The 60,948-nt window shown below is 41.6% G+C and overlaps 2 protein-coding genes across 6 annotated transcripts; one reads left to right on the forward strand and one right to left on the reverse strand.

Moving 5' to 3' along the window:
* Positions 1-3,774: 3,774 nt before the first annotated feature.
* Positions 3,775-4,216, reverse strand: LOC116888715 (small nuclear ribonucleoprotein E). The gene has a single exon (XM_032890001.1). It carries the CDS (start codon positions 4,175-4,177, stop codon positions 3,899-3,901), a length of 279 nt encoding a protein of 92 aa, XP_032745892.1. The 5' UTR covers positions 4,178-4,216; the 3' UTR covers positions 3,775-3,898.
* Positions 4,217-32,571: 28,355 nt separating this feature from the next.
* Mospd1 (motile sperm domain containing 1) lies at positions 32,572-60,316 on the forward strand. Of its 5 annotated transcripts, none has more exons than XM_032889941.1 (6): positions 32,572-32,680; positions 45,922-46,175; positions 46,264-46,339; positions 47,993-48,210; positions 57,022-57,183; positions 58,887-60,316. In XM_032889941.1, the coding sequence occupies exons 2-6, from the start codon at positions 46,022-46,024 to the stop codon at positions 58,916-58,918; spliced, it is 642 nt and encodes a 213-aa protein (XP_032745832.1). In that variant the 5' UTR covers positions 32,572-32,680; positions 45,922-46,021; the 3' UTR covers positions 58,919-60,316. The 5 variants fall into 5 exon arrangements, with proteins under 5 accessions (XP_032745832.1, XP_032745835.1, XP_032745836.1 ...); XM_032889944.1 differs by having other exon boundaries at positions 57,022-57,074; XM_032889943.1 differs by lacking the exon at positions 32,572-32,680 and adding an exon at positions 33,199-34,079.
* Positions 60,317-60,948: the final 632 nt, after the last annotated feature.

Here is a 60,948-nt window from a genome sequence, read left to right on the forward strand (position 1 = left end):
GAGAAGGAAGTTCAAGTTTGCCATTCTAACATTATCTATCTAGTCACATATAAAAGAAGCTAGTGAGCCAGTCACTGAAGCAAGAAACAGGATATTTGCCATTTATATAGAAAAACGGGACAGGAGGATATGTTACTTGTTTGCAATGACCTTTAACATAACAACCCAACCCAGAAATAAGAGCAATGGAATCCAGTCCATAAAAAATATTACTCCTCTTCTTTCTTTAGGTAGAAACAGATGACGGGTACAGAAGGTTTACCATATGCCAGAGGCCAGCCTGCCATTCACGGTGAGTTACAGGACATCCTGGGATACATTGTTAGAATCCATTTCATCGTCATTGTCGTCGTTGTCGTCGTCGTCGTCGTCGTCGTCGTCATCATCATCATCATCATCATCATCAAATACCAAAGGAGCTGGGAATGGTGGAAAATGCCTGTAACCTTGGCATTTGGAGGCAGAGGCAGCTAGATCTCCGTTAGTTTGATGCCAGCTTGGTCTACATCTAATAAGACCTTGTCCCAAATACATGCATGCATGCATACATACATACATACATACATACATACATACAAGTAAAGGGTGTCATTCCTAGAGGGTAGAGAAGTCCCTCTCTTCTACTGAAATATGAGTCTAGTTATAAGGGTCTCTTGCAGTAAAAGCAATAGACCTTTCAAAGAAAAATGACAAATTCTAAACATAATTCCTGGGGCCAGCAGAGTAGTAAAAGTGCTTGCCATACAGCCTAATGATGTTTGACCTCTGGACCTCACCATAGGAGAGAACCAAGTGCTAAACATTGTCATTTAACCTCTGTAGATTATTTGTGTCTATTTTGATTTTTTATAAAGATATATTGTTTTTCTTTTTGAGGTAGCAGCATTCCATGTATCTCAGGCCAGCTCGAAACTTGCTACATAAACAAGATGGACTTCAACTTCTGATCCCCTTGCCTCCCTCTCCAGCACACTTGTTCCCAGATATACGCCACCATGTCCCATTTGTACACTGTGAGGGCAGCAAGTGCTCTTAGCTCTGGAGAATCTCTTCATACTCTCTCCTCTTTTTTAAGACAGAGTTCATGGGCTGGAGAGATGGCTCAGTGGTTAAGAGCACTGACTGCTCTTACAGAGGTCCTGAGTTCAAATCCCAGCAACCACATGGTGGCTCACAACCATCTGTAATGGGATCCGATGCCCTCTTCTGGTGTCTGAAGACAGCTACAGTGTATTAAAAGTATAATAAATAAATAAATAAATAAGTACATCTTAAAAATTAATTTAAAAAAAGACAGAGTTCACTAAGTTGCTCAGGTTGGCTTTGGATTCATTCTGCAGCTTGTATATGCCTTGAACTTTCATTCTTCCTGCCCCAGCCTCCCAAGTAACAAGACGCAAGGGTCTCTTCCACCAGACTTGCCTCATAATATATATTTTATTTGAAGAAAAAGAGATGTACAGAGAGATGTTATAGTTAGAATCATGTGCATGTGTACATGAAAGCTTGTATGCATTGCTTATGAATAAACATTTGTATAAATGTAGAATATTCTGGAATAATACATTATTAATGCCACTCTTAAGGAATGATATGCTAGGAAAAAAGAATTTCTCTCTAAAGATGCAAAGACTTTAATTAGGTCTTGAGGTCACTGGGTATCCTCACATACCTGTGTGGCAGGGGGAGGTGAAGGCTTTGGATGGAATAAGGCTGGTCATGTGGTGAGCATGTGAAGGAAGTTATCCTGAACTGTTCAGGAGTGCTCAGCGTAATCACAAAGGTCTTGTAAGTGAAAGGGAAGCAGGAAAGTAGCATCAGAGCCACATGAAGATCTGAAGATGCCATAGAGGATGAGGTCTTGGCCAAAGTGTGAAGATGATGACTAGAAGCAGAAAGCAAAGAGCACAGATTCCCCAAGGAGCTTCCAAAAGCATCTCCTCTCTGGCAATCCACTAATTTTATCCCACTGAGACAGAATTGGACCTCTGACTTTCCAACTGTAGATAAGAAATCTGCACTTTCAGCCACTGAATTTGTGGCCATTGTTATCAGTAACAAAATGTAACCAAATGAAAGGGGAATGAAGGTAAGAGGATTTGCTGGATTACTTCTTTATTTGATACAGGGAGTTCTGTAGCAAAGGATGGCTTGAACTCCTGATCCTCCTGTCTCTGCCTCCTGAATGTGCTACTGTAGGCTTTCATCAACACACCAAATTCTCTCTGACATGCTTGTACTTTTTCAATTTAGACTTTTCTTTTTGCATGTTGTGATGGTTTGTATATGCTTGGCTCTGGGAGTGGCACTCACTATTAGGAGGTGTGGCTTTGTTGGAGTGGGTGTGTAACTGTTGGTATGGGCTTTAAAAGCCCCATCCTAGTTGCGTGGAAGTCGGTCTTCTCCTAACAACCCTCAGATGAAGATGTTGAACTCTCAGCTCCTCCTGGATCATGCCTGCCTGGATGCTCTCACACTCCCACCTTGATGATACTGAACTGAACCTCTGACCCTGTAAGCCAGCTCCAACTAAATGTTGTCCTTTATAAATCTTGCCTTGGTCACGGTGTCTGTTCACAGCAGTAAAACCCTAACTAAGACAGTACCAGGGACTAGGGCATTGCTGTGATAAGCCTGATCATGATTTTGTTTGGAAGAATGTGGATTTGGGGACTTTGGATTTGGAAAGCAATGGAATGCTTTAAGTGGAGCTTAATGGGCTAACCTAGTAGGACTGTGGAAGACTGTGTTACTGAGAGTGATTTGAACTCTGCAGACATGGCCCAAGAGGTTCCAGTGGAGAGGGATTTCAGTATATGGCCGAGAGACTCTTTTAGTGGTACTTTGGTGAAGAATGTGGCTGCTTTTTTCCTTGTCTGAAGAGTCTACCCGAGGCTAAGGTAAAATGATTTATATTAATTGCATTGACAAAGGAAGTCTCAAAAAAGACCATCAGGGACTTTGTTCTCTGGTTAAGTCTCATGAAGAGTGTTTTAAACAAGCACAGAAAGTCAGTAAGCAGTACTCCTCCATGGCTTCTGCATCAGTTCCTGCCTCCAAGTTCCTGCCCTGTATGAGTCCTGTGCCGATTTCCTTTGGTGATAAACAGCAATGGTGGAAGGATAAGCTGAATAAGCCCTTTCTTCCCCAACTTGCTCCTTGGTCATGATGTTTTATGGAGGAATAGAAACTTTGACTAAGACACATGTTTACATGTATGTGGTATGCATGTGTGTGTGCTCACATGTGTGTGAGTGGGTGGGTTCATGCACATGTGGGTTCATGTTTGTGGAAACCAGAGGTTAATGTGTCTTTCACAACTGCTCTCATATATATATATATATATATATATGTGTGTGTGTGTGTGTGTGTGTGTGTGTGTGTGTGTGTGTGTGTGTGTGCAAGGTATCTCATTTGAACACAGGCCTTAAAAATTAGTTTAAACTAGTTAGCCAGCTTTCTCAGAGGATCACTTGTCTCCCTACAGCATACTGGGATTAGAAGCAGCCCACCATATCTATCTTGTATATAAGTAAGTTCTAGTGATATGTGCTTATATTTGCAAGGCTAGCATGTTATATGTTGAACTTAACCCCAACACCAGTTTAGACGCTATCGTGAAAATATTTTTACATTTACCTACTGTGTGTGTGTGTGCATGCGTGTGTTTCACATGTATGTCACAGCATGAGTGTGACAATCATAGGATACTTTAATATTTTAATATATTCTTTGATAATTCCAAACATGTTTACAATGTATCTTTTTTTTTGTAACAAAAACAAGCTCACATTTATTTTTACCCCAATGATAATGTACAAGTGAAACAGGATGAGTAAATGTAGTCACCAGCTGGCCCCTGAACCCCCTTCTCAACCTCTCCCATGCTTTACCATTGCTAGTTGGAAACACTTTGGAGCAGAGTAATATTATCTCCTTTTAGCATGATCCGACCCAGTTGTTTTCTTGACTTTGTTTTAGAATGAATTTCTTCTGCATCATCTAATACGAGGTTCATGTACTCATCAAAGCCAATAATACAACCCTCTATCCGCATATTCACTTGTTCATACAGCCACACCTGAATTCGAGATCTATTTTGCAAGTATCTGAAGATAAGGTTGATGGGCTGCACCATCACCTTCTGCACCTTCTGGCTCTGGCCACGGTACGCCATGGTGGAAGTCACAAAGACCACACGAATAGGAAGACCGCCTCAGCAAGCGACTCATAATGTATCTTAATTATACCCATGCCCACTCCCTTTCTTGACACCCTAGAGCCCACATATTCCTATCCCAAATTCATGTCCTCTTTCTTTTTTAAAAAATAACCACCGAGTCCAGTTGATTTTGCCCATATGTGTGCAGATGTGGATTCATCCTCTAGGGCTGTGCAATCGAGTGGCTGCCCAAACAAAGGAGACTCTCCCTCTTCCAGCAGCTGTCAAATAGCAGTCGCTCTCAGAGGCTAATTTTTAGAAGCATCTTCTGTCCTTCCACCATAGAGATTCCAAGGATCAAATTCCAGTTACTGGGCTTGGCAGCAAGCATCTTTCCCCACTAGGCTGTCTCCCCCACCCTGTACTCTGATTGAGGGATAAGGAAACAGTTACAGAGTCAAAAGCTAAGTGATGACTGTATATGGATAGCTTCATTAAAGGTCTGAAGCACAGATGGGAGGAAGAAGGGAAGTGGGGAGGGAGGGAGGGAGGGAGAGAGACTGACTGATTGATCGACAACTCAAATGTTTTCACTGTTTTTATGGTACTTTCAGCATTGCTGACTGTATTCATTGGGGCACTCCAGAGAAACGAAACCAAGAGGATGTAACTATAGAGAGAAAGAGGCTTATTCAATAAATTGCTCCTTAGGATCACTGAGGCTGACAAGTGACGATAATATGTGGGATGAAGTGGTGAGCTGGGAACTCAAAAAATGTTTTAGTTCTAACTCAAAGGCAGGAGCAAAGCCAACATGCAACTTCAAAGACCACTAGACAAGAAGAATTCTCTCTTGTGTGAGGAAAGTTCAACCTCCTTTTTTCTTTGTAAGCATTTAACTCACTAGATAAGGCCACCCACATTACAGAGAATAACCTGCTTTACTCAGTCAATTAATTTAAATAGTAATCTCATGCCAAAACACCCACACAGACAAATCTAGAATAATGTTTGGTCAAACATTCTTGACCCTGAAGCCCAGCCACGTTAACATATAACATTAACCATCACAATGGCTAAAACAGGTTTGAACATCACTGACTTAATGAAAGCAAAACAAAACAAAAAACCCACCATTTTACTGATGACTAATTTGAAGCCAGAGAGTGAGCCTTTGATCTTCTCTTTTCTAAGCTATATTTATTTTTGTTGATCCATTTCAAGGTACAGAGCTTCATTTCCTTGTAGAAGTGCCAGAAGAGTCCATTTCCTTGCTTTGTCCAACTTCTGAAGGCCCCTACATTCCTTGGCTCACAACCTTCTTCCTTTCTTGTGAGAGAAGTAGGCTAAGCCCTTTTATTTTGAATCACTATGACAGACTCTCCTGACTCCTTTTACTCAGAAGGACCCTTGTGATTATATTGGTCCCACCTGCAAAACTCAGAAGCCAAATCTCAAAAAAGGTCACTGATTAATGGACAAGATAAATTCCATCTAACTTTTTGTTGGAGCAGGGTCTCATGAAGGCCAAGCTAGCTGCATAAGTAAGAATGACCTTGAACTCCTGACTTTCCTATCTAGACCTGGGATTACAGACACAGAACACTTGTTTTTCTTTGTTTAAAAAAGGTAATTTTAGTGCCAGGTGTGGTAGTGCATGTCATTAATCCCAGTACTTGGGAGGCAGAAACAGCCAGATCTCTGAGTTTGAGGCCAGCCTAGGTATACATAGTGAGTTCCAGGACAGCCAAGGCTATGAGAGAGACCCTGTCTCAAACAACAACAACATTAACGTTTTAAAAACATGTATGTGTATGTATGTGTATGTATGTGTGCCTGCTTATCTGTATGTACACCATGTGCATGCAGTACCCATGCAAGCTAGAAGGGAGCATCAGATTCCCTGCAACTGTAGTTACTCGTTGTGAACTACTCAACCTGTGTTCTGGGAATCAAACTTTAGGTCTCCTGCAAGAGCAATATAAACTATTAACCACTGAGCCATTTCCCTAGGCTAGTGTTTTTTCCTTATTCTTGAGACAGACTGTCATGTAGCTCAAACTGGTCTGGAAGTATGTAGGTGTCCTTACAAGCATGTATCACCATGCCCAGTTTATGCAGTGCTAGGGATCAAAGTTGGAGTTTCATGCATGCTAGTGCAAGCATTGTACTGACTAAAATACATACCCAACATGTCCTACTATACTGCCTGGTTTTGTGTGCCAACTTGACACAAGCTAGAGTTATCACAGAGAAGGAGCCTCAGTTGTGGAAATGCCTCCATGAGATCCAGCTGTAAGGCATTTTCTCAATTAGTGATCAAGGGGGGAGGACCCAGCCCATTGTGGGTGATGCTGTCCCTGGGCTGGTGGTCTTGGTTCTGTAAGAGAGCAAGCTGAGCAAGCCTGGGGAAGCAAGGCAGTAAGAAACATCCCTCCATGGCCTCTGCATCAGCTCCTGATTCCTGACCTGCTTGAGTTCCAATCCTGACTTCCTTTGGTGATGAACAGCAATGTGGAAGTGTAAGCTGAATAAACCCTTTCCTCCCCAGCTTGCTTGCTTCTTGGTCATGATGTTTGTGCAGGAATAGGAACCCTGACTAAGACACGCACCTAAATCTTATTCTGCTTGACCTTGTAACACTTTATGCACAGATGTTTGGTGTGATGGTTAGTGCTGTCAACTTGACAAGATTGGAATTACCTAGGATAATAGCCCTCCCACTTTCTAGAATCTAGGTCCCTCATACTCTTCTTACTCTTCTGAACCAGCATTATCAGCTCAGAATTTCTTTCACTGATTATTTGCCTAAAAAGTACTTTATCTCTTACAGTATAGATTACAGAACCAACCTGATTCAATTTCTCCTTAGTAAATAACACACTGAACCATATTCTCAAAGGTTCTGTACATATCAGGGCCTTTACCCGTACTGTTTTTAGTATCTGTGATGTTGTTTCCCTAGACTGTGGCACTATTTCTCTCTTCCTTCAATCTGTACTGCTTTCAGTATTATCATATGACTGGGCACAGTGACACATACCTTTAAAGGGGGGGGGGAGACGATCAAATCTCTGAAAGTTTGAGGCCAGCCTGGTCTACAGAGTGAATTCCAGGCCAGTAATGGCTATCTAGTGAGAGGCCAACACACACACACAGACACACACACACACACACACACACACACACACACAAATACTGTGTATAAATTGCAGGCCTCTGTCCCATTCCATATCCCCCTTATTTTATTTTCTGCTTAGCATTTATCATGGTGTCATACATCATGGTTGATGTTTCTTTTTTAAGGTATTTACTTATGTATTTATGTGTATGCGTGTTCTCTCACACGTGTGTATGTGTTTGTGATTGTCTGTCACATGTGAGTAAGTACCTATGGAGACCTGAAGAGGGCATCAGATCTCCTGGAGTCGGAGTTACTTGTAGTTGTGAGCGGCTTGAAGTGAGTACAGGAAATCAAAATCAGGCCCTCCGGAAAAGTAGCAAGTACTTTGACCCACAGAGCCATCTCTCTACCCCCATGAAGTTGCTTCTTTTGGGTTTGTCTGTTTGTTTCAGTCCTGCTAATTGAACCTAAAGTCCCAAATATTCTGGGCTTACTACTAATTTACACTAGAATGTGAGCTCTACCAGAGCAGAAATTTGTTTCAGTCATTGCAATTTCCCCATCATCTAGGACTAAGCTTGCTATCAGCTAAGCACTCGATGATTTTTTTAAGCCATCCTAGCTAATCTCTTCATTCTGCTGCCACACATCATTTCAATGCACATTCTCTTGAATTTGATATTTGTTAAATCTTCTATGCTGGCTTCCAATAGCCTATTCTGCAGTTAAAATGACCTTTGAAATCAACAGATATTCTATGTTGGTGATTTTGGTGGTGCAGGACCATAATCCTACCACTTGGGATGCAGCAGAACATCACCACCTCTCTACAAGACAAGTGCCTGGCATGTCCAGGCTACAAATAGAAACCCCCACAACAAAAGCTTCAGATCTTATTTGTTTGTTTTCGAATTCGAACAACCCCCCTGCCCCAATTCATTTTCTTTCCCTCTCTTTCTCTCTTTCTCTCTCTCTCTCTCTCTCTCTCTCTCTCTCTCTCTCTCTCTCTCTCTCTCTCTCTCTCTCTCTCTCCCCTCAACTCTCTCTTTCTTTTTCTTTTTTTTTGAAACAGGGCCTAATTCTGTAGTTCTGGAACTTACTAGGTCAAACAAGCTGACTTCAAACATTCAGCAATCCTGGGAGCCATAGATGCTACCTGAATTTAATACAGGAAACAAAGAAATTTGACTTACACGAGCTCACCAATGCATACACTCCTTTATTTTGATACAAGGCAGAGAGGACAGGCTAAGTGGTTTAAGGTCACTTCCGGAGGACTCAGGTTTGAATCCCAGAACCCACATGACAGTTCACAACTGTCTGTAAATTCAGTTCCAGGGGATAATCTTCTGGTCTCCCTGGGCACCAGGCACACATACATATACAGACAAAACACCCATACGCATTAAATAAATAAATTAAAATTTAAAAAACACAAGGTGGAGAGGACATTACTTTACCTCTAGGAGACTAGGCAAATGCCAAGTTACAGCACTAGATAATTCTTATCACCTGGAGAAAGGTCTCGGCTCTGGCTCTTTAAATGCATTTGCATTTTAATTGTGTGTATGTGTGTATGCCCATGAGTGCACTAAATAGTTCCATTCCACAATTGACCTTTAGGGCAGATTAAGGTTGCTGGTGGATTAATGGAAGTTCCTAGTAAACAGAAACTGGCCTTTAAGTCCTGTTTGCCCAGTCAAAGTCCTTCTGTTTAGGACATTGTCATGACTGTCATTTGGGGGGAACTGCTTTAGACTGAACAAGCATTTTTCCTTTTAAATCAGGGCGTCATGTATCACAGACTGGCCTCAATCTTATTATGTAGCTCAAGATGATCTTGATGCTCTTACACTCTTAAGCCTGTTTGTTGCCTTCGCCTCCCAAATGCTGGGATTATATGTGTTCCTTTAAAGTTCACTAATTCTGGAACTAATGCAGCTGAACTGCCTTCCACTAGCTTGATAGAGCTTTGCAACAGATAACACCTCGGACTTATGGGATAATGTTTTACTAGGTGACTCTTCATGGACTTGAAGGCCATTTTTGTTAAAAGCCACAAACTCCTCACATGTGCAGTTGGTGACTTCTTGATGACAGAAGAATGTTCACCTTGACATCATGTTAATGCTGCCACTTTCTGAGCATATATCCCATGAAGAGCCATGAACTTTGATTCTGTGTGCATAGACTGCTGACTACCTTTAACTACCTTTCCTCATGGCTGATCACTCTACTTCTTTTATGAAAATAAAGGGTTTCATGTAATATGATTGGCTGGTGTTAAGCTCTCTATGTAGCCATGGATGACATAGAACTCTTATTCTTTCTGCATCTACCTCCCAAGTGCTGAGAGTATAGGCATGTACCACCACACCCAGCTGTCCATCCCATAAACATCCCTATGTCTGATCGTCGGGTTAAAGAGTCCAGTCTCCCTCATACTGTGACACGAACAAAGTGGGCTCAGGTGAAAGACATATGCTCCCTTCGCTGTCATCCAGTGTGAACACTTCTCCCTAATGCTTTCTTGTCCTTCAAGACAAAATAAGCAAAAGGTTTTTCAACACCTGACTCTGAGGCTCCTTTAAAGAGAAACCATAGAATTTTATTGTTAAGGGTCCTGAAAGTATTGATTTTTCCCTGAGTACAGATTATCTTAGGTCCAGATGTGTCCGAACTGCTTATGTAGCAGATGAGACATTTACTCCCCCTTTGTCTTTTCAGCTCCCAGATAAAGGCATTGCAAAGGCCTATGATGCCTGCCTTCAAAGGCTGTGGAAAAGATTCCATGAGATGGAAAGTACCACAATAAAAATAATAATAGCTAATACTTCCAGAAGGGTAGGTTATACACAGCACCCTTGAATGAAGCAGTCCCTATAATTATACCCAGGTTGCACACAGAAACCTGAGACACTGGAAAGCATGTTGAAGCAGTTTGAATGCTAAGGGACTAAGATAAAGGTGTTGAGAGATATCTTTTCCAGACCTGAGCCCCTGGGTGTACTTAACCTCCATGCCTGGCCTCCTGGGCAAAATTTTGAAAAAAATGTAGATATGTTAGAAAACTGCTTATAACATGCTTAGAAGTGGTTAGGTTTAGGTAAAACTTGGAGACATTGTAGAAAATAGGCCTACCTTGCTTCTAATTCCAATCTTCATTCAGCTCTTGTGTCCATTTTATCAATGTTTACTTCTTGCAAGGAAGTTCCCGCACTTGACCAGTAATCTGATAGCTTGGTTTTACATACCAGTACTCATGTATATCGGAGTCCAATAAAAGCTTTCATTTCATCAACAGAATCATCCTTTAAGTTCTTGGAATAATAATAGTTTGGCATTTCTGCATTCATTTGATGGGTACATAAATTTGTCTTTTCTGTCAAATTTTGCCAGAAGTTGTCCCCAAAAATCAAAGAGAGAAAATCTATGCTCATGCTTTCTTTAGGATTATGACCTGGAATGTTCATTGGCCCTATATCATCCTCATTTGGTACCACAAAGTTCTTAACCCAGCCCTCATAGATCACACCAGCATCTTCCTTATTACTTGGTTGAGGGGCTGGGCACGCCCCCTTCTTACAATACACGTCTTCCCTTTTCCAGAATCACCCCTTAACACTTTCACTCAATACTTCTCAACATAATCAGCACTTAAATCAAAAAGAGAAAGGTAATCCTTGCTAATAGTGAATTGACCTCGCCGGTTTGCTCTTTGAAGTGCTCAATTCATGGTCAATTCCACCCCTACACCCCCAAAATCACACCAAAGCACACGTTTGCAATAGGCAACCATTTGCGATCAGCTGACATCATGACAGCTTAGACTTAGCAGCGATTGGATGTTATTTGTAGCCCTTGATAATGAGGAGTTGGAGTCCCAGTGGTATAGATAGTACACCATTACACCATTCCCAGTATAGTGGGAATTCAGTCCAGTAGGACTATGGGGCCGGAGAAATGATTCAGTAGATAAAACAGTATATTGCTCTTGTAGGGGACTGGAGTTCAGTTTCCAACAGCTGCATTGGGGAGCTCCCAACTGCCTGCCACTCCAGCTGCAAGGGCATCACCTCTGCCCTCTTCAGGCATCTGCACTCATGTAGAAAGAAGCACAGTGCTCACATATACATAAGGAAGAAGTAAAAGGAATCTGTTTTAAAAGATGTTGAGAAATAGAAATACAAATACGACCCAAGCCAGTTACATCCCAAACTGAGCGCATGCTTCTGATCTGTAAAGTGAGAACACTGAACTACTTCAGTATGCACCCAAAAACTTCCAGAGACAACTTTCAGAGTTGCACCAGGCATGGAAGCACATGCCTGTAATCCCAGCACTCAGAAGGCAGAGGCAGGAGGATCTCAAGTCCTGGGCCAACATGGGTCACATGGCAAGACCCTGTCTGAAAGCAAACACAAAAGGGAAGTGGAGAGATGGCTCGGGGGTGAAGAACATTTGCTGCTCTTACGGAAGAACAAAAAGTTCGTTCCCAGCCACCGCTGTGTGTAACTTCAGCTCTAGGGTTTCTGACTTCCTCTTCTGGCCTCCATGGCCATTCACACATATCACACATCTCTCTCTCTCTCTCTCTCTCTCTCTCTCTCTCTCTCTCTCTCTCTCTCTCTCCCTTCCTCCCCCCTCTCTTTCTTAACACACACACACACACACACACACACACACACACACACACACCCTCGAATACATGTGTAAAGGAGTATAAAAAGTAAACCCTTTACAAAACCAGAAACAAATTCAAATGGAAAAAGCTTGGGATATAATTTGTTGATAAATTATTTTTGGAATTTCTAATCAATTCATGGATCATGTTTTCTACAATAATGCTATCTGATTCACATATTGAAGCATACATTGCCAAGTTGCCTTTTATTTTATGTTTGACAAGCACGAATGCTTCAAAGTGTTCTGAATATTTCCTCCTTACAGTGCAATAAAGAGGCTGAGGGACATTTTCAGTAAGTCTTCTTAATGCAGATTATAATTTAATAATACATTTATAGCTCTTTTGTTCTGCCTCACTGAAATATTTAATGTGTACTTTTCTGTGAGGTGAACAGGATGGTCATTTCCCCTCCTCCCCACACACCCCAGTACTAGGACTTAAACCAGGAGACTTGTGCATGCTCGGCAAGTGTTCCATCACTGGACTACTAATAACTGGCTCTCCTCTCACTTCATGAGACAGTCTGACTAACCTTTCCAGGCTGACCTTAAATTCACTTGGTAGGTTAAGCAGGCCATGAACTTGGGATGTGTCTGCCTCATACCCCTAAGTGCTGGCATTAAAGGCATACACCACCACACCTAGCTTCTGTTTTGTTTTGAGACTGGATCTCTCTATGTAGTCTGATGTAGCCTTGGTTGGCCTGAAGTCCAAATGTGGCCTCAACTCACTTTGTTGCTACCTTCTGAGTGCTAAGATTAAAGGCACATGCCATTATACCCTGAAATGACTTTTTTTGAGCACCACTTCAGTGACAGACACTATCCAGTTGATATATACACGTTATAACGCCATTTTTGTTCAGCTTGATTCTGACCCTACTGAGATTAAAGATATCTTGTCTTCATTCTGCATTGAAAGAAACCGAGGCTTTTTCTATATTGTCCCCAAATTTTGCTCTATTCATGGGATGGATAATTTCATCCCCTCTGTTTGAATTTCGGCAGAATAAAGGGCATGCACAATTCTTTTCTGTCTGATTGCTTGCTTGCTTGTTTGCTTGCTTGGGGTGGGGTACTGAGAACTGAACATAGGACCTTTTGCATACTAAGCAAGCAAACTCCTGCTTAGCTTCATCTTCAGCGATCTCCCTACTCATTTTTAAAGAAAACTTTGCTATATGCAGCTATGGCTACCCAGGTACTCACTATGCAGCCAGCGGTGACTGAAAATTCACAGCAATCCTCCGGCCTCCGACTTCCAAGTAGCTGCGGATGTCATAACGACATGCAGGGTTGAAAGGAGACAAAAAATAGAAAGGAAATGATGTGCAATTTGGAGGATGTGAAAGAAAATGAACTTGTTCTGTTTTGCCTTGCCTCAACTCCTAGTGCTTTTATTTTTTTTAAAAAAAAAATACAACGGAGAAATGCCACAAGCTATTAGCAGCAGCGTGAAGCACAAATGACTGGTGTGGAATAAGTACCCTGAGTGTTTGTGGAATGCCAAAGATTCAAAGCTTTATGTGCGCCAGGGCTTGGAAGAAGGCCAGGGTCACCTTGAACCCTTGAAATATCACCAAGGTAATAATGGCAACACAAACAAGATCCCAATAATAAGAATCTCTAAGCATTCACGCAGCTCTTTACAGCCCAATGGCCTTTGTAGGCACTTCTCAGAGCAATGTGTGGCCCTCTCTTTCAGGACGAATTCCTTCAGCACCTTAGTGTTGATGCTTTAGTTTAGCACTAACTATCACATCATAAAATGAGACATAAACTCCTTCTGCTTCATGCCATTAGACAATTGTAATACCAGAAGGATTTTGCATGTTAAATGTAAACAAATTGAAGAGTCAATACCCATTGAATTATCGATATTCAGTTAGTATGACAGATGGCATTGATTTGTCAAAAGAAAACCCCATTTTTCAACGTGAATATTACTATTGCACTTAAAAAAAACATTTCCTTTAAATCAATAGAATATTATCTGCCGTCTTAAAGGGTAAACATTTATGCATTGGGGTTGACCTCTGTTCTTTTCTTGTGGATCCAAAATAGTACTCTTTGACACTGTTAGGATTATAAAAAGAGATGCAAATTCTGTTGCTATCTTTGCATGTCAGTTAGAGGTTCTGAGTTGATTGTCCTGGGATACAATGGGAGGATAGCCGTTTCTGACTCACAGGTGAAGAAGAACACAAGCGTTTGAGTCTGACAGATCTGAAATTGTGCCCTGGCTAACCTCTATGTTACTCAGATTATCTCCTCTATAAAATTGGGAGGAAAATAATGCATTTTCATTTTGCCAACAAGGTCACTGGGGTGGTCTATGGAAAGGGCACTTACTAGCAAGCCTGTCAACCTGAGTTCAATCCCTGGGACTCGAATGATGGAAGGAAAGAACCAATTCCTTTGGGTTGTCCTTTGACCATCACATATACCTCATAGCATGCACTCAGATGAAATAAATAAATAAATAAATAAATATTTCAAAATCCAGCCAGCTGGTATGTTGGTAGACACCTTTAGTTCCAACACAAGAGGCAAAGGCAGGTGGATCTCTGAAAGTTCAAGGCCAGCCTGGTCTATATAGTGAGTTCCAGAACAGCCAGAGCTACCTAGTGAGACCGTGTCTCAAAATTAAACTAACACAGCTAGCAGAAATAGGCACCATGACCTACTTTCTCGACATGTTAGTGTTTAAGGGTGAAACTCTAGAGAAACTAGAAGTCACTCAGTGTCACTTCACAACTCCTCTGTAACTTGAGAACTACATGGGATTAGGCAAGTTGCAAAAAGATGTTCCTCTGCCCCCTACTCTGCCCTGCTAATGTCTGCATCTACTGATCCAAGTTCATATTTGAGAGCAGAGCTGGAAATGGGATTGAGCCCATAAAGGGAGACAGAAAAAGAGAGAAGGCAGTACAAACAAGCAGCTGGAATCCATGGAGCACATGCCTGGAGACAGCGGATGTTATCTAAGGCCCACCGACAAGGGCTTGCTTATTTGCTTCCTGGCTTGGAATGAGTCCCTTGATTCCTGAGGCCCCCAAGGTTGAAAATAGCCCAGCCACCTGCCAACGGTTGGTGTATTTTTAGGTCTAGCAGGGTTGGAAAGCCAGCTCTGTATGCCTGGAACTTGAGCCAGGCTGCTTGGTGGGTCTTTCACCTTCCTTGGGCTTGGTCTGGGCTGCTAGATAGAATATCACAGTGGCAGAAAGAGCTAGGAGAACAGCCTGGATCAGAGGAAGGAATGTGTGCTTGTTTAGGGAGTATGTGTGTGCAAGATTTTACCTAGCGGGTACAAAGTAAAAGGATACAGGCAAGATGCAGGCAAATTTCATAAATGACAGGACAGACAATAAACAAATTGCAGCCATAGTCTTGTTTCAAAATGGTATTGGGGTTGAGAATAAAATGGAGAATATTTGCCTGCTGTACAAGGCTATGGGTTTGATCCTTAGCACTGTAAAACACACACACACACACACACACACACACACACACACACAGAGAGAGAGAGAGAGAGAGAGAGAGAGAGAGAGAGACATAGAGAGGGACACACACACACACACACACACACACGGACAGATGGAGGGAAAGAGACAGAGAGAGAGAGAGAGAGAGAGAGAGAGAGAGAGAGAGAGAGAGAGAGAGACACGGACAGATGGAGGGAAAGAAACAGAGAGAGAGAGAGAGAGAGAGAGAGAGAGAGAGAGAGAGAGAGAGAGGGAGAGGGGAGAGGGAGAGGGAGAGGGAGAGGGAGAGGGAGAGGGAGAGGGAGAGGGAGAGGAGAGGGAGAGGGAGGGGAGGGAGAGGGAGAGGGAGAGGAGAGGGAGAGGGAGAGAGAGTTGAGTGAAACAGTTGACCAGGCCTAACAGCACAAGTCTGTAATCCTAGCTACTAGGGAAACTGGGGGAAGAAGATTGAGAATGCTGATTTCAAGGGCCACAGGAGGAGTTCAGGCTTGGCATCTTTCTGAGACTGTTTCACAATGAGAAGAGGTATATTTCCCAATGGCAGGTTTTCTGACCATCACACATAAGGCCCTGGATTTTAACACGCCAAAGTGAATGGTGAAAAGTCCATGATATAGACACTGTCTCAAAAGGAATGAAAGAAAAGAAAGAGGATAGAGCATAATGGTAGAGCACGTACTTAGAAAATATCAGACCGAGATTCAATCCCCGATAATAATAAATAAAAAAATGCTAGATGTGTCACCTCATGCTTGTAATCCCAACACTCTGGAGGCTGATGTAAGATAATTGTCAAAGACCATTCTGGGAGATATATAATAAGTGCAGGCTGTCCTAGGCCACAGAGTAAGACTGTCAACAACAAAATGGACTAAGTGTTGTAGCACATAGCTTTAATGCCAGCACTCAGGAGGCAGAAGTGGGCACAAGTGGATTTCTGTGAGTTCTATGGCAGCCTGGTCTATAAAGGAAGTTCTAGGCCAGCCACAGGTGTACAGTGAGGCACTGTCTCAAAATATGCTTGAGCAAAAGTGTCTTTGTTTGTCTTTTGTACATTTCAGGCAGGCACGATAGCAGCCCAGTCCAACACACAATCATTCTTCTATTCTTCTATTGCTAAATTATATTAAAATAATCAAAGGATTATGTTCTCGTCTTCTTTTTTAAGACAACATTGCATGTAGCCCAGGCTGGCCTTGAATTCTCTATGTAGCCAAGAATGACTAAACTCCTGATCCTCCTGCCTCCATATTTCAAGCGCAGGGATTTCAGGCATCCACCACTCTGGGTCTTTCTCCTTCCACTTATTACTCAAGAAGTAGAAGTAGGAGGAAGAGGAGAGAAGGAGGAAGAGACAAAGTCTTTGTCTCACTATTGGTCTATCTTGATACAAACCCATCTACATGGAACACACACGTCCAGATAGAGAAGAGATGAACAGATAGGATAACAGGACAAGAGGACCTAAGCTAATAAGGAAGCCTGAAAGCTTTTCCCTGAGCCAGTTTTGGTGGTTTGGGTGTGTATTATCAGAACTTGGAATATGGAAGTAGGACTGCATTCTTTCTAACACTGGCTAGGGTTACAAAGTAATAGCCCAGGCAAGACCTTGCCACGAAATGAAATATAAAGGGCTTGGGCTGATGGTGCACCTGTAATTCTAACACCTGGCAGCCTGTGAGCTCAAGGTCGGACATAGTTATAGCTTGAAGGCCTGTCTCAAGACAAATAGGGATAGCAATTTAGCCTATACCATGTCTGAGGGCACAGTGCTTAATCATCAGTAATAAAACAAAAACCAATGTAAACAAAAGATTCCCTGGCAAAGTCATAGAATTAAAAGTCACTCTGCATAAATGGTCATAGTTTTGGCTTTACGTGGTGATTTAGGGGTTTTAAGAGTCTAGGTGTAGGCCAGGATGTCTCAAACCAACTATGTAGCTAATGTTGACATCAAACTGCTTCTGTGTCCTGAGTGCTGGCATTACAGGTGTGTGACACCCAGCCTATCATAGTAGTGTTTTTTTAAGGATTTTTTTATGCATACAGATGTTTTGCTAATATGTTTGCAGTTCCTGCAGAGGCTAGTGAGGGGTGTGTGTGTGTGTGTGTGAGTATGTGGTGTGTGTGTGTGTGTGTGTGTGTGTGTGTGAGAGAGAGAGAGAGAGAGAGAGAGAGAGAGAGAGAGAGAGAGAGAGAGAGAGATCCTCTGGAAGCTCCAGGTGATAGCTGCTATGTGTGTACTGGGAAATGAACAGTGGTCCTCTTCAAAAGCAACAAGTTGTCTCAACCACTGTTTTTTAATTACAAAAACAAACCTTCCTGGTTGTATTTGTAATTGCTGCAAATCCAAATCAGCACAAATGTCCATCACCCTGTGATATACCTATAGAATGAAATAATTTCTAGTCATAAAGGGAGGCTATTACTTGGGCCTGGTCATGCACACCTGTAATCCAAGCTTTTTGGCGAATGAGATGGGAAACTTGTAAGCTCAAGTCCAAGCTGGGATTATCTCCAAAGAGGAGGAGGGATGAACCATGATGCACACAGAGACTAAGATTGACCTAACAGTAATCATTCTGAGTTTAGGAAGGCAAACTCACAGCAGAAGCATCGTTTATTGTCATATGTTTATACAATCTAGAAAGTTCACACTGCTCCATAACTACAGAAAGCACGTCATCAATGGATGAGGGTGACAATGGCAAAGAGGCACCGAGAAACTTTTCGGGTTGATGTATGTTCACTCTCTTGATTACTGTGGCCTCATAAAATGTTGCACGATCAAGATGCATCAGTTAGAGCTTTAAACAAGTTTAATTTGTGGTGGTCAATTCCACCCTAAATAATATAATTACAAGCTTTTTTTCTATTTCATTTGAGATCTAAAGGACAAATAGGAGGAAATTATGGGCCCAGGGTGAGGGGAGAACACTCCAGGCAGTGAGTGTACTGTGCAAAGGTTCTGTGCTGGGGAAGACTAGGACATACTTGACTTCAGAAAAGTCATTTTGGGATCAGGTTGAGAGATCAAAGAGAATCATTGCAAGGAAACAAGTCTGCAGAGGGCTGGAAGGCCAAGAACATGTAGGGTTTCCTTCCTATCTCTTCTATTGGTAAATCTGCTGAGTTCTCACTAGACACAAAGCTGTTCTAAGTGTCTGGGACTGAATTAGTTTCTACAGCTGCCCACCAACAAGGTACCACACACACTGTGTGGCTTAGGTGACAGACTTATTTCCTCCCAGTTTTGGAGGCTGGGATGTTTAAGATCAAGGGTTAGTCTCTATTGGGGAATTCTCTCTTTGGCTTTCAGACTGGTGACTTCTTGAGACAGGCATAGTAGCAAAAGCCTGTCATTACAGCATTCAGAGAGGTGGAAGCAGAAAGATTAGGAATTTAAAGGCAGTCTGAATTGTGTGAGAGTCTGTCATAAAAAAAAAAGAAGAAGAAGAAAGAAAACCTAGAGATTTCTAGTCTCATGGAGCTGCCATTCCAAAAGGGGAGACAGGCAATAAACAACAGTCAAAATAAAGTACATAGAAGTTGAGAAGTGAGCCAAGTGTTCACTTCCAGCACTCAAGAGGCTGAGACAGGAGGATTTTTATGAGTGTGAGGTGAGCCTGAGCTGCATAGCCAAACTTTATTTCAAAACAATGAAACAGAGGATGAGATGTTCTTTGGAAAAGTGAAAGGGCAGCATATGGGGCCTGGGAATGTGAACTGTGGGATAAAAGGCGTGGGACGGAAGGGACCAGGAGAACCTAACAAATATAGCCTGTACTCTAAGGGCAATGAGAATCTACTGAAGGGGTTGAAACAAAGCTGCGCCATATTTGAGCTACACTTGGTAGATCAGGTTTGTATTATCAGCACTCAATACACTGAAGCAGAAGAGTTGTGAATTTCGAGCCAAGCTGGACTACAAAATAACTTTTGTGCCAAGCTTGGGTTTTGCTACAGAGTAAGAACTCAAAAGAAAATAATGATGATGATGATGATGATGATGATGATGATGATGATGATGATAATAATAATAATAATAATAATAGGGTTGAATAGAGATAGCTTCGTGGTTAAGGGCCCTTGCTACTCTTCCAAAGAACCTGAGCTTAGTTTCCAGAACCAACTTCAGGTGGCTCACAATTGCCTATTATTCAAGAAGTTCCAGGGAATCCAATTCCTTTTGCTGGCATCTGTAGACCTGTGTGTGTGTGTGTGTGTGTGTGTGTGTGTGTGTGTGTGTGTGTGTGTTTCAAAAGTTGTTTAAAAAAACCTCTCACTTTGTTACTTTTTAAAATGACAGCTTTGACCCTTAAAATGGAACCAAATTTTATTTGGCACATGTGGTGTCCGAATGTGTCTCTGCTACCCATCTGGCCCCAACTGCTGAAAGTGGGAAGTCTCAGGAGCAAGGCAGGGCCAGCACAGGGTGAGCCAGTCATATGGGGTGGGAGGGCCAGGGCAGGGATGAGGTGAGGGGTGTTTCATGGATGATGTGTAATGAACCAGTGATGTTCATACTGGGGGGCTAATGGGAGGAGGGAGGAGGAAGTAGTGGGAAGGGCCTGAGTGTCATGCAGAGCCTGCCTTCCTTCGTAGGCACTGAGGCAAGCTCCTGTGGTATGCCCAATCTTCCTGTCCTTGTCAGCCTCTGGCTGCATTTAAGTGTTCTCTTTCACTTTGAAATGAGCCAGTCTCTTTTTGTTTCGTTTTGTTTTGTTCTTTTTCAAGATTACTGGCCTTATTTCCTTGATTGTAAACAGTTCTTATGTATTTATTTTAAAGGTAGTGAAGGGAGAGCGGAGACATAAATTTGTTATATGAGTAAATGGGTCAGATTTTCTGTATAAGCATGCATTCTCTGGCTGTCAGGGCATTTTGTTGAAAATAAGCATCTTGATAACCAAAACCCCTTCAAAATAGCTACAAAGCTTTAGTGCTGTATTGGTAAAGTCACGTCATAAAAGCTTTATTTTTGTAGGACTTCATAGCTGAGAGTAGAACATACCATTGGGGCTACTGTTGGGGTAATGCAAACTAAATAAACATTTGAAAAAAATCTCTCAGGGCTGGGAAATGTTGTTCAGTTGTAGAAGGCCAGATCCTGGGTTTGATCTCTACTACATTAAAAAAAAATCTTTAGTGGCCTGAAGAGCTGGCTCACTTGGTAAATTATCTGCAGTGCATGCATGAAGACCTCAGTTGAGATCCCCATTGCTCATGTTTAAACAAAACAGGTTAGGCTGTGTGTGCTTATAAATCCAGAACCGGGGGAAGGAAGACAAGAGGCTCCTTGGGGCTTGCTGACTAACTAACTGGTTTAACCAGTTAGTGGGCTCTAAGTTCAGCAAGAGAACCTATCTTAAGAAAAATAAGGTATGAGCAACAGAGGCAGACATCTTACATCTATCTGTGGCTTCCACACATATAACCACATTCGTGTATACATATGCCACATTACCACAGGGAGAGAGAGAGAGAGAGAGAGAGAGAGAGAGAGAGAGAGAGAGAGAGAGAGAGAAAGAGAGAGGAGGAAGAGAGAGAAGAGAGAAAGGAAAAGGGAGAGAAGGAAAGTCTTTAGATTCTTGTGGGAAATGGAATGATAACTGGGAGAAGCAGAGAGGATATAGCAATAGTCCGGATGAGCACTGGGCAGCATTGGGCAACAAATTGAAAATGGGCTGAAGAAATAGACCAGTAGAGCTGAATTGACTGAACATAGTGGGTCGAGAAACTGCACAGGAAAAGCATGAGTCTTAGGGTGCTGTCTTGCATAATGTGGTGCAGCATTCCTTAGGGTAAGTACCACTAAGGGAGGACCTGGTTTGCTAAGCCTGATTTAGGATGTGGTGAGAGAAATGCATGCATGATGTTCAAGTGGAGACATCCAAGGGCTAGCTGTGAGTCTGGAGGTTAGAAGAAATATGTAGGAATTGGGAAAGCGAGATTTATAAATGATGGAAGCAACAAGAATGGAAGAGCTCAACAGGGCCTGCCAAGGTCGTTTTGTTTCTCTAGTGTGTTTGCGCTTCAATTTTTATCCCCCAAGATTTTGGGGTTTGGACCAGGAGCCTTGTCAAGGCTAGTCAACTGCTCTGCATCCTTAGCCCTCCTTGAACTTTCGTTTTGAGAGCATTTCTCACTGTTGCCTAGCCTAGCCTTGAACTCACTCTATAGCCCAGGCTGGTCTTCAGCTGGGCATCACCCTCCCTCTACCTCTTAAGTAGGTAGTTGTAGGTACTGGGATTGCAGGTGTCTGTTGCCATAATTGGCAAGAAGCAGTGTCTTAAACTCAGCTTCCAGGTGCAGGCATTAGAATGCAAAGCTCACTTGAGGATGGGAAGGAAGGACATATGTAACTAGTCTCTAAGGAGCAGACTTGGGCCTGCCTCCAGATTGCAGCTAAGGTCTCACAAACAACAAACAAACGAACAAACAAACAAACAAACAAATCCTCGAAGCAGGATGTAGCAGTGCACACCTTTAATCCCAATATCCAGGAGGCAGAGGTAGGTGGATTTCTGAGTTCCAGGCCTATAGTGTGAGTGAGACCTTGTCTTAAAGAAAAGGGGCTTGAAAGTATCAAGTCCTATGGTCCTGTGAGCAGCAGGGACAGGATGAGATGAGAGTTGATGACTTTGGCAATTGTTAAAATACAGGACACTTCAGTGAGCTCACTCATATCATAGGTACCATTCCTAAAAGGAGTGTACAGAACTAAATTTTTCCAGTGGTCCTGGTGATGACCCTAGGGCTTGACCCCTGCTGAGTTACATGGACCCTAACTGATTTCATGCCTCCTATTTTTGATTGAGGGTCTTATATGGTTTAAAATAGCTTCTTATTACATAGCACTGGTTGGCTGGGAACTCACTATATTGACCAGGCAGGTCTCAAAGTTACAAAAATTTTTCTGCTCTTACTTTCAAAGTGTTGAAATTGTCTGTGTGACCCAACACATCTAGCTAGATCTTTGCTCTTTGGTTGGTTTTGTTTGAGACAGGTTTCACATAGTCCAGCCTGGAGCCAAGAATAAACCTGGAGTCTTTTTTTCCCTTTTTTTCTTTATTAACTTGAGTATTTCTTATTTACATTTCAAATATTATTCCCTTTCCCGGTTTCTGGGCCAACATGCCTCTGTTTTAATCTTTGCCTCCCTATTCCCTGCCAAGGGTATTCTTGTTCCCCTTTTAAAGAAGGAGTGAAGCATTCACATTTTGATCATCCATCTTGAGTTTCATGTGTTCTGTTCATCTAGGGTAATTCAAGCATTTGGGCTAATAGCCACTTATCAATGAGTGCATACCATGTGTGTTTTTCTGTGATTGGGTTAGCTCACTCAGGATGATATTTTCCAGTTCCAACCATTTGCCTATGAATTTCATAAAGTCATTGTTTTTGATAGCTGAGTAATATTCCATTTTGTAGATGTACCACATTTTCTGTATCCATTCCTCTGTTGAAGGGCATCTGGGTTCTTTCCAGCTTCTGGCTATTATAAATAAGGCTGCGATGAACATAGTGGAGCACGTGTCTTTTTTATATGTTGGGGCATCTTGTGGGTATATGCCCAAGAGAGGTATAGCTGGATCCTCAGGCAGTTCAATGTCCAATTTTCTGAGGAACCTCCAGACTGATTTCCAGAATGGTTGTTCCAGTCTGCAATCCCACCAACAATGGAGGAGTGTTCCTCTTTCTCCACATCCTCTCCAGCATTTTCTGTCACCTGAGTTTTTGATCTTAGCCATTCTCTCTGGTGTGAGGTGAAATCTCAGGGTTGTTTTGATTTGCATTTCCCTCATGACTAAAGATGTTGAACATTTCTTTAGGTATTTCTCAGCCATTCAGCATTCCTCAGCTGTGAATTCTTTGTTTAGCTCTGAACCCCATTTTTTAATAGGGTTATTTGTCTCCCTGCGGTCTAACTTTTTGAGTTCTTTGTATACTTTGGATATAAGGCCTCTATCTGTTGTAGGATTGGTAAAGATCTTTTCCCAATTTGTTGGTTGCTGTTTTGTCCTAACCACAGTGTCCTTTGCCTTACAGAAGATTTGCAGTTTTATGAGATCCCATTTGTCGATTCTTGATCTTAGAGCTTAAACCTCCTGACTGGACCTCTTGTTGTAGGACTACAGGTGTGCACTACTATGCCTGCATAGCCTTTCATATCTCTTGGGAGGTATAGGGCGGGAGAGATGGCTCAGCCTGTTTGGCATTTATTTATGTATTTTAGAATCTTAGCTGCCTTTAAAACATTACATTTATTTGTGTGCATTGTGAGGCACACATGACATAAGACAGTAAAAATCAGCAGACACTTTTTGGAAGTTGGTTTTCTCCTTCTACCCCATGGGTCCTAGGCATTCAACCCCAGGTCATTGATAAAAAACACATTTCTGGGGTTGGGGATTTAGCTCAATGGTAGAGCGCTTGCCTAGGGAGCACAAGGCCCTGGGTGCGCTCCCCAGCTCCGAAAAAAAAGAAAAAAAACAAAACACACACACACACACACACACACACACACACACACACACACACACACACACACACATTTATGTGCTACAAGGTTTTCTGGGCTGATCCTGAGCCACATAGCTTCCCAAGAGATGGAATTACACATAAAGACACTATACTAAGCTCATCTCTGATTTATAAATAAGAAAACCAGGGCTGCAAAGGGCAAACTTGACTACAGTCACATACATGGCTAGAATGTGTCAATGAGGTGGTGGTAACCCGGAGCTGAAATGTATCTTCTCCAAGCTCTTCATCAGTCACTGCATTTCAGGACTCCTGCCTCCTGCCATGCACTTTTGGGAACAATACAACTGGATTATAGGGCTGGCCACTTTGAAGTATGAAATCACACGGGCTGAAGTGGAGTATAATTATACACAAGCTACATCTTAAGTATGTGTTACTGAAGGTTCTCCCTGCCTGCCTTACTCATCTCAGTCAGCAAAGTCAGCTGGGCCTCTGTGAAGAAGCACTCCAGATGTTCGACACCATCTGTGCTTTCTTTTAAAATACATTTGTTTGTTGTCTCTCCCCCCTCCTCGGGTTTATGGATATATGAGTTCTATTTGTCTTCCAAGTTCACTCATGAAGGAAATGGAGATGTGGGTAAGTGTGATATTTAAGGATGTTTACTTTTTCAATATTTTCAATTGGTGTGTGCATGAATGAGCCTTTAGAGGCCAAAAGATGTTGGGTCTTCTTGTAGCTGAAGTTACAGCCATTTGCAAGCTGTGCAAAATGAGTGCTGGGAACTTGGGTCCTTTGTAATAGCAGGATGTACTCTTAACCACTGAGCCATCTCTTCTGACCAGACGGTTTCAACTGTACTATCTTAGTTTCTCCCTTGTTTTACTCTGTTCCTTTCTAAAGCCTGTTTCACCTGGGACCTTGCCTGTCACAGTTACCCTATTGACTTCCTCCTACTTGGCAGGTCCATCAGACTAACCCCAAATTTTCTATCGAGAAATTTATTCCTTTTTTTTTTTTTTTTTTTTTTTTTTTGGAGCTGGGGCCTGAACCCAGGGCTAGGCAAGGGCTTTACCCCTGGGCTAAATCCCCAACCCCTCTATCAAAAAATTTAGATGGCCTTCAAAAAAATCAATTTAACCTAAGGCTCCCTTTTGTACTGAGCCTATTGGAACACACTGTAGAAAATTTCAAGACGCATCCAAGGTATAAAGCAGGGCGTGGTAGCTAACATCTGTAATCCTTACACCTGAAGACTGATTCAGGACTCAAAGCCAGCCTGACTCTCCCTGCCCTTCAAAAATAGTAGAAACTGGTTTAAAATGCAAAGTGGGATCTCTCCAATAACCATTTACAAATTGAGGTAAAAATGAGTTGGTGTGGTGGTATACACCTTTAACCCCAAAGGCAGGGTGGATTTCTGTGAACTTATGGCCAGCTTGGTCCATTTAGTGATTTCTAGGTCAGTCAGAGATACATAATGAGACCCTGTCTCAAAAAAATGTTGAGATAGTTATCTAATATAGAAAGTGATGAGTATGTCTAGATTTTTTGTAGAAAATGGCAAAACTTAGAATCTGATATATATTATATATAAAACAGAACCAAAATGACATGTACAGATGTCCAAGAGCAGGGTGACACTGAAATATGAGGAAGTATAACCTGGAAACCCTGTGTATATTACTGACATATGAGCTGGAATTTGGAGTTGACCTAAAATAGCATTTGAGTCACAACGTAATTAGTGTTGACATATTTTCTTTTGAGACAGGGTCTCTAAAACTGACCTAGAACTCATTCTATAGCCCTAGCTGGCTTAGAATTTCAAGTGGTCCATATACTTCAGCCGCCCAAGTGTGAGGACTCTAGGCATGCTGTAACCATGCCTTTGTTATTTTACAAAGTACTGGGGATTGAACCCAGAGCTTCATGCAAGCAGTCTACAACACTGAGTTATATCTCCAGCACCCGCAACCTCCCTGATGGTGTAAACATTAACCAGTTTCTGTAACCTTGGACCCTCTTTAACGTCTTGGATTCTGTGTAGTAGTAAAATGGACTGACAGACTTCTATGTTCTCATCTCTATACAAACATACATTATTTCCTAGCTGGAATGAGTTAAGCAATTTACCCTAGTTTTCAGAGGTCATTAGTCCATGGTTTTCTGAAAGTCCATGTGCTTCTCATGCTTCATGGCCATCTTGAACACCCAGCGAGAATTCCAAACTAGGAGAGGTGGTGCTTACCTGCAATCTCAGCACTTGAAAAGAAGAAGCAAGGGCATCAGGAGTTTAAGGCCGTGGGTGACTGAGTCAGGATGATTGCCATGAGTCTGAAGCCAGCCCAGGCCACAGAGTGAATCCCTGCCTTAAAAGACAAAAGCAGAACCCAAAACAAACCCTGAGTGTGGTAGTATCTTTAATCCTATCACACAGACGGTCAGAGGCTGGTAAATCTCTGTGAATTCAAGACTAGCCTGGTCTACATAGTGAGTCCCAGGACCGCGAGGATGACATTGTGAGATGCTCCCCCCACACACCCCAAAAAAAGAAAGAAAAAAGAAAAAGGTTTAGATTTGAGAGATGGATACTTGTTGCTTGGGCAGAGGATAGAGTTTCATTCCCAGCACCCACAGGGTGGCTGTAACCACCCACAGCTCCAGTTCTAAGGGATCCAGTGCCCTTCTCTGACCTCCATAGGAACAAAGCATGTACATCGTCCACTAACATACACATAGAATAAAATAAATAAATCTAACTTTTATAAGTACCGCGTGCTAACCGATTGCGCCACTGGAGCTCCTAAATCTAACTTTTTTAAAACAAAGCAAAACAGATGAAAAACAATTCCTTTCTCTTTTGTCTCAGCACTACGCCTAAGATATTTTGACGTCATCAGCTTTCTTTAATAGGATAATTTGAGAGCCTGTGTAAATAGGGCTGTAATTTGTCAGACACGAAGCAGTACAGGTGCCTTAATTGCCACAACAGAGATTGAAAAGCATCCTTGGCTCTTCCCAGACTCTCTAAGTAACCCACAGTTCAAGTCATAGGGCCCTCTTGCCATCTCTAAAGATGACTGCAACTCCTGGACCATGGAAAGTGGTTCTCCTCTTTATGAAATAAAGCAAAAAAAAATTAAAGTCATAGATATATAGTATGAACGCATAGCAGACAATTTAATAAGTTATTTTAAAAAACTAACTGATAATTTATTATGTTTCTATATAAAGATGTGTAGTGCCTGTAAAATACAGGACAATTTCTCCTGTGGTTCCCATTCTGTAAGTTTGGAAAAAGAACCAAGCAGGGGATTCCTATGGTAATGGCCATGCTATTAGTGGAGAGTATTCCTTACCAGCTCGGGGTATAGCTCAGAACTTGGCTACAAATACACACACACACACACACACACACACACACACACACACACACAGTCATAAATAATGACATGAACACAATGTGTGCATGACATCAGACTAAGAACATAAAGGTTCGAAGTTGCACTTTGGCTGCCCCTAATAAGTTACTAGTGCCTTGGTGAAGTCCACAATGAGCTGGCCATTTGAATAACCACTCTGTGTGAGCCTGTACACTATACACTATATAGGGTTCAGGGCAAAGCACTGGGTCTAAGAGGGCAGGTAAGACTAGATCTAACCCTTATCACCCAAGAGACAAACAGAAAAACACAACAGCATAGTATTTAAACACAGAAGGCTGGGGACTGAGAGAATTCAGGACAAAGAATCTAACAACAGTAGTTGCTCAAAGCCCTTGTAGTGCTAAGAAAATTTTGGAATACCACCAATTAGTTTGAGGCAACTAAGACCCTATTTAATCATTTGACTTCCCTGGTAAATTACTCGAAATTCAGATTTCCCCTGGAGCCAGGTTCTAGAACTTTTGAAGTAAGGATAAGAAAGTTTAGGGAAGTTTTATCCAGACTAGGGGTAGGCATAATTTTGACCATTTGGCTCGAGTCTTCTTCCTAGCACTGTTTCAGTTGTTTTCCCCTTCTTCATCTAAAAGGCCTTTTCCAGAAAGAATCCTAATTGAGCTTGTATTGATATGTGACTAACTTGCCTGAGGATAAGATTTATCAGGCTTCATTCTCAATTGTCTGGTTAACCTTTTTTTTAACCTAGAAATTTGCATTTAGTAGGTCTGCCACAGGGTTTGGAATCTGCTTTTTAAAAGGTCATTCTTATCCTTAGGCAGATTTGTAAAGTCATGGTCTAAATACACTGTCCCTAAAAAATGGAACTACCATATATCCTAGCTAAACTACCGTTGGATATAGAAAATGAACATATGCACAATGGAGCTTAATTCAGCAATAAAGAAAAAAATGGAATTACAACTGTGGAAAAACAGATGCAATTGGAGATGATTATATTTAGTGAAATTAGCCAGACTCAGAAAGATAAACACTATGTTTTCTCTCATATGCTAAAATGTGTGTTTGTGTGTGTGGCGGGGTGGGAGATGGGGGATAGACAGGCTCAGGAGTGTGTGTTCTGAAATTAGAAAATGGATCATGATCATGATGGGGGAAAAGAGATCTCATGGGAAGTGGGGAAATGGTAAATGGAATAGTTGACACGAAAGCAGCATGGGAGCCTGCTTATGAGGACAAAGGGAACCAGCCACAGGAGGAGAGAGCAGAAGGGAAGGGGTAAATTAGAACAAAGAATGATATATACACATATGTAGGAAAATGCCATAACGAAATATTTTACTTTGTATGCTTACCTAAAAAACAAAACATATATATCCCCATGATAAATGTACCATCCCCAAGAATTTGCAATAAAACATTTTGATTCTGAAGCACATATGGCTAAGTTGTAGAACAACAAAAATTGTAGTAACAGAGCTGGAGAGACAGTTCAGTGGTTGGGAGCACTTGATGCTCTTGCAAAGGGCCTGGGTTCAATTTCCAGCACCCACAGACTGCCTCACAAACACCTGTAACTCCAGTTCCAGAGTATCTGACACCCTCTTCTAGCCTTTGCAGCATGCACACAGAGCACACACACATACATATATGTACACACACATGAATAAAACTAAATAAATCTTTCAAATATTTAAAGAATCTAAATAAAAAAAGCAGACTTTATGTTTGAAAAGTATAACACAGTTTACGGAATCGTATACACTATACTTGTTACCATATTATAATCTCCTAGGAGCCTGTAAATCATGTAGGCTAAGGATCTGTGCCCCTATTTTGGGGTTAAGGAAAACTTCTTGTTATAGAACATAGTCTTCAGAGCAAAACAGCTGCTTTCTTCCTCAGATCAGCTGAACCATTGCAAGAAACCATCACAATTAGGTTTGTAGACTGTTGACATTCCCTCGAAAGAAAAATAAAACAGGCCAGGGTGAGTCAATGGACCCTTACCTGAAGGTCCAGCCATTCCACCTAGCCGTTTATATGTATGTAATTCTGCCTTAACTATCTTAGCCTCAGTGTGTGAAGACTTTCCAGAGTGGCTGCTTTGGGGTCACTCATACACTCACAGGCAACCCCTCACTCATGTTTTATAAGTACACCCCATAGTCCTTGATACTCTGGGTTGAACTTCAGTGGAATCATACTTTGGTTTGCTATTGGGGCATTATAAGGAGGAGGTAGGCGTTGTTTTTCATCTATCCTGGGAAGCACTTTTCTGAACATCTGTCATAATATAGTCTATAATACAATTAAAAAGTCAACATACCTTAAATGATGGAAGGACAACTCGAAGGCATTCACTGTTAGATCACAGGAGGGGATCAGTCATGCCTTACATTCTATCTATAGTTTATTCTCTAAACTGTTAAGCATGTGGCATCTTCAAAGTAGGGAGGACCAATAGGATCAGCTTCCCAAATTAAGTCATGGTATCCTATCTAGTAGTATGTTCATGTGATGGCTATTCCTGTTGGTCAACCTGACTCCATTTGGAATGAACTACAATCCAGAAATGGGGGGCACACCTGTGATCCAGATCTTGAGGTATAGTGCCCATGAAATCTTAGGCCCAGGCAAGGTAGTATACACCTTTAATCCCAGGAGACAGGTAAGTATATCTCTAAGTTCAAGGCCAGCCTTGGGCAAAGCAAGTTCCAAATCCAGTCGTGGTGATAACCTTAATCTGGACCATGCCGTCTGCTAGAAGCCTACATAAGGACCACAAAAAAGAAGTGTTGGTGCTTCTTCGTTTTGCTTGCACTTACTTGCCAGCACATCTGTCAGAACCTACTTCTCTCCAGGATTCCAGTTTATACAGAAGAGCAGCTGAAACAACCAGCCGTGTGGGACTGGGCAACTACTAGAGTCTTGGACTTCCCATCCACAACTGCCCATTGTTGGGTTAATTGGACTACAGACAGTAAGTCATTCCAATAATTTCCTTTAATATATAGAGACATTCCATAAGTTCTGTGACTCCAGAGAACCTTGACTAATATACTTCCCATAATCTGCTACAGTTAGAGATTCTCTACCCTCTAAGCTCAGAGACCACTTCCCTTCTAAAGTTTACAAATGCAAGGCTTTTCCTTTGTTCTGTGGTGGCTGCAGGATTGTCACCATATTCCAGCTTCCCCTCAGCAATCTCCCGTTTGAATCCAAAACGATTCCTCATTAATTTAATGCCCACTTTTGCAAAAGACATTATGCCATGGACAATGCGTAAGGTTCGAAATGACAAGGTGCCTCAACCAATAGGAACCACAAAGCCCCCCAAAGAAAAGTAGTATATCTGTTTCGAAACTCAGTGTCTATAGCACCATATGTTTTTCTTCTACACTGAATTCTCATGTAAGCATTATCAGTTATGTCTTCCACAACCACATATTTTACCACAAACCAGTCTGACCTGCAAGGGGAGTGCAAGCTTTGGTCCTTTTGCAATGTTTGGCTGTCTAACCAGTTGATTTGCAAAAACAACACTTGGTCAGGTCAAGATGGAGAGATGTCCTAGTGAAGAAAGTGTGGCTGTTGTGTGAAGCCTTGCTTGGAGTCCTTTCAGGGCCTATTTAGGATTTCTGATGCAACAGAGGCAAAGGATCCCATTTAATTAAATTGTACACCAATCTGTTGTGGAAGGGGCATTGTGCCGGCAGCTATGGCCTCTTCTGAGGGAAAAGGACATGGTTATCTATGTCAGGAAGAATTACAAAACAAAATTAGCAGTGTTCTTTGCTGACAGAGTATTTGTTAATGGTTTTATGGAAGCATCTGGTGGACTTGGTGGCACATGCCTGTAATCCCCGCATGAAAGAGACAGGGATCACTGCAAGGTAGAATCACATTGGTTTACATAATGAGTGTCAGGCCAGCTAGCACATAGTCAGGCCACGTTTCAGACAAACAAATAAGACAGGACATTCTCGTGGAGGATTCTGAAAGGTTAGTTGGGAAAGTGACATTTCCCCTGGATCCCAAAAGACAGATAAGAGCATTGCACAGTCTGTGAGTAAAGGTATCAGAGCCTAGGGCCTAGCTACTGTTATAGACCCATTGATTAGGTAGAGCAACCAGGAAGAAGTGTTTGGGTCTTAGACTTGTGGAGAGGGGGCCCTTGCACCTTATTCTTTCCCTTTTGAACATTTAGTAAGTTTGAATTTCGAGGTGTTTTTCATTTATTTTTCCTTTTTTAAGACAGGTTCTCTCTATGAAGTCCTGGCTGTCTTGTATCCACCACAGTGTGTCTTTCTAGGCAGATTAGGCTGCTTTGAGATGCAGTCCTTGGAGTCTTTCTGACTTTACCCCTTTGGTGCTTGGCTTACAACAGTTGTCCATCATTCCGAGCTGAAAAGCCTTTTCTCTCTAGTTGTTTGGTTGGTGTTGGGATGAGCTCTCACATGTAACCAGGCTGGCCTCAGTCTCACAGATCCACTGATTCTCTTTCCACAGACGTTATTGAGAATAAAGACTTCCCCCTTTTAAAAGTCAGTTGTCACTATGTACCCCAAATTGGTCTTGACTCAGTATCCTCCTGCCTCAGCCTTTGAATACTTCGATTATAGTCTTGTTCCACCATGCCAGGTTTGAAAAGATCAGCAGGGACACATACACACACACACACACACACACACACACACACACACACACACACACAGAGCTTAGACTGATCCAATTAGGTTGCTGTCTGGGCAATGGTTTAGACAAAGTAATAGTAGAAAGAATGACTCCAAATAGGAAGCTACTGTAGCAGCATGAACAAATCCTAAACAGTCTGTTTTTGCTGATGATAGAGTGGAGAAAGAAGGCTGGTCCTTAAGACAGCCTTCTCAGAGGAAGAGAGTCTTGGGTATTCATTGAATGCATCTGAGTTAGGGAGAGGAGTGAATGAGGCAGATGTCAAAGGTCACCACCAAATGAGTGCAAAGACATTGCACTCAGAGAAAGCCTCTAATCCTCAGGGGGCGGATAGGAGGCAGAGGAAAAGGAGGGGCGGCCACAGGACAAAGGAAGTAGTTCGAAGCGAAGCGCTGAGAAGAAACCCCAGAAGCCAGGTGGCAACACAGAAGCCCCGCCCCTGGCTAGACCCCACCCCCGGGCCCGCCTTTCCTCCCTCTCCTCACCCACCCCTAGTTGCGACTCATCCTCCGGGGCGGGGAGAGGTGGCAGTTGAGTCCTCCCATATCCCAGCAGGCAGTGCAGTCTGGAGACTCTGACAAAGGAGCAGGGAGCAGTCGCAGCTGCTTTCCGAGGAGCCAGTGTTGCTGAGGTGAGAGTCCCTCAGTGTCCCGTCACCCACTTCCTCTGACTTGAGGGAAAACGTGGAACTTACGTGCTGAGACCCCCGATGTAGACAATGCCAAGTACCCGTAGCCAGTGCTTGGCTCTGTGACTGACAGCAGAGCTGCTCAGTGCTGGGCTGAGGTGGGTGGCGGGGACCGGGCAACGGGTCCACCGTTCTCGGACTGCTGGTGGCCCTTCCGCGGGGTCTCCAGGGCCAGCAGAACTGTATAGCTGCCCCTGCCTGGGCGAAGGCAGCCTCTGAAGCCTCCGGCTACCTGCCTGACAGAGTTCAGTTGCCTTGGGAATGCACCTCTAGGGACAACTCTTTGGCGGACATTGCTGGAGGGCTATGGGAGGGAAGTCAGTCGACTCCCCAGTTCGGGGTGACCCTGCCCTCGCCCTTCCTGCAGTTCAGCCGGTCCCCTTCGCGAGCAACTGGACGGAAACGGGGCGGGGGGCGGCTGGAGCTAGGCGTCCCAGGATGGCTTTGCCTGAAGGGGTCTGAAAAAAGGTGGAGAAACTGGGAAGGAGGGTGGTGGTCGAAGCAAGTATCTTCTTGGAATTATATAGGGGAGAAAGGAGGTAAGTGGCCTGTATCCTAACTCCTCCCTGGACCTCTGCACAGCTCCTGATGGTTGCACCAGCTGCTCAGCTGTAAACAGGCTCACATGACCAGTTTCACATGGAGCCGGGTAGTGTGGCGATAGAGCTGTAAAGGCTGGGCCCCAAGCAGGTGGGGCAGAAGTCTTAGGGAGGAAGGTTTTAGCCCCTCCCTAGACCTCAGCCCTTAATCTTCTGTTGTTTCCCTCTGAGGAAAGTAACTGACATTTGTCTTTCTCCCACTGAAGTAGCATTGCTGTCCCAGAAGGAAACTTCACTTGGGAAAGCCACAGGGCACATAAGAAGTGCAAAGGGTCCTAGTCTTCTGTCCTTTAAGAAAATCATTAGAGAAAGTAACCCTGAAAAATTCAAGTTCCTAAATTTTGCCTAAAAGGCAGCCCTGTTCTTTTGGAACACTTTTTGTTCTTAATGTGAATTCCAGACAGAAGGAAAAAGTCTACTTTTTCGGGAAAGGCACACATGGGGTTTAATACATCCCTAGTGACGAAAATCTTGTCCATACTTCCTGTAAGTATTTGGAAATCTCTTTGTCTATAAAATGCTACTTTCAGGAAATTGAGTAAGGGGTGGACAGTCGGCTTTTCAATTACAATTACACATATATGTCATGTATTTGGTACAGATCAGTGGTAAGTTTGGACACCAGGAAATGTGACCAACTGTGTCTTTAAAGTTGTTCATCTGTATTCTTAAACAGGGTGTGAGATTAAACTGGTTTCTGAAGGATACATAGAATTCACAGAGCAACATAGGTTTCCTGATGGGTGAGATACTTAAATTTTAGAATTTTTCAAATCTGTGAGAAATGGTTTTGACAGACCCCTTTTACTTGTAATATACATTCGAGTGTAATATGCGATATTAATATTCTATGGTAGAGTAGTAATCCCTTTAAAGGCAAAGTCATGTTTATTGTCAGCTATGTTATATTTTTTTCTCATAGAGGATTTATATGCAAATTCACTGTTTGAAAACATAGCAAGAAACTACAAAACGCATCCCATTCCTTCCTTAAGCCTAATATAGACATTTATGGGCTGAGTGTACTGGTGGGTGTTGGAAGTACGAAGGTGAATTTCTGAGTTCTAGGCTAGCCTGATCTTCATAGAGAGTTCTAAGCCAGCCAGGCCTACATAATGAGATGTTTCAAAATATTGCTACCCTCCTCCCACCTTTAAAAAGATGGTTTAAGATAAGCTGGGTAGACTCCGTCCCGAGTTCTGCATATGGTTCCAGTACAGCCAACGCTACAAAACAGAGACCTTTGTCTCAGAAACATACGTACATGCATGCATGCACAAAAGCAAAAAAAAAAAAAGATTTAAGATAGGAAATTGAGAACATTTTATAATCTTTCCTAAAAGCTAGCAAGGAAGATTATGAGGGATGTTCTAAAGACTGTCTTATTACCCCTTAACAGTCCGGAGAATCTTGAATCACAATAAATATCTTAATATTTCTTAAATTTCCACAATTTCCTCATGTCTATTTGGCTTTTGTTTTAATCTCTATGGACCTCTGTAGCCCTCAGGTTACCTAAAAGTATACAGTTTGGGTGGGGGTGGGGATGGGAGTTGAGACAGTCTTACTAGTAGCCCAGGCCAGCTTCAAAGTCTAGACATTCTATCTGCCCGAAGCTTCCACATGTTGGGAGTAGAGGTGTGAGGCACCATGCCTGTAAAGTGTACAGTATACAAGTTATATCATAGAAGAGTCTTGTGGCAAGTGGCTCTGTGTGATTTGGGGGCTAGCCTAGTCTACATTGTGAGGCTCAGACCACCTGGGTTACATACTGAAACTCTGTCTCAAAACAAAATGATTCTCAGGATGTAAAATAGTCATGTGGGTTGACCTGCACCTGCCTTGCTTTACATCAGGTAATTGAAGATGGTTCCAGCTAAATCATACCTCTCAAATTAGAAATAACAGATCTACTAGGCTTTCTTGACCTTCAGCATGTAGCCCAATAATTCTTTCAATTTGGCTCAAACCTCTTCCAGAATTAAGCAGATTCTGCGATTTTAGTGACAAAATTAGAAAGGGGGTGGGTAACCTCACTTTGACTGTGCCTGGCTTTGATCGTCTGAACCAGTGCTTGGCTTGCAGCTTTTTCATGTTCAGAACTTGTTTGTGTCAGCACATCCTGATATCATCAGTCTCAGAGACTGATCCTCACCACCTTAACTCAGAAAATATGAATATGTTAATATGTCAACCTACTGGCTTAACAGTGAGAGGCAGAAAAACCAAGTATTCCAGAAGCGTCATGTACAAACTAAGACAACCTTTGCTCTTGACTAAAACACAAAGAAAGTGCTCGCCTCCTCCCTTTTTCTGGGGTCTATCGATTGACAGATTCAACAGGACGACAGCTTTTATGTAAGATCCACTGACACATTTGTATGACTGGACTTTAGTCACCTGGCTGACCTTTGGTCACTTAAAACATCTCTTACATCTGACTCCATTCCTACTGCCTTAGCCTCTGCTTACATCACCTTCTCAAACCATAGTCACCCAGCAGTTTTTTTTCCCTTGTAACTATCATGCAGTCAGGTGTTGGAGAATCAATCAATGGCCACCACTCACCTACCTCCAAACTCGTCAGGTCAGTTTCTGTTCCTTAAAATCCTTCAGAGGTTTCACATTGCCTGCGGCAGTAGCTCTTGAAGTTGGTGAATCCGAGAATTACCCAGATAGCTTGCTAAAAACAGGGCCAGACCCTACTCCCACCCTCTTGATTCAGTGTGTCTAGGGAAAGAACTAAGAATTTCCATTTCTGGGGTTGGGGATTTAGAGCGCTTGCCTAGGGAGCGCAAGGCCCTGAGTTCGGTCCCCAGCTCCGAAAAAAAGAATTTCCATTTCTGACAATCTCTAAGCATAGGGAAATTAATTTGGCTTTCCACAGTCTACCTCCAACTTACCTTCCCAGTCTTACTTGTTACTCTGCCCATATACAATTTAAATCATATACAGTGCCAGCACTCATGATGGGTATCCCTTTTATACCTCAGCACATCCTTTTTGCAATTCACCACCTTCCACTCCTGGTGTGGGCTGCCATTTTATGCTCCAAAAGCAAAGCAAAACAAAACAAAAACCCACCATGTTTACTGACATTTCAATATATGTCCTAACACCTCAATATCATATTCTATGGTTGCTGTATGATTTTTTTTTTGGCTAGGCCAGGTTTCTGAAGGGTGAAAATACTATTTTGATCGTTTCCATAGTTCCTGCCCTATTTATCTATGTATCTATCTATCTCTCTATCTATCTATGGCTAACTATATGATGAATAAATTAAAAAGATTATTGTTTTGTTTTGACAGAGGGTCACTAGGGCCACTATGTAGCTCTGGCTGACCTGGTACTAGCTTTGTAGATCAAGCTACCCTGATTCAGAAATCCTCCTGCCTCTGCCTTCTGAGTCCCAGGCTTAAAGATGTGTTCCAACAAGACTGGAATAAAAGACTTAAAAACTCAATGTGCTACATGTAGCAGCATACAGATTTTATACAGTGAATTAATACAGATTTTTTTGCATGTCTTGTAATAAAAAAGATACTAGAATGTTTTAAATTGTGGAAATAATACCTTTATTAAAATGGGGAAGTAAAGATGGTTTTGTTTTACAGGATATTTTGGTGTGTGTGTGTGTGTGTGTGTGTGTGTGTCTGTGTCTGTGTCTGTGTCTGTGTCTGTGTGTGTCTGTGTGTTTGTTTTTGTTTTGAAATAGGGTTTCACAATATATGCTTAGCAGACCTAAAACTCATGTGTGGACCATGCTGCCCTCTAACAGAGAGCTGCTGTCTCTGCTTCTTGAGTTCTAGAATTAGAGAAGTACACCATCACACCCAGCATGTTTTTTGTTTGTTTGTTTGTTTGTTTGAGGCAGGGTCTTGCTATGTAACTCTGGCTGGTCTAGAACTCACTGTGTAGACCAGGCTGACCACAAACTTTGTAGTAACCCTTCTATATCTATCTACCAAGTGCTGGGATTGCAGGCATGTGCTACCACACCAAACTATACAGTTACAAAAAGACATTTCTATAAGACATTCATTTTTGTGTGGTGCATGCTTGGCAAGTTCTCTACCACCAAGCTCCTTTTTTAAAGGTTTTGCTTGCTTATATGTTTGTTTATTTGCTTTTTTGAGACAGGGTTTCAGTATAGCCCAGTGAACTCACTATGTAGCACAGGTAAGCCTTGAACTCACCATTCTATTCCCTCAGCTTAGTGTTGGGACTATAAGTTTATATCACTAATTTTACTTATTTTTGAGACAGGATCTTACTTTGTAGCCATGGTTGGCCTAAACTGCTATGTAGACCAGGGTAGCCTTGAACCCATGGAATTTTACTTGTCTATGCATCTCAAGTTCTGGGATTATAGGCATTATACACCATGCCCAGGCACTAATTTTATTTTGATATGGGTCCTTGCTATGTAGCCCAGATTGTCCTTAAACCTGTGGCCTTCCTATCCCAGCTCCCTAAGATGCTAGAATTACAGGCCCATTCCACTGCTCCTAACTGTGGTGTTCTTTTAAAATCTCAGAGCATGGAGTCAACTTTTATTTGTTGAATGTGGATTAGTTTATCACTCTGTATGTTTTGGGATAGTCAGCTACAGAAACATAACACATACCAAAAACCTAAAAAATTACCCATTCTTGAATAATGGACACTAAACTATAAAATGAACATTATGATATAATTTGTGGCCTAGGTGATCAACCATTAACTCTAATAGATGATACTGGAATTTATACTTTGCTGCTGGGTTTTCAGCTTGACAGAGAAAGGACTTTTATACTAGAGTCTAAAGCAGTAAAACTTCTTGCTCTTTCCTAATTTGCATTTTCTTGGTTTTAAGCAAAGACTTTACTCAGTGGTGGAAGACCAAGATAGCTCTTGCACTTAGATAAAAAGGGGCCTGGACTAAAGGTGTGGCTGAAAAACGGAATCACTATCTAGAGCCAAAGATATGGAGTCTTAGTAGCTGGCCCTGTGTGGCTAAGCAGATGGGTCACTAATTCCTGTGGAGGCTAAACTTTGAACAAGGCTTAGCTGTTTCGTTTAAACATTTATTTGTGTGTGCCTGTGTGTTGTGTATGCATATACACTACGTGTGTGCTGGTGCCCGTAGAAGCCAGAAGAGGACATGGGCTCTCATGATGACTGGAATTCCAGGTTGTTTTGAGACACTGGATGTTGGTGCTGACAACTGAACTGGAGCCATGCAAGAGTAGTGAGTGCTCTTAACCTGTGAGTCATCTCTCTAGCCCCATTCTCAACTATTTTTACATTTTGAACCATAGTGGTTAGTACAAGAATCCAGAAGCACCTACTTATTCCCTCCTTACAGGCTTCATTTTCCAAAAAGGAGAGGGGGAAGAATATACTTCAATATAGATTCCTGGCTTGATAAATAATAGTCCCAATGTTCTAAATCTGTAGTGTTGAAGTCTATAGCGAACTCCCCTGCTCATCCCAGAGTCTTATCTTATCCTTTCTCTGTTCAATGCAAAGTGAGGAAAACAGCAAATATCACAACTGTGTGCAAGGACCAACAGCCGATGTGGTGCCATCCACCTGTGATCCCCGCATTCAGGAGGCAGAAGCGGGAGGACCTGTAGTTGAACCTAGCATGGGCTGGACAGCAAGTCCCTGCTTCAGACAATCAGGATAAACCATCCAGTATTTACATTGCTTCCTGTGGGAGAATAGTTCGTAAATCAGTCGCAAGGTGGTGTTCACACATAAGGTTTTCTTTCTCATTTTGATTAGGAATGTTCTGTACTTTAAGGAACAGGGTCAGGAACAAGGCAGTTTCCCACATCTTTTCTCAGTGGGACTGCCTGCCTTTATGGTCAGGGGCATGTTGGAACCTTGTGGTTTATAAACACTTCTGGCCCAGATTGACTCAGAGGAGATGGAAGGGAAGCAGAAGGCAGGGAGAGAATTAATAATGATCCCATCACCCCTCCTCTCATCCTAGCCTATGGCCAGCAGCCGCCTATCTGTGTGGAGTAACCTTTAGATCCTTTTATGGAAACAGCTATTCACCTATCAAGTACACATGCCTGCTGATGAAAGAGCTGACTATTAGTAGACACCTGGAGGAAAACCAATGAGCCCAGTGTCTTCCAAGTGCCTGCACTGAACTTGGGTCTATCATGAATGTAAAACAAGAGAATAATGTGACATTAGGACACTGAGAACATTAAAAATACAACATTAGTGCACAGCCTGTAATGGTAGCACCTGAGAGGGAGAGGAAGGAAGATTAGGACTTAAAGGCTATCCTGGGCTATGTGAGAGACCGTCTCATAAAAAAATACAGTCCGTGTACAAGGCTCTGGGTTCAATATCCAGCATAGGAAAATGAAACAATAATGATAACAAATTTAAAGTTTGATTGGGTCAGGCTAATTGAAACTAATGTAGCTACAGCACAGTAACAGGGGTAGGACCTTCTAACTGAGATGTATAGAAGAGTGGGAGTAGACAATACATTTCTCTCCCTAATACCCTGAGCAAGTCTGGGAAAATGTCTTAGCCTGGGCCTGCTTACCTTATCTGGGAGATGCTAACACACTTTGACTTGGTACACACTAGACTTTGGGGCAACTGATCTGCCTTAAGGACTTTTGTTGTTTTAACCAGCTTAGTATATGCCTTTCCCCTGAAATATTGCACTTGATCATTTTGTAATATGGAGTAGGGAAAAGAGAAAGCATTAGTCTCCAAAAACCCAGCAACCACAGGTGAGTGTTGTGCTTCTAGATTCTTGTTGACAATGCTAATGCTACTCTGCTGACCTGGTGCTAATTGTAACTTTACTGGAACTCCCTGGTTGGAGTTGAGGAGGCAACTTCTATCTTAGCCAAGATAGGTGGTGAATGGGGAAAAGGATAATGAAAAGAAACAGCAAACTGTTCAAAAGCAATTAAACCCTTCTTTAATGCTGACAGTGACGTGGCCTGTTTGTGATCCATGGGGCAAGAAGTACATCTTTAACTCTCAAAGAGAAAGAAAGCCTCAGGATGCAGAGGATAAAACTGTCTTCTAAGCCTGTATCCCAAGCTAATAAAATTCCTACTCTGACCTGTGCAAACAAAATTCTCCTTAAAGTTAGAACAAGTCTGGCACTTGTCTGTGTGGTTATTTATTTTTACTTCATAGTAAGATTTGTAAGCTATCTCATTCCTTTTTTGTTTAGGATAGTTTCATTCTGTAGTCCTCTTGCCTCAGTTTCCCTACTCGGATGGCATTTGCCACCACAGCCACATCCTTGTTGGGTTTGTTCAGGAGGTCTCCTGCATCAAAGTGGATGCCTGCATTTTGTTTCTGTCTTCTGTTTTTATTATGAAAAGAAATGTTATTGGGGCAGGTGTGGGGTGTAGATTATGGTATTAAGAGGAATCCCTGGTTTTGTTTTCCTTAGAAGAGTTGTTTAGTGTTTTATCAGATGTCTGTTGTCGTTGTAGTTTGAAAAGCTTGTTTAAAAAAACAAACAAACAAATACCACACGGAGCCTGTAAATGTTTTTTGCACAACCTGTAAAGCATTCTTGGAAGTGGCCAGTAAAACAAACAAACAAACAAACAAACAAACGGGGTGGGGTGGGGAGGGGTTCCATTTTTAAAAATGTAACTGTGTCATTGTTTACATATGTAACTCTTACCCTGTTCTCATTACACCATTCTGGCAAAAAAATGTAGACACAATAGTTACAGTTTTAGAATAAATAACAATTTGGATTGAAAAAAAGGGCTTGAAAAGTATGTATTTTTAGTATTTGTTTATGTATTTGTTTGAGTGGGTCTCGTAACCCATGCTGGTCTAGAACTCACCGTGTAGCTGAGGCTGGCCTTGAATGCCTAATCTTGCCTCGAACTCTGAAATGCTGGGATAACAGGTGTGTATCATCTCACCCAGGGTATCTTTCATGCTTTTATCTTTAAAGTGCTCCTTTTCTCAGTTTTGTTTTGGAATGGGGAAAAGCATGGTCAAGCTTGAACCTAATTTTACCTGTTTCTTGTTTGTGGCTATATAGTCTTATTCGTTACTAGAGATTGAGCCTGCACACGTGCTAGGTAAGTGTTCTATAGCCCAGTTCACTTCAGTTTTGATACAGAGTCTAGATATCCAGACAGACCTTGAATTTGATATCATCCTGTTCTAACTTTCTAAGTAGCTGGGATTATTGGCCTTGGCCTATGTCAGCAGCTCCAGCTTTATTTTTCCTTGGGAGGCTCTATTCATGTCCAGCTATACAAAGAACATTCTCTATTGTTTTGACAGGTATCTCGTATCCCAATGAATGGATACACCAGACTTTAATAAATCCCCTATTAATGAAGAGCTGGGCTGTTTCCATTCTTTTGCTATGAACAACTGGCTTATATTGAGTAGCAAGGTCTTTTCAGCGAGCTTCACATAAATCATTTCCTTTAGTCCTCAGCACTTTATACAAAAACTTTCACATATAAAGTTCACACATGTAACTTCACACACAGTGGTGGTGGTAGAGAAGGGTGATGATGATGATAATGATGATGATGATGATGATGATGATGATGATGATGATGGTATATGTTCCAGAAATACTCTAAAAGTAAAATCTGTTGCTTTGAGGATATGAGCACCTCATTCAGGCAGGAAGCTCATTGTTCCAATATATATCCCCATCAGTAATTTGTCTTGTGAGGTTAAATGGCCTTTTGTAAGATAAGTCCCTTTCCTATAAAAATAATTTGCTTTTCTGTGTGTGACAAGCTCTCCTGTAGTCCAGGCTGGTAGGGCTTCGTTTATGTATTGCCATAGACATAAGGCTAAGTTTAAACTTAGCCTCTTGCCTCTGTTTCACAAGTGTTTAGATTACAGGCCAGCCATGTGTAATTCATGTAGCTAAATGTGTCAGGATTTAGTTTTATGTCATTGTTAGCCTGAGAGAATTTTTTTCATTTTTTTTCTACTGTCTTGATGGCTTTTCTTCCCCCTTTTAACATTCAAATTTTTAATCTGTTTGGAATTGGCCATGGTTTAGGAGGTAAATGCTTAAATTCAACTTTATTATTTTCTAGACAGCTCCCCAGCTTGACCAGTACTTACTGATTATGACTTCTGTAAATCAGAGCTGCAACCTTTTAATCATAAACTCCTTCCCTCAGAACCAACCTTTACAATTGAGTCACAGCATAGCATTTAATGATGTCAAATTTGGATCTGTTTAATAGCAAAGTTTCTTAATAATCAAATTATAGAGCTTCTTGTTTTCTTTATAAAAAATATAGTAAACTTCTGAAAGTGCATTATCCGAATAGAAATATGTGTGTCTTGGAGCAAAAGAAAGTAATTCAAAGCCCTGTGTGGTGGCTTATTCCTGGAGTCTCAGTACTTGGGAGAATTGCTGTGCAATTGGGAACAGATTGACCAGATACCTTGTCAGGAAAACGGGGAAGGGCTTGGGGGAGGGGCAGAGAAGAATGGATGGGAATAAAAAATAAATCAGAAAATGTATTAAATTAGAATAACTTAAGTCAGATGCTTTTCAAAATCTTCTTTCCCTTGCAGAAATATTTTTGTATAGTGGAAGGAATACTGGGCTAATTTAGGCAGGAATCCTGATGATACTGTTTTGATGTTTGTTTGCTTGTTCATTTCAGTCTGATGTATTCATAATAGATCACCACTACCACCAATAAGAGGGGACACTTAGCACTTAGTATAGTCCTTGCAACACTCTAAGAGCTTAGCAGTCACTCCATCTATGTAGTTAATGTCAGTCTGAGTAATCTGTTAGGAATTATACAAACATTAGATATTGTTACTCATGAAAGTGTCAACAGATCGGTCAGCATGTTGAAAACCAAGCTCAGGAAGAAATCCAACATTGTCATGCTCCCAAGTAGTGGAGAGAGGTCTGACATATTATCTGAGGCAGCCTGGGGTTGTGTGCCTTCAGATTTCCATCCTTCTCATACGAAGTTCTCTTGGTCAATGTGCCCTCCTCCTAATGCTCATGTACACTTTCCTGGTTTTCCTTTTTGAGACAGAGTCTTGTGGTATAGCCCAGGATAGCTTCCAATTGTGGATTCTCTTGCTTCGACCTTCAAAAGCCTGAGACTTACAGGAATACAAGAGAACACCTCACCTCCAGAGTTGAATTTCTCTTTAGTCCTTCCTTTTATTCTTGCTTGGTTTTGAGACAGGGTCTTATTTATGTAGCTCTGCCTAGCCTAGAACTTGCTAGGTAGTCCAGGCTAGCCTCAGAATCAGAGAACCACCTGCCTATTCCCTCTGAGGGCTGAGATTGAAGGTGTGGACCACCATGCCCAGCTTTGAGTTAAGTGTCTTGATGGCAGAACTTATGCATGACTTCCGCCTACATTTTTACATATGCTATTATATCCTATTTTGGTGAAAGTTCAGAAAGTCTCAGTAAGGATCAGAGACCTGGCAGCTGATAAAACTAAATAATGGATTCATTGGTTATATTCCCTTTTAAATATATAGGGAACTCAACTTACAGTAATGGTTTAGAGCCTATTTTAAAAGTACAGAGTGGAAACCAGACGTTTTGTGAATGTGTTAGACTTTTCACTTTGTTAGGTTGGTTGGTTTTAGAGATAAGAGATTTGGTATGATGCCCCAGTGACCTTCAAACTTACAATCAGTCCTCTCCCCTTAGGCTCCCAAGTACCACAAGTACAAGTTTGCATCACCTCGACTAGCCCAAGTTTGTATTTTGGGGGCATGGTTTCTGGGGATTGAGCCTTCAATGTTAATTTTTATTGTTGTTCTTTTTCGGGGGCATAGTGTGCTGTCACTAATGTTGATCTCAAACTTTTGATAAAGCAAAGAATGATTCTGAAGTTTAATCTTGCCTCTGCCTCTTGAATGCTGGGATCATAGCAGGTTTTATGTAATGCTGGGAATTGAAGCCAGGGTTTTGTGCGCGCTAGGCAGGCACTCCACCATGTACTGTTATGTTACTTTTAGGAGGTTTGCTAAATAAGAATATTGATTACAGCGAGGTTAGGAAATAAAAACACAAACATCACATTAGAACAGGGAGACTTCTGCCAGCTACAACTACCTGGAACACAGTCAAGAACCCCAGAAGGAATCCAAAAAAGCCTCTGAAGTTGGAAGAAGCCCAGCTCTCATGAAGACTCTGTAACTTGCCATTCAAGTGGGGGAATGGTGCCACATGTGCCAAAGAGCGCTTCGCAAATTTTCAAAGAAAGCTCTGAGGATTTCTTAGCAAGTATCATTGTTTTAGCTCCGAGAAGTCTTGATGTTTTGGTAGAATAAAAAGAACCATCTTCCTCATACTTCCATAGAGCACTGTATAAATCATTATTAACATCAGTGTAAAAGTGACTCTTAAGTTTTTCTACAAGAAATAATGGAATTTTTTAGGTTTTTAAAAAGAGATTTTATGTTTTAGTGTGTGGGGGATGCCTGAGGAGGCCAGAAGAGGACATTGGATCCCCTGTAGCTAAAAGTTACAGATAGTTATGAGTCATTTAATATGGGTTGGGTTCCAGAAGCTAAACACTGGTCCCTCTAAAAGAGCAGGAAGTACTCTTTTTTTTTTAAGGTTTATTTATTTATTTTATGCATATAAGTAACTGTAGCTGTCTGTAGACACACCAGAAGAGGGCATCAGATCTCATTACAGATGGTTTGAGCCACCATGTGGTTGCTGGGAATTGAACTGGACCTCTGGAAGAGCAGTCAGTGTCTTTTATACACATCTAGATGTGTATAAGAGACAAGTGCTCTTAACCACTGAGCCATCTCTCCAGCCCCGAAGTAATTTTTAACAGCTGAGCTAGCTGTCTCTCCAGACCCAAGTTTGGTTCCTAGCACCCACACAAACTACCTGTAACTCCAGGTCCAGGGGGTAACCTGCCCTCTGCAGACATCCATATATATACACAAACACACGCACAGACACACACACACACACACACACACACACACACACACACACACACACACTATCAATCAGTCAGTCTTGAGGGGCTGGAGAGATGTCTGATCTTCCAGACAACCCTGATTTAATTCCCAACACCCATGGCAGTGCACAACTGTGTAGCCTTGGCTGACCTAGAACTCACAAGCGATAAAAACCTGCTTCTTCCTTCTGAGTGATGGATTAGAGTCATGTGCCACCACACCCAGACTGCTTTTATTTATTTGGTCTTTCTTTTCTTTCCTTCCTTCCTTCCTTCTTTCCTTCCTTCCTTCCTTCCTTCTTTTCCTTCCTTCCTTCCTTCCTTTCTTACTTCCTTCCTTCCTTCCTGTCTGTCTCTGTGTGTGCATGTTTTCATACATGTGTGCACATGTGAGTGTGTCACAGTGAGTGGGGGAGTCAGGACAGCTTGTCTGGACCATTGGTTCTTGCCTCTCACCCTGTGGGACTTGTGGATGGAATGTGGGTCATCAGACCTGGCCTGGAACCAAGCATCTGCTCCCACTGAGCCGTCTTGCTGGTCCCTAAATGTGCTTTGTTTGTTTGTTTTTGTGGAGTGACTGGAGATCTCGGAAAACCAATATCATGCAGTTTGTTTTTCTCATTTCTAGATTGCCAAAATGCTTTGGAGTTTTTAACTGAATCTAAGAAAGTCCAAAATAGACTTGAGACTGTAAAGACAGAAGCTGCAGCAAGGGGGATACAGTGCCAATGCATCAACAAAAAAGACAACCAGAGTTAGTGGAAGGGAATCTTCCTGTCTTTGTGTTTCCCACGGAGCTAATATTTTATGCAGATGATCAGTCAACACATAAACAAGTGTTGACTCTGTACAATCCCTATGAGTTTGCCTTAAAGTTCAAAGGTGAGTCTTCTAGCTTATAAAGTTTTGACTTGTTCCTACTAATTTTTGATTTAATCACACTAATGGACATTGTGATTTTTTCTTTCAGTTTTGTGTACGACTCCCAATAAGTATGTTGTCATTGATGCTGCTGGTGCAGTGAAGCCACAGTGCTGTGTGGATATGTAAGTCAGGGTCTCGTCCTGGTAACACATTCTCAGTGTATGGATATGCATGTTTTAACTTTGAAGCACTCCCTTTTCAATGCTACCCCTAAGCAGTGTTTCTATGCTTTTTGATATGGGCCTCAACATTTATCAAAATTTAAGCAGTTTCTGAAAGAATAAGGCAATCAAATACTTAAACAATTTGTGCCTGGAATTTTTAAAAAAATAATTCCTCATTGTTCTAACATAGGCAGTGATTTGTATGGTCAAGTTCTGGTTATTCCTTTAAATTTCTCTGGCTATGATAGAGAATTTAGCTTTCTTTGAGACATCCTGCTATTATAGTGACATTTGTGAAACAAATACTACTACATTCTAGAACAACAGCAGTATAAGATCATCTGAAATGATTCAGCTAATAAGCCTGCAATTGAATCTAAACAGGAAGCAAGTGTGTATAACTACTCATCTGTAAAAGGTTATCTGAGTGCTTCCAGATAATTTCATTTTAGAGTGTCAGATGAACGATTGTTTGCTCAAGCTGTTCATATTTAATCTTTACTTTAGAACTGGGGCTGACCAGATGATTCCACCGGCCAGCCTTTAATTTAAGCTACTAAGTCATTTGCATTTGTCAAAGTTTTCTATGAGAAGCAGAGTTATTTTCTCCTCAGCTCAAAGCCATAATTCAGGGGTTCTCAGCCTACGGGTCACAGCCTCTTTAGCAAATGTCTATCTGTGAAAAATATTTGCATTATGATTTATAACAGTAGCAAAATTACAGTTCTAAAGTAGCAATGACAATAATTTTAGTGTTGGGGGTCAGCACAACATAAGGAACTGTGGTAAAGTGTCACAGCATACGGAAGGTTGAGAAACACTGCCATAGATTGTCTTTTAAGGACAAGTTTTTGCACATTTCTTTCTGTTGTCATTCAGTACACAGTAAGCAAGGACTATTCCAAAGAAATGCAGTCTTACTAAATAAACGCATTACCCTTGACCTAATTGTTTTGCATTCCCTAAGAAGTATCAGGCACAATAAAGTGAAGATGTCTTACTTCAATAACAAGTAACAATGGGAATGTATTACATGTTTGTGAGGAAGAAACTATTTTGGGGTTTTTTTGTTTGTTTTTGTTTTTGTTTTCGGAGCTGGGGACCGAACCCAGGACCTTGTGCTTGTTAGGCAAGTGCTCTACCACTGAGCCAAATCCCCAACCCCAGGAAGGAACTATTTTATATGTTTCAATTTAGAAAAGAAATGTTTAATGGATGTACAGGAAGAAATTCACTACTAAGGCAAATTTCTTTATCATTCTTTTACTGAAGACTATGATTCTGGGCCAAGGCCAGAACTCTATAGTAGACCGCTTGCTTGTTTAGCTTGCTTGAAGCCTTGGGTTCAATCCTCAGCCACAGCCACACAGAAGACTTTCATTTATTCTATGTTTTGACTGTGTGTGTTCATCTAATATTTCACAATTGTTCATTTTCTTAGAATACGATTTTTCCCCCGAGTGTCATTAGCAAATTTTGAGTATTAGGTTATAGTCAGCAAGATTATTTTTATTATTGCTTGATAGGCCCCAGAAACCTAAACAGATTTTGTTGTTATTGTTGTTGTTATTGTTGCCATTATCATCATTATTATTATTCTGCTGTTTTCAGTGTCATTCGTCATAGAGATGTTCGATCCTGTCACTATGGTGTGATAGACAAATTCCGTCTCCAGGTTTCGGAACAAAGCCAGAGGAAAGCCTTAGGAAGGAAAGAGGTTATTGCTACTCTTCTCCCATCTGCGAAAGAACAACAAAAGGAAGAAGAGGAGAAGAGAATAAAGGAGCACTTAACCGAGAGTGTATTTTTTGAGCAGTCCTGTCAACCAGGTAGTGTTGATTTTATAGCCTCCTTACATCTCCAACTTTAATCATGAGCTAACAACTAACACGATAACGACACTAATCCTAGTCAGCAAAGTGGAGCTTAGAGAAACAGGTACCTGAGACATGCAAGAGGCTGACTGCCTCTGGCCTTCAAGGAAGAGAGGAACACCCTTTGTATACATACACTCAAAGAGTGCAGGTACCACACTCTATAACACCAGTGCAATTCAACACTTATGTACTGCTGTCTATGACTTTCCTATATCCTTTCTCAATTAGTTTGAGGGAGGAGAGAAATTCATTTTGGCAATAGGCCAAGCTTAGTGTGCTGTTCATATTATTTTGAAAAAAATCTCATTAAAGTTGAAGTTAATTAAACTAAGTAGATTAAAATATCCCCTGGGGGCTATTAATTGAATCCCTCTCCATTCCTCATTTCCTTCCAGCTTAGATCCTGAGAATCGTTATGATATATACTTTCAACAATGACACTTTCCTCATCTCCAACTTTCAGACATCATTCCTCCTTCTTCCCAACTTGTAATTGTTGTCCTTTGATTCTCTTAGAAGAGTGGCGAGATAAAACTTTCCATAGAAAAACAAAGGGCTTTTCAGAGTGTGATATTTGAATGTGATAGCAGCTGTCTGTGAAACCAGAATGTATAGTTAGGAGCGGTGGCACATGCCAATAGTCCCAGCATGCTAGAGGCTGAAGCAGGAGGATTGCCATGTGACTATCAAAACAGGAAAGGGGCTAGGGAAGCGCTTCAGCAGTAGAGCATGTGTCTAGCTTGAGCAAGGCCCTAGGCTGCACCCTCAACACAAATGAAGAAGAAAACACATTATATAAATATGGTACACATATGAAATTAAAAGTAAAAAGTAAATTAAAGACAAATAGGAAAACAATCGAAGCTTTTATTAGGGAAATTTAGCAAATGTTCTTGTCACTGGATCTGTAGCGGTGTGCTCATCTTCAAGTGGTTATTTTAGGAAGGCAGGAAGTGCTATCTCTGGTGTGGTCCTGCAGTTTTTCCCATCCACACAGGGAGTGCCTAGACTTAATGCTTAATGCTAGGAGTATGGATTAGGCCTTAGCGTCCTGGCAGAACTTATTCACTGACAGGACCTTCATTTTCTCTTTTGATGAAAGAGAACTTTGACTGGTACTGCACCAGCCCTTTAATCCTAACCCCTGGGGGGGTAAGAGGTGGCGGCAACAGGATTGGGAGTATAATCGATCCTTGGCTGCATAGTGCTGGAGGCCCGCTTGGCCTAAGTGAGAACCTGCCTCAGAATTCAAAGGAAAATCAAAAAAAGGAGAATCTCGTTGAAATGACATCTTGTCAAATCAATATTTTGAAGGTGTTTACTTAATGAGATAAAATATTCCCACTTGAAAATGCTCCCAGAACAAGAAAAGCCATTGAATATCTTTTTCTTGACAATGAATAATTAGAAGTAAAGTCATTGGAGTTCAGTTTTATATTTAAAACACTGAGCTATTTTTCCATTTTTATTGCGTTATTACTACATAGTTATTTACATGTATCAGATTGTGCCTGCATATATGTTCGTATGCCATATGTATGCCTGGTACATATGGAGGCAAGACACATCAGATCTCGGGTAGTGGAGTAAGAGAAATGGTTGTGGGCTGCCCTGTTCTCAGAACTGAATCCTGTCCTGTGAAAGAACTGGCAGGCAGTACTTAACTTTACTGAGCCACCTCTATCCCCCTAACTTCATTTCTTCTTCTAGAAGTTGGTGAAAGTCATTCTAAAGGGCTAAAGATACACACACGCGCACCTGCACAGAGAGGCAAGGGCAGGGCAGATGAACTAGCTAGGGAGATGACAAATTGGAAAGCACTTGCCATAATGTCAGGAACCTAAGTTCGAATCCCCCAAAGCCATGTAAAAGCCAGGTACAATAATGTATATTGGTAATCTTCGTGTTCCTACAGTGAGCTGAGAGACAGACAGGACAGTTCCTAAAGGCGTGCAGGCTGGCTAGCCCAGGCTATAGAAAGGTTAACAACCAAAAGACCTTGTATCAAACAAAGTGGAAGGCAAAAGGTTGATACCTGAGGTATCCTCTGACTTCTGTGCACACAATTACACATGGGTAGCTGCACTCACACAAGTGTGTGCATGCACACACATACACCAAAGCTACATAATTACAATAGCGGTGTGTGCCTGTCTGTGTCTATGTGTGGATCTGTATGGCTGGCTGGATATTTGGAACAGTGTCTCACTCTGTAGCCCAAGCTGTCCTGAAATTTATAGCAATCCAGCCTCTGCCTTCCAGGGACAGGGATTATAGGTATGAGCTACCATTCCTAGATTCATATTTTAATTACTTGATTAGTGACTTATGTTTACAGAGTTTGACTTTTGTTTTACTTTTTGAGACAAGGTGTCATAATGTAGCCCTAGTTGCCTTGGAATTCACTATGTAGACAGGGCTGGCCTTGGAGTTCTTAATCATCCTGCTTCTGCCTCCTGGTGCTGTTTTACATGCAGTTGCCACTGCTCTCGGCCTTAGTTTTAGAATGAACATTAGCATCTAAAGTACAGGGCTGTCTAATTGTAACCTTGCTGCAGGTGGGTGAATTATAGGGAGGCCGGTGCGATACAAGGCGGTCTCTGGTTGTGTCCGGATGCTCTCTGATCTTGTTCAGCATTCTGCACACAGAAGTCACATGAGAACATGTGGTCTCATTGGTGGGTGGGCACCCCACTTTATCTCACTGTTTGCCAGTAAATAGAGTAAAAATAATGGTTTGTAGGGTCGTAGGGATAAATCCATGAGGTTTGTTACTAGACTGAAATGTTAAACAAATTGATTGGCTTTCTGCTTAAAAAAAAAATTCCCCAGGAAGTTTTTAAATGCTATATTCTGCAAGCTACTAACTTAAGTAAAGCAGTGCCATGTGGTTCACTGTTAGCTGGAATGGGTGGAAGAGTACAACATGAAATGTTAGGATTTTAAAATGTGTTGAAAGCTACACAGAGGATACCTCTAATCCTAGTACACAGGATCTTGAGTTTGAGGTCAGCCTCGACTAAATAGGGACATCCTGTGCCAAAAATATAGAAGTGAGTAAAATAAGAAACTGTCTAGATGTAATGTATGAAACCATGTGGCAGGCCAAGCATGGGGACATGTGCTTATCATCCCAGTGTTCAGAAGACAGGCCGGCCGGCGTAGGAGGAATATTACAGCCTCAGGCTAGCCTGAGCTCCAGAGTTACACCAGCCAGGGAGACAAAGCAATGTCCTATCTGCTTTTTATATATTTAAACTATTACATTACTTTTTAATGGGAAGGGATTGACCTCAAGTGCTGAGGCACATATGTAGGGGTCAGAGGACAAGTTGTGGGAATAGCTTCTCTCCTTCTACCATGAGAGACCCAAGGATGACTCAGGTCATCACGCTTGGCAGCAAGCATGAGTTCTACTCAGCCATCTTGCTGACAGGCATCCTCGGTTATGTAGGGAATTCAGGCCGGGGCCACATGAGAACCTGCCCCAGCCCCAAACTACAAAGACCACACAGCAATAACAAATTTTAAAAGAAAATAAAAAGCACCTACAGTTTCATTTACTTAACAAGTTGGGTAATGTAAGTATTGCCTGTATATAAAAATAGTTTTATATTTTGTGAATATTTTCATGTAACAGAAATAAACTAAATTTAAGAGAAATACATAAAATGTGCTTTTATAAAATACTAGCCCAGGCTATTAAGGACATATTTTAGAAGACAGCTGAATAGTGGTAGAGTTGTCTTAATTACTTCTATCAATAATGAACTGCAAAGGCTTTGTCACATACATTTGAGCCTGTGCCTTCTGGCTTTGGAAAATTGTGTTCTTTGTTATTGTTTGTAATATTAAAGAGCTGAAAATTATCTGAGAGGTCACCAATTGGGAACTGATTAGATTATGACTGGTTTTTAAAAAATATTTATTTATTATATATAAGTACACCATTGCTGTCTTCAGACAGACCAGAAGAGGGCATCACTGGATTCCTTTACAGATGGTTGTGAGCCACCATGCGGTTGCTGGGATTTGAACTCAGGTCTTCTGAAAGAGTAGTCAGTGCTCTTAACTGCTGAGCCATCTCTCTAGTCCAGATTATGTGCTTATGTGATAGGATGCCATGCAGGCATTTACAAGGTTCTGTTAGAATGAAGTTTGTATACTTAGTGAAAAAAGCTTCAGATAGTGGGCCAAGAGCATTTCCTGCTCTTACAGAACACCCCAGCATCCACATGGCAGCTCAGGACTGACTGTAGCTCCAGTTCCAGGGAATCTGACACCTTCCCTGGCCTCCATGGGCACCAAGCACACACATGGTGCCCAGACATACACACAGATAAAATGCTCATATACATAAAATAAAAATAATCAAATCTTTTTCAAAGTTTTAAGTACATTACTAAGTAGGAGAAGCAATTTTAAAACTTATGTACATTTTTTTTTATCTTTGCATGTGTAGGATGTGTATGGGGCGGGTTCTTTGGTGCAGATACAGGTGTAATATATGACATTGTAGAGGTCAATCTCTTGGGTCACTCTGCCTTGTTGGAGGCAGGATGTCTTGCTTACATCTGCGTTTATCACATCTGTGTTCACCGGGTCTCCCTTGCTGTTGGAATTACAGACAAGTTTGCTGCATCGAGTTCCATGTAGGTTCTGGGGATTCAAAGTCCAAGCCCCCCCACACTTGATATAACAAGAACTTCATCCAGAAAGCCATCTTTCAGCCCCTAGTTTACATGATTATGTGGGCATTTATGAGATCTGAAAGTTGTTAACAGTGCTCTCTGTAGGAGGATGAGGGAGGACATTTGTTTTCTAGGATTTTATTTTGACAAGTTTTTTTCTTCAGGACAAGGTTTGACTCTGTTACCAAGAGTAACTTGTTTGACAAGAAGACCCAAGTCACTCCTGATTTCCTGCCCCTTCTGTTTCCCAAGTCTAATTAATGCTGTGGGCTGCCATGCCCCGCTTGGAATTTCAAGGCTAACTATGAGTCTCAGTATGAAACCCAGACTGCCTGCAACTCACTATGTAGTGCCCAGCCTGGCCTTGAATTTTAAGCCATCTTCCTGCCTCTGCCTCCCAATTGGTTGGATTATAGGTATGTGCCACCACCCCCAGCTCTTTGGAATTCTCTTTATGGATAGTTGTCCTTTCCTTTAAAATCAGTCTTGCAACAATATATACATAATGGTTTTTTTTTTCAGTTATTTATGCTACTGTTTCATCCCATGCAATGATTACTAGGAAATCTGACTTTGTTTCACCTATTTGGCTTTGGTGAAGTCCAATTAAATTTCATGATAGCTAAGGTATTAATAATTTAGAAAAGTTCCACTTAATAATAGAATGAACAGCATTATTTCATTAATAAAACACAAATTGTGTAGCTCTTGGCTATTCCTTTTAATCAAAGGAAGATTAGTGGGGAAAGGTACACAGTAGAAAAATGCTGTTACTGGGTGATTAGCAAAGGTTCTCTAAGGAGCATAACTGATAGAAAGAATGTGTGTGTGCGTGAGTGTGCATGCTTATGTGCATGTGTGATCTATTATATACTATAGTGTAAAATATACATAAGGATTACTTAGGGTGACTTGCTGTGGTCCTAGTAGTATAGCAGCAATAGTTGCTTCCTGACAGAAAAGCCAAGGATCCAGTAGTTGTTCATTCCATGAAACATGATGTCTTAGCTGTTACAATCTGATGTTGGAGTCCTAGGGACATCCTAGAGCTGCCAGTTTATGGTCCACATTGGAATCCTGAACAAGTAGATTATAATACCAGCAAAGGAGTGGGCGGGATACATGAGCTTGCCAGTAAGAGTGAGGGCAAGCAGACAGAAATGACAAGAGTGAGGGCAAGCAGACAGAAATGACGAGCTTCCGTTTCCCATGTCCTTTTATGTGGGCTGCTACCAGAAGGTCTGGCCCAGATTTAGGGTGGATTTTCTGACCTTGGTGATCAGGAATTTGAATGGGTCTCCCACCTCAAATAATCCCCCCAAGAAAATCAATTCACAGTGCGCCTAACTGCTTAGGTTTTAGTTACCTCCAGGTGTAGTCAAGTTGACAACCAAGATTAGCCATCACACTGGGTTTCCTCAGAAGACAGATGTAACGTATAGATACGCACCCAGCCTGCTTGACAACAGATTTGCTTCGTGTGTGTGTTTAGTGTTGGTAAGTTTTCATGGGTGCTGAGCTCAAATTCAAGTCCTCTTGCTTATGTAACAAGCACTTTCCCCACTGAATGATCTCACTAACCTTATATTTTATTTTGAGACAGGCCCTCACTAGAGTGTCTAAGCTGGCCTCCTAGTTTCAACATTTGAAGGAGATGGGATCACAAACCTGTGTCACTATTTCCTTGGAATAGATGGGGTTACACATACGAGCCACCATGCTTTGTTGTAATTCTTTTTTTTATTGTAAGCATATTCCACATGAGGTAGTCTGCTATCTGGGACAGGCTGGTTTTGAACTTGTGATATTCCGACCTCAGCCTTAATTATTGGAGTCTGTTGTCGTTCTTGTTGTCGTTGACACAGGGCTGTACTAGGTAGGCTTGGATGTTGTGAAACGTGCCATGTAGATCATTCTGACTTCAAACTCACAGCGATCCACTTGTCTTTACTTCCCAACTGCTAGAATTAAAGGCGTGGGCCACCAGACACTAAATATAGGTCCTGTGTTTAGAGTGTGTCTTTAGACAGCCATATAAATCTCATATAACCGAGACTTGTGTGAACTGAATTGAAACTCATTTTAGGTTCTTCTTCCAGGTCCTAGAAGCCCCAATTCTGATTCTATGAATTTCACTGTTTTAAGTCCCCAGTCTGTCCCAATTACCCCATTATTTTATTTACTTATTTATTTTTCTTTATTGGATTTTTAAATTTTTTACATTTCAATTGTTATCCCTTTCCCATCCATAAACCCCTATCCCATCCACCTTCTCCTTAGTCTGAGGGTGACCCCCTCCCCAACCACCCCCCCTTCCACCTCCCCCACCCTGACATTCCCTATGCTGAGGTCCAGCCTTGCAAGACCAAAGGGCTTCTCCCATTGGTGCCCAACAAGGCCATCCTCTGCTACATATCGGCTGGAGCCATGGGTCTGTCCATGTGTACTCTTTGGATGGTGGTTTTTAGTCCCCTGGGAGCTCTAATTGGTTGGCATTGTTGTTCTTATGGGGTTGCAAACCCCTTCAGCTCCTTCAATCCTTTCTAATTCCTCTAATGGGTAATTCCTCCAATAGGGACCCAATTCTCAGCTCAATGGTTTGCTGCTAGTATTCACCTCTGTATTTGTCATGCTCTGTCAGAGCCTCTCAGGAGCCAGCTATATCAGGCTCCTGTCAGCATGCACTTCTTGGCATCAGCAATATTGTCTGGGTTTGGTGGCTGTATGTATATGGGCTGGATCCCCAGGTGGGGCAGTCTCTGAATGGCATTCCTTTAGTCTCTGCTCCAAACTTTGCCTCCATATCCCCTCCTATGAACCTTTTCGTTCCCCCTTTTAAGAAGGACTAAAATATCCACACTTTGGTTGTCCTTCTTGAGCTTCATGTGGTCTGTGGATTGTATCTTGGGTAATTCCAGCTTTTGGGCTAATATCCACTTATCAGTGAGTGCATGCCATTTGTGTGTGTGTGTGTGTGTGTGTGTGTGTGTGTGTGTGTGTGTGATTGGGTTACCTCACTCAGGATGATATTTTCCAGTTCCATCCATTTGCCTATGAATTTCATAAAGTCTTTGTTTTTGATAGCTGAGTAATATTCCATTGTGTAGATGTACCACATTTTCTGTATCCATTCCTCTGTTGAAGGGCATCTGGATTCTTTCCAGCTTCTGGCTATTATAAATAAGGCTGCTATGAATATAGTGGAGCACGTGTCTTTTTTATATGTTGGGGCATCTTGTGGGTATATGCCCAGGAAAGGTATAAATTACACATTATCTGTGGGGAACACATCTAATGCACAGTCTACTTCAGAGTGTTGGTATTTTTCTCTTGTGATTGCTGTGCTGACTGGATGCTCCAGCTCACTGCTTAAGCCTAGTATCCCACCTATCATACCACATGTCAGTAAAGCCCGGGAGCGCTTGGGGTGTGGATTCTATAACACCCACTACATTCATATCAGTGTACAGTTGAGCCATCTTAAGTCAGGACTTGCTGGGATATCCAAGTAATCCACTGGTGGAGAAGAACAGGGTTTTGGATATCCATTCGTTTCAAGCACATTCTTTTAGAACTATCTGAACGCTTTCTATTCTGTGTATAAACTAATCCAGCAGTCATGCATACACTTGAAATCCATGCTGGGTATGGTGGCACATGCCTGTAATCTCAGCACTGGGGAGGCAGAGGCAGGTGGATATTTGTGAGTTTGGGTGTCCATAGCAAGTTCCAGGACAGCCAGAACTATATAGAGACCAAAGAAATGAAATCCTACAGGTATTTGTGATACATACTTGTAAAACTATTTTCTACTGTAGACTACAGTAGAGTGGGGAGTTTATAATCTGTTCTTTTACTACCTCCCATAGCCATTTAAACAAGCCAGTGGATAATGACTAAAGCTTACATGATGGACTTCTGCATATGCAGGATGTAAGTCTTCATGGAATTAGCATGGTGGCGAAGACGGAGGCAGAACACACATGCGGAACACTGATGCCTGCTGGCCACTGTTTGTCTTACTCATTGATTTTAGAAGCTCAGAGATTGTTGTCCTTTTTTTTTTTAACAGAAAACAGAGCAGTCTCTTCAGGACCTAGTTTGCTAACTGTCTTCCTGGGAGTGGTATGTATTGCGGCCCTGATGCTGCCTACTCTAGGGGATATGGAATCGCTGGTGCCTCTCTACCTCCACTTAAGTGTGAATCAAAAATTAGTGGCTGCTTATATCTTAGGTAAGGGTTTTAAAGATGCTTTGGTGCTCGTGTGTAGGGGCTTACTGATTTCTACTGTTACAGAATGTGTGTAAAATACAGTCAGGCGTAGAAGTGTGAGTGGGAAGGAGAGAAAGGATTAGCAGTGCAAGGTCATCCGGCTACAGAGTGAGTCTAAGGCCCGCTTCCACTATAGAAGATGTCTTGCAATAAAAAGTCTTTACTGGTCTCCTGTCCCATCTATGATGCCAATTCTTTCTTGTATTTGTGCTCAGTGTTCCCTGGAGTGCTTTTTTTTTAATTTTTGAGCCAGGATTTCATGTAGCCCAGGCTTTCCTTGAACTCTATATAGCAGAGAATTACCTTGACCTCCTGCCCTTTCTGTACTCACTTCCCCAGAACTGGGATTACAACCATGCACTGCCACACTAGGCTTTCTTTCTTTCTTTTTTTTTAATTTGTACGATATATGCATGTGCTTGTTTATTTGTTGTTTTCATTTAGAGACAGGGTCTTACTCCAGTCCATGCTGCCCTGCAGCTTGCTATGTATGCCAGGCTAGCCTCAAACTCAGCAGGAGTACTCCTGTTTCTGCCTCCCAGGGCTAGAATTACAGGCATGTACCATCATTGCACCTGGTTTTCTGTTCTTAATGTCAAAACTGCCTTTCTGTCTCTTGTCTCTCCGCCTCTTCCCCTTTGACCTTACCCCTCAGACCATCCATCACATTGCCATGAGGTTGATCTCCCTACTGTTTCAGTTTCATGATGTCTTCCTACTCTAAAGATCTCCATTCAGTCCCCCAAGTCCATGGGATAGAGTGGAGCTCCATAGCTTGGCGTTTACAACAGGGCTGTCCTACAGACCTCACTCAGCCAAACTCTAGCTCTTCTGCTTTATAAATCCTTGAACAGAGCCTTTCCTGAAATGCCTGCTTTCTTTCTGAAATTTTCCTGCCCATCTTCAGGGGTTTGCCTGGGCTTTTTATGCTTGAGACAGTGTTTCTTCTGACCATGTCAGTCCCAAGTACTCATCTTCCTTTACACTGCTCTTTTTTAATTCCTCCCCAACATATATTAAGACTGTGTGCGCAAGCCAGTGTGGTGGCACACACTTTTAATCCCAGTACTTGGGAGGCAATTTGATCTCTGTGAGTTCAAGGCTAGGCTACTGTACCGAGTCAATTCTAGAACAGCCGGAGCTATGTAAAGAGGGAGGTCTTGTCTCAAGAAAAAAAAAATCACACCAAACAAACAACCCAAACCAGAGGATGGAACATATTCCTACTCTCTTGAATGGTTATTGGTTTATATGTGAAGATTCTCAGGGAAAGTGGGAACTATATTGCTGTGTCTTTCTGGTCTTAGGGTCCTGATACTATAGGCTGTTTAAGTCCCTTTGGTTTTATAGACACTTTAAAATGGCATGTCTGCTGTTATTACAGCAGATGTGACTGGATAAAGTAGGAGGTATGTTTGATGGTAGGATTAGCTATGACCAGACATAAGTGATTTCATTAAGTCTATCCAGTGACTGTCTATTGTTGTAAATTGGATTTCTTCTGTATAATATCAACTAAATCCAAATTGACTTTGAGCTCTTGGTCGAGTGCCTGCCTGTGGCCCTATATTTTATTTGCTTGTTGAGTTCCAAACAATTGTTTGTTGGATGGAAGATTTTAAAAAATGCATTTCTCTAACTGTCCTTCATTTTTCCCCTTTCAGGTCTTATCACAATGGCTATACTTAGAACATGAACAAGAATTAAAACTGACTTCTGAAGTAAATTTATCTTAAAATATGAATGTGGACTGCCTTTTATCTCTTCCACTCCATTAACACACTACAAATTATGGAATGATTATAAATAACTGCAAATGTATAATATATATTTTCAATTAGTCTATAATTTTATTTGAAGGACTGTAGCACTTTATGTTACAGACAACAAAGATACTTCTGAGCGATTGATATCTAGGAAATTATTTGAAGACATTCTTTTAAACTCTATACCTATTATGCAAATAACTTTAGTTCAATGTTATTGTTCTTCTTTTGATTTCCAAGTCACTTTGATATAAGGGTCATGGGTCCTTCAAAGTTTAAGGCCTAAATGAGCAACTGAGCTGATTGAACATAAAGTGACATTGCCTAGACACAAGCACCGACATTACTATGTAAATCATAGACTTCCTCCTAGCATTACAAGGAGTTGCTGCCAGGTTTCTTAAGCGAATATATTATAGTCAGTGTGTGAGGGGGTTGGAAACATAAGGTACTTACTGAGGGATCATGCTTACCCTGGACTCGTGACAGAAGACAAGATGTTTTAAAATTATCTCGTGAACTGCAGGACAGGCTGTCGTTCAGACAACAGGCCCCTCACAGAAGTAGATTGCTTTCCCTATTTGGCCTGAGAGTTCTAAAGAAAGGTAGGCATTTTTAAAATTATTTGGTTCATCCTGGTTTTACTTCTGGTTAATCCTTAATGTATTAAGGGGAAAATCACTTTTTGGTTTTCTCCCAAGTCCCTTGCTTGCCTGAGTGTAAGTGACTCACCCTGGTTAGGAATGTCAGATGACAATTAGTTTCTGAGGACATGACTTTTTTTTTTTCACTTTCAAACTCTTAAGCCAAGTAGAGAAAGCCCTAAATACCCGTGTCTATTTTATATCAGTCACTGGGACGTTTTTTAAGTTTTTATTTATTCAAGTAAATTTACCAAAAAAAAAAAAAAAGCCCCCTAAGCACAATGACTTCCATTTCTTGACAGTGTTCTCTGGCGTCTAAACTGTGTGTTTAACTGTTGTCACAGCAACTGATCTTCCTCTTGGGATTTTTATCTGAAAGCACAATGCATCAAGTCTCTTGAAAATCGAATTCTCTTGTAGCTCTTTTTATGGAATAAACTTTATGCACTGCTAACGTAACATTCTCAAGGAATAGACGTAAACACAAATGTATGCCTGAAGCTGATTTTTTTGGGGGGAGGGGACAGGAAACGATACTCTGCTTCTAGAAGCTTTTTGTTTAGTATTTCATAAATCATTGTTTAACCATTTGTGTGGAGCATAAACTATTCAGTGGATCATGTCTGTACATTGTGTAATGACTGAAAAGCACATAAATGGAATCGACTTTGAACTCAAAAAGAACATGTTTGTGAGGCTCCCTTGTTTCTCTATTCATTTCTTAATTGGGGTGTGTGTGTACACACGTGTGTGTGTGATAACATGTCAGAAAAAACACACTTAAAGAAAATGGACTCTTGAGTTTTCCTGACTTAAGGACTTTATTTCTGTCCCCCCTGGAGAACACCAGAGTATTATTTGTCCTTCAAGTTGGTTCATACTTTTTGAGTTAAATATGGAAAATAATAACTGAAATATCTGTGGTTGCAACTCAGTGGTAATATATGAGGCCCTGGGTTCAATTACCAGTATAATGCAAAATAAAAGAAAAAAAACATACTGAAATGGGTTCAGTTACCCAGTTTGGTATTTTTCAGATACCAGCATCATACAAAAAGAAAAAAAAGTATTGAAATGAATGAGATAGAAATCTCTTGAGTTTCTTGACATTTTAAGAGAATTGACTGTGAATACACCATTGCTGTCTTCAGACAAACCAGGAGAGGGCATCACTGGATTCCTTTACAGATGGTTGTGAGCCACCGTGCGATTGCTGGGAATTGAACTCAGACATCTGGAAGAGCAGTCAGTGTTCTTAACCGCTGACCCATTTCTCCAGCCCTTGACTGTCTTTTAAAAGAATTTTGTTTCAGGTT

The sequence above is a fragment of the Rattus rattus genome, chromosome X (assembly GCF_011064425.1).
Source record: "Rattus rattus isolate New Zealand chromosome X, Rrattus_CSIRO_v1, whole genome shotgun sequence".
NCBI lineage: Eukaryota > Metazoa > Chordata > Mammalia > Rodentia > Muridae > Rattus > Rattus rattus.

Coding starts and splice junctions, on each gene's coding strand:
- LOC116888715 (XM_032890001.1), bottom strand. CDS start 4,177: ATGGCGTACCGTGGCCAGAGCCAGAAGGTGCAGAAGGTGATGGTGCAG.
- Mospd1 (XM_032889941.1), top strand. CDS start 46,022: ATGCATCAACAAAAAAGACAACCAGAGTTAGTGGAAGGGAATCTTCCT. Junction 48,211..57,021: donor TGAGCAGTCCTGTCAACCAG/GTAGTGTTGATT, acceptor TTTTTTTAACAG/AAAACAGAGCAGTCTCTTCA. Junction 57,184..58,886: donor AGTGGCTGCTTATATCTTAG/GTAAGGGTTTTA, acceptor TTCCCCTTTCAG/GTCTTATCACAATGGCTATA.